Here is a 70,386-nt window from a genome sequence, read left to right as displayed (position 1 = left end):
GGGCTGAAATTTGCCTCTGCAGCAAAAGAAATGAAGAGAGAAGAAAAAAAAGTGTACGGAGCAGAAGGAAAAGGAAACCACACAAATGCAAGATTTGCTGGTGAAAGCGAGCAGCCATGATTTCAGATCCCAGCACAGCCACCTGCCTTGCACAGACATCTCACTGCTCCCACCACCTCCCCTCACCTCCCCTGCTCACCAGGGTGATACCCACAGCTTCTCCTGTGGTCCTAGGCAGCCAGAGAACAGCTTCTCCCTCTTTGACTTCTTGTTTAGAGACCTCCAAAGGAAAATCTAGCCCTGAAGACCAGCCCAGGAGGTCCAACCCATCCTCCAGTGAATGCTCAAACTCAAGGGCTGGAAAAAAATCAGGTTTTATATTAAGTGCCTGGTAACTCCCACCCACAGCTGGTGACCCCAGCCAGCCCCTCATCCATCCTCTGTGGGTGGGGATAGCCCAGTGCCATTTCCATACCATGGACCCTTTCTCCCCTCCCACGCTGACACCTCCCCTCTGCTCTGTAAGGACCAACCACATTTTATTTATTTTTCATCCAGGAAAAGAAAATCACTGGACTTAACTCAGAGCAAATCCTGCAGGTCTGTGGTTGGCTCTGGGGCTGCCAGGTCCCCGTACACCTTAGGGAGCACATACAAACACACATCTGTTTTATCTCCTCCAGCTGAGCTGACCCTGCCACCTCAGCAGGAAGCAGAGCTGGAGCACGAGCAAGTGCCATGCAAGCAGTCATGCTTTAATGCTGCCTGCTGCATTACAGCCCCAGGGAGCTCACCCTCATCACAGCTGGGCACACCCTGCACCAGCACAGGGAGTTTTGGCAAGTCCTCAGGGTCAGCAGCATCCATGGTCTGTCCCCTCCATCTGTCCTGGACCATTCCTGCAGCGGGGCCCACAACCTTGGGTACCCCATCCCCATGGCAGACCTGGTGAGCATTCCCTGCCAGGCTCCACAAATGGAAAGACAGACTTCCCATCTCCTGCTCCACCATTTCCCTCCCTCTATTCCCAGTAATGCTGCCTGGTTCCCAGTCTACCCAATTTGTCAGCTGCTCAGCACCATCTGGTGGCTTTGAACCAGAGGCCCAGAGACTGGTTTGGCCGGTTTGAGCTGTTTCTGGCCAAAGGGTAAGGGATATCTCACACCCTCTTTGACAGCACCCGCTCCCTCACCACTGCAAGGTGGCCTGTGTCCTAGAGGGGGACCATGTCTTACCAGGCAGCAGCATGGGAATGAGGACATGTCCCAGTGGGCAGCAGGGCACAGAGGGATGGGAGAAGATCCCCGTGGTGCTGGTGGGGCCCATGAGGCCCAGGGCTCTGCAGTGACACCTCACTGCCTCCACTGCCACTAGAGGCCGACAGTGCCAGGGCAGTGGCACTGCCATACTGGACACCCCCAGTATGGGGACACTGCCCTGTCCCTGGCCACTGCTGCCCACACCGCTTGGGGGACCCATTGCCACGCTGGCACACAGGCCAGCTCTGGCCTGGGATGGTGGCAAGCATCATTCTTTCTTTCTTTTTTTTTTTTTTTTTTTTGGCCTAAATTTATTATTTTTTCTTTCCCCCCTTCTTGCTCCTCCTCATCCAATTTGTCTTCAAAGCTGACATGAGAGAAAACCCCAAATGACAGCGCCTGGCCGGCACAGTTTTACCACAGTATCCTGAAAAAGGCATCTGGTGAGCTGATAATGCAGGGGGGCTCCGGGCGGGAGCCCCTGCCGGAAGCACAGGACTGGCGGCGGTTGAAGGGCCGATGCTTCAGCAAACAGGAAACGTCCTCAGGGCACACGGAGCTCCTCTGGGGCTGCTCCAGGCTCCTGAGGCACAGCCAGGGCAGCCCACCCCACTGGGGCCATGGTGGGCTGGCTGGGACCCCCTCCCTCCCTGCCCAGCCCCGCTGCCATCTTGCGCAGGGCTCCAACCTGCACTGTTGAGTCTTGTCCTCCTCCCAAGGACAGCGGCCATGCACACCGAAGCTGGAGGAGCACCACAGGGTCAGTGTGGGCCTTGCCTGCCATGGCAGAGCCAGCTTTGATGGCTCTGGTGTCTGGGGATGTCCTCCATTTGTGTGGCTCTCTGTAGTGCCCAGCCTGAAGCCTCTGCTGTGCTAGGGGCTCCGAAGATGATGGGGAGGGAGCATCCTTGTGCCATGGGGACACGAGGGTTGAGCATGGCAGCGGCTCTCGAGGCACAGCCCCGAGGTGCAGAGCAGCGCCTGGCCAGCAGGGAGGGAGGCGGCTGCCTCAGCCCGGCAGCGCAGCATGGAGAGAGCCGAGCCCGGTAAAGAGCAGCAGCTCGGAGCATCAGCACGTCATGGGACACCCAAAGAGAGGAGCTGAGAGGTGAGGGCAGAGGAGCTGTGAGCTCACAGCTGAAGCAGGAGCCACCCTGCACACTGTGTTGGTCCCTCCCCAGCGAGGGGAGATGTTGGCTCAGGCTGTGAGATTCTCTCCGTGTCATTGTGCCTCTCACCACCACACCCTGCCACATCCCGCTGCTGGAGACACAACCCTGTCCTTCACAGCTCCTGACTGTACAAGGATACTGGGTGGCTGTGCAAGGCTCTGCCTGAGCTTGTCATTAGGACAACATTTTGCTCTCAGCCAGCTACACAAGCAAAAAGATCACAGGTACTACTTGCCCTCTGACTCTTGAACTGGTCCTGATTGGAACGGTCCAGAGCTTGCTGGGCTTGGACCAAGGTCTGGAGATGCTGGCTTACCAAATATCCTCCCATGGTGAAATGTTCATGCTCACTGCCCACAGAGCAGCATCACAGTGGCAATGGATCCGCAGAGGCATGGGGAAGGTGGTGGTGATGCTTGGCACCTCTCTGGTAAACCTGCTGTGCAAAGAGAAATAGGGACTGGTGAAGGAAATGACAGTGAGGAGCTCAGGGCCAGCCCCTGGGGCTGCTGCCACAGGTGTCCTCAGCCTGATCCAGCTGCTCAGGGTCTCAGGCAGCCAAAACCACACTTCACTTCTCTGCTGCTCAGTGTGCTCACCAACACACTTCTGTGCTGCTCAGTGTGCACACCAACACACTTCTCGTGCGCTGTCTAGTGTGCCTCTTTGGCACGCAGGGAGATTATACCAGCTCAAGGCGCTCAGAGAGGGATGATGATGAGGATTTAGAGAAGCTGGGGGTAAAAGAGCACATGCACATGATGTGGGACAAGGTGTGAGCTGAGGAATGGAGGATCAAGTGAGTATCAGTTCTGGGCAGATGAATTACTGAGGTGCTAAGGCTAAAAAGAAACAATACAACCAGAGCATCAGAGCGAGAATCCTACCTGAGTGTCCTTCATATCAGGGAGCGCTGTTTGGGATACACAACACCTGGCTTGTTTGAAAAGGAGCTTGTGAGACAAACTACAGGGGTTGAAGGATTCCTCATCATCCAGATAAATGAATGACACTCACTTCTGAATGAGGCTGTGGCCCTCCAGCAGGTGGATGGATCCAAAATCCTCCTGGCTTTATCCCATCCAGCAGTCCAAGAGTACCCTGTGAACAGCACCAGCTCTGTGAGTGATGGGTGCAAGGCATGGGCAGCAGCTGCAGGAGCCAGGAACACGGGAGGATGCCCATCCCTGGGGCAGTGAGCTGGGCTTGCACCCTGCCTGCCCTCCCTGCTCACCCCAGCCCTGCTGGTTCCCGTGCCCGCAGTGCCCCCTGCCTTTGTTTGTATGGCCCATGCGGGGTCCTGGGTCAGCTCTGCCCACAGGATTGGGGGTCCTAGAACAGCTCTGCCCACAAGATTGGAGCTCCTAGGTCAGCTCTGCCCACAGGATTGGGGGTCCTAGAACAGCTCTGCCCACAAGATTGGAGCTCCTAGGTCAGCTCTGCCCACAGGATTGGGGGTCCTGGGTCAGCTCTGCCCACAGGATTGGGGATAACCTCCACCGTGGGACATTCCCATGCCAGAGAATTTGAACAGGCAGCAGCTTTTGCCACCTTTGGGACACCAGTTACTGTGCCAAGGGGCGCCTTCACATGGCAGCTTTATGAACTGGCAACAATCCTATTGGAGGACAGTGCCAAAATCTGTTATCCTTACACTTCACTGATGACGTGCAAGTGGATTTCAAATTTTATCACCTGCATTCAGCATCCGTGGTTACCCAATGCAGGTAGTGAGGGAACAAGACAGCCCAGACAGGCACTGCACACCTTGCTCCTACACGATTTACCCTTGAGTGGTCACGGAAGAAGATTCTGTCACCCAGCCCTGCTGTCTGTGCCCAGGACTGTCAGCTGCCACTCTGGCACTGCCCACCTCCAGCCTCGCAGCCGGGAGCACACATCACCTTGTCAATAGCTCGGCCAGCACAGGAGCATGTGCTTGCAGCCAGCCTCTCCCCCACTGCCCTGCAGACCTGCGAGGAGGGATGATATTGAGATGGAAATGCCTCTCCCTGAGTCTTCATCCAGCCCAGGGGAGAGAAAAGTTCCCCTTCTCCTTCCTCCGACAGAAGAGCAGGAGCTGCGGCTGCTCTGGGGATGCTATAGGGTAGGAGCCCCTTCCCCATCCCCGCGGGATGCGGGGCTGACCCCGCGGGTCCCCCGGCTCCCCGCTGCCACCAGGGGTCCCTGCAGGCCCGCAGGTTGTCCCTGCCCGCCGCGGGGACAAAGGGACAACCTGGCTCCCCTGCCTCGGCCCACCCTGGGCTGGTGTTTCCAGGGGTTTTGCTGGCTCACTCGGCATGCAGAGAGGGATGCAGGGCAGAAATGAGAAGGATGAGGGAGGGAGACAGGGCAGAGCTGTGAACAGGGTGGCATAGCCCCAGTGAACTCCTGTAACTACTTATTTAAGTCTTGCTTTGGGGCTGTTCTTCTCTGATTTATCCCAGTGAGGCTTTTGTTTGGTGTGATGCCACGGGCAGGTGTTAAGGGGCTTGGATACTTTTTTGGGAGACACATACCCAGGGCACAGATGGGAACTGGGAGGAGAGTGAGACAATGGAGGCTGGGTAAGGACATGGAGTGCCTCATTCAGGTGGGAAAGAGAGCATACCATCAGACAGAGCAGCGAGGAGGCAGAGGGAAAACCAGAGCACCAAAGGTGATGGAGCAGAGGAGGCCTCTGGAGGCTGCTGCAGCTGCATGGGTGGAAGCTGTGGGGTCCTGAAGAAGCTGTGGTGATACCGGGACCAGGCAGTGGGGGAGACACTGAACAACCAGCCTTTCTCTGGGCAAGGCCGGAGCAGCTGATACCAGTGATGAGGGGAGCTTTGCTCCTCACACAGGCACAGAGAAGCACCTTCGGGCAGCAGGGAGTGCTCCCATCACAGTCAAAGCTTTGCTGATAGGCAGCAGAGCAAACTTGGCCTGGGCAGGACCCACAAGAGATGCACATCAAGGTCTCAGGCAGCAAGCAGTGCTGATGTTCCTGTTCAGGCTGGTACAGAGGGGCAGGTCACCTGCCCACAGAGGTGGGAGGATTTGCAGCACAGGGCTGACAAGGGTGGTAGACACACCTCAGGTAAACCTTTTGTCCCTTCCTCTCTCCTCAAAGGCTATAGGGGGGGATGCAGATCTGCAGATGCAGCAATGCTGAGAAAAGCAGCATCTACCCCCTTTGCCCCCCCCAAACGTGCTCCAGTATCTGTTTTGAGTGCTGTCTGCCTGAGTTTCCTCCCCTCTGACAATCTGACATTAATCTCCCCCGCACTGCTGTCCTGGTCACATTCATTTTTATCACAGTTCCGTTGGTGCCTGGCTCAGCTTTCCGGGTGCCGGCGGGGCCCTGCGCGTGGTCCCCAAGCTCCTGCAGTCCCTCTGCCACCAGGCACCCCAGTGGGGCTGCCCCCACCCTCCCCAGTCGGAGCTGCTCACCACATCAGGATACAGAGCAGTGCACCAATTCCGGACGGGCTTATTTCAGCGCTCTGGTCAACCGCAGGCGTGCCGGGTTTCACAAACACGCCATGGCAGCCCAACGGATGCTCCAGCTGCTCCAGGGACCATGCTGACAGCAAAATCCCCTGCAGACACCCCAAAGAGAGCCCAGCCTGAGTCTGGTGTCTCTGCTCTGGGACAGTCATCCTGAGGCTGGGTAGGTAGGAAACCTGAGGTGTGCTGAGCTGCTTTGGTTCTCAGCCTGGTTTGCAGTGCCCCAGCAAGTGGCAGGCCCTGGGCACGGCAGAGGCTCCGTGGGTGCAGTTTGGGTGCACCTGTGGCACCTGCCTTCAGCTGGCACAGGCTGCTGCAGAGCAGGTTGGTGCCAAGCCCATGCTGGCACAGCTGGGCCAGGCAAGTGATGGCACACCCTGCCACTCAAGGAGTTATCAGAGCTAATAAGTTATCACAGACAAACAAAAGCTGGTGCTGCCAGGCTGTGGTTTCAGCAAGGAGCCCAGGCAATCACTGCAGCTGACTGAGAGAGCAGCTCCTCGTGCTGCAGTAAATGTCCCTGGCACTGCTCTGCTGACCTCTGCAGCTCTGTTCAGGTACAGGTTTCTACTCTGTTAGATCCAGCTGCTGGTTACTGAGACGTCAGCAAAAATCCCATAAGAAGGAACATCATGGGGCAAGCATAAAAGAACCTGCACAGAGCAGGGGACACGGGTTCCCCTGTGCTCAGTGCCTGCTCAGGGTATCACCAGTCACCTCAGGGAAAAAACACCCTGCATGTAACACCCTCCCTACAGCCCCACTCCTGGAGCTGCATCCAGTCTGCCTGAGCCCTGTCCCCAGCCCCCTGAGGAGACCTAGCCCCCTGCCCATGCCCACAGGGCACCAATTTTCAGGCAGAAGGTGCTACCTCAGTGCTGGCTGCCTGCACAGGCTGCCAATTCCCTTGTGACCACGCTTTCCACACCAAGCACAGAGCAGTGCTGGCAGTGCTGATGTGGCTCTCTGGGCAGGAAAGCCCCGGGGAGCAGCAGCTCAGGAATACAGGGGTTTTGTGGCCCTCCAGGTTTTATTTCTAATTGCTCCTGATTGCAAATGATTAAAAAAAAAAAAAAACAAAAAAAAAAACCAAAAAAGAAAGAACCCCAAGGTACACATTAGCTGTTTACCTGCATGTCCCCCTTTTCCCCAGGTTCTCCTGGTGTCTCCACATGTGTCCCATCATCCCAGGGGTCTCCAGAGCTCCTAGATGGCAGTGATGGCCTTGTGTGACACCAATGCTCTGGGAAAAAGCTGGCTGCCACAGTGGGCTCCCCCTGCTCCAAGATATTGTCAAAGTTTCAGGTCCAACAGGGAATTTTGTTCATCTTGAGCCAAAACTTAATTTATAAAACCAAGAAATAGAAAAGCAAGCATCTGGCCCACAATACAGGCTGCTTCATCCTCTGTGAACAGACATTGCCAGGGCAAAGGGCTCACCCCTGTCTGCAGTGAGTGGTGGGCAGCACAGGCCTCAGGGGCTGCAGGGGTGACCCGGATAGTCAGCAGCACAGAGGTATCAGATTACCATCGCCATCTCCTCTCCTCTGTGCCCTGTTGGCCTGCCCACAGCCCCAGTGGTGCTGGGGGGTCCTGGGACACAAAGGAGGGGTGTCCTGGCAGAGACAGAGCCACAGAGCAGCAGCACCTGCTCCGAGCACATCCTGCCTGCGTCAGGAGGCACAGGCTGCTGAGAGATGCTCCTCTGTCTGTCATCAGTGCAGCTTCTTCTCTTCAAGGTCCTATTGTGCCCCTTTGAGCACATTGGTAAGCTTTGCCAGACTAATCCTGCCTGGTATCCTCCCCCTCTGAAGCTGGGAAAACAATGCCAGCCCTTAACTTTGTAATCCCGGCAGGCTGGGGAACGTGCACGCTTTGCTTTGAAGGCAGCCCTGCCTCAGCCCATCTGTGGGGCAGGGCAGGGAGCTCTGTGCTCTGTTGTCATCCTGTGACAGCTCCAGCAGACATCTGTCACCGCTGGCCTGGTGTGAGCGTGTGGCCGAGCCAGCAAAGGCTGTTGGGGGGGATCTGGGCACCCATCACCCCCACACCAATCCCTGCTGCAGCAAACCCAGCTGGAATCCAAGCCACCACTTGGACTCCAGGTTACACCAAGGGTTAGGGTTCTGAAAACCACAAAGCCCAGAGCTCCAGACACACTGCAGCAGCAAAAAGGAATGCCAAGGGGAACACAGAACTGCAAAACCACGACTCTGTCCCCGTATTTCTGCTTGGAAGGAGACGTCACCCAAAGCCCGGCCTAGGATTAGGGTTACACCAAGGGTAAGGGTACGGAAAACCACAAAGCCCAGAGCTCCAGGTACACTGCAGCTACAAAAGGAATGCCAAGGGGAATACAGAAGATCCAAAAGATGGCTTACTCCACACCATTCTCCTGGGCACCAGCCACACCCCCATGCACCTTGCACTGCCTCACCTATGGTTAGGGTTAAGCCTAGGGTTAGGCTAGGGTTAGGGTTTCAACCACAAAGCCCAGAGCTCCAGGCACACTGCAGCTGTGAAAGGCATCCCAAGGGAAACCCAAAACTGCCAAAAGATGGCTGCCTCCATGCCTTCCTCCATTGATCCAGCCTTAGCCCTCATCTTCTTTTCCTCCTCTGCCTAGGGTCAGGGGTACATCTGCCTCCGGCAGGGACCCAAGGTCCATTTTCTCAGAAAGCCTCATAATGGGCTCTTGGGCTGCTCAGACCTTGAAAGGGGCTAATTTGCCCAGCCCAAATATTCCTCCATTCCTTCTGTAGGAGGTTTGTTTCATGGCACTGGTGCAGCAGGAGGGGAGCTGCACTCCCCACCCAGCCTGTGAGGGACAGGCTGCTAGGGAACTGTGGGGTGTAACCCAAACAGGAAAGCTGTCAGGGACCAGCCCTTTCCAGCTGGGACAGGAAAGAGACACTCTGGGTCCACTCAGGGCCCAAGCTGGCTGTGCTGGCAGCCACACTGGGGACACCCAAGCACCAAACAGAGCCCATGCTCGGGGTGTCCATCCCACCAGGCTGTTCTCAGGGTCACCCCATGCCTGTACAGCCCCTTCACTGCCCACCCAGGAGCAGATAATTCCCAGATTTCCTGAGCCTAAAACTGGGGTTTGTTACCACCTGTTGAGTGGGAGCTGTCAGGCACAGCATCCTGGAGGCGATTCAGAGCCTGGGGCTGCAGGGACCCCAAGGCTCCTGTCCAGGGAGGGGTCTGGCCCCACAGCTCAGCAGCAGATTGATGCTCATACAGCATCTCCCCGGGCCCAGGGACAGGGAATGGAGCTCAGCATTGGGGAGCCGGGAAAAGCAGAGACCAGGAGAGGGAAAGCATCCCTACAGACTGAAAGAACAGGAGGGACATCTCAATTCTCTGTCCCGGAGCCTGAGGGGTCCCTGGCAGCGGCAGCGGCCCCGGGGCCGCCGGAGGGCACCATCCTCCCGCTGTTCCCGCTGCTGGAGCTCGCACCATCCTCCCGCTGTTCCTGCTGCTGGAGCTCGCACCATCCTCCCGCTGTTCCCCCTGCCTGGAGCTCGCACCATCCTCCCGCTGTGCCCTCTGCCTGGCCCTTGCTCCATCCTCCCGCTGTTCCCCCTGCCTGGAGCTCCCGAGGATCGGCCCGCCTGTCCCCAAAGCCAAGCTGTTCAAAGGCACAGGAAGGATGCTCACATCTACAGCCTGCTCTCTAAGGCAAGGACCCTCCTCCTCCAGCACCCCTCATCTCTGCTCAACCCCACGCACAGGGAATGTGTGAGAAGTGATCACAGGTGTCCCCACACGTGTGACAACAGGCAGAGGGGAGCAGCACCCAAGAGCTGTTGGCCCCAGTGAGAGGAAGCAATCCCACAGCACCAGACCCCCAGTTCCTGGGCAGCAAGAGCTGGGCCACGTTGGTATTTTGGGGTTAGAAGTGGTGAAGTTTGGTGCACGCTGCAAGGAAAGGGCTGGTAGCTGGGGCTTATGTCCCTCTGGTGATGGGTGCTCACCACAACTCCATACTGGAAGTCACCCACGTGTGGTGGGGACAAAACATTGCTGAGCACCCACCTGGACTCTGCACTCAGAGAAGCCCAGCCCCACTTGCACTCCTGGGTGTAAACGGCACAGAAAGGGCACAGCATGGCTGTGGATTCACACCAAATTACTGAACAGGCAGACACAGAGGAGGAGAGACAAGTGCCCAACCCACACCCGTCCCTGTCCCCACCATGCCCACGCCAGCTGCCTTCCCCTCTGCAGTCACCCCTGTTCTCCTGTCACCGTGCTGCTTGCCTTTACCTGAGGCACCTCAGCCCTGCCTGCCAGCAGCCAGCCCTGTCAGGGGTGTCATTGTCCCTGTCAGTGCTGTCATTGTCCCTGTCAGCGCCCTGCCGCCCTGCAGGTGTGAAGACAGGACAGCCCTTTGTGTGTGAGCCCTCCTCAGCTGCTCCTGCCCCGCTGCTGGGCTCCCTCCAGCCTCTGCACGTGCCCCTGGCTTTTCATCACTCCCTCTTGCTCTCCACAAAGGGCAGCCCTGTCCTGTGTGCAATGGCAGCTGTGCTCTGTGCTGCACTTCACCCACAGATGGGTCTCCCTGGCACTGGGTGCCCCATGGAGGGAGGGACACAGGGAATCTCCTGGACAAGGCACGATGAGGGTGGGACACAGCCCTGAAAGGTGGGCTCTGAGGGACCCCTGCACACCTCTACACATCCCACCTGTGGCCATGCAGCCGGGAGAGCAATGATTTAGGGTGTGCACTGCTCCATCACCCAAAGGGAGCAGCCTTGGATACAGCCCACCATGGTGCTTCTCAGGGTGGGGAGAAACCTGATTCTGTGTGGTTTGCTCTTTACTGAGCTTTGATGGCCAAGGCTTCTTACCATTATGAAGAAGCAAGTCTGACCTCTACTTCACAGTTTCCAACTCATTCCACTGAGGAATTTCCCCTCAGAGAACATGAGGCAGTTTCCATTATGCCCAGTGGGCTCTTTGCCTGCAGGCAACTGGGGTTGGTCTGCAAAACAGACAGAGAAAACAGAGTATGTTTGAAATATTTGCAGCTCTTCCTGTAACAACAAAAACGCTGCCCACAGCTTCTGACCTGGCACAGATCACAGCCCCTGTGTTTGTTTGGTGGCCTTGAGACTTACACCTGGCCATGGGGACAGGCAGGGAGACCTTCAGTTCCAGAAAAGAGCAGAAAGTGTGTTGGCCTGGCTGCCTGCCCTACTCCAGGGCTCGGGATATCCTGCTCCTTCTGCCCCAGGGTAGCAGGCACAGCTCTGGCACAAGTGGTTGTGGACGTCCCCAGCTGGGACAAGAGATGATGGAGGATGTCAGATGCTCTGTGCAGTGGGCTTGTGGCCTTGGGTGCTTTGCAAAGCAGAATTTTCCTTCCCCTACTCCAGGTCTGCAGTGCTTTGGGCACCATTAAATCACAGTGGTTTGAAAGTTTGTTTGCAGTTCATTGATCCCACACTGAGCTGGCACACACTGGCCAAGTGGCAGCAGGATAAGGGCTACAGGGTTAGGCTGGGAAAGGATTTCTCCATCATGCCTCCCCGCTTTCTGAAAACAAACCAGGCAGCTCAGTGTGCTCAGTTCCCTGCTGCACTCTGTACTTTCCAAAGCCTTTGCCAGACATCCCCTGTGACTCCCCTCTGCAGAGCCCACGCTGCAATTGCTGCCCCTTCCTGTTCTCTGTCCCACAGATCATTAACTAGCTCTGCTCTCTCTCTTTTTATTTTTTTCTTCTTCCCTTTTGAACGTATCAGCCTCATGGAATCAAAGAGGCATTTCAGTGACTCAGGCGTTTCCCATTGCCCTATTCCAGCATCCTCTACTCTTAACGCTGAGAGCTTTTCACGTCCTATTTGGAACTGATAGGAAGCCCTTTCATTGTTTCACTACATGGATATTAACACTGATGAAGGAAATGCTCCATCTGATAACAGAACCGTTGAAAAGAGCACCATTTCCAAACGAGCAGACTCGGAGACAGTGCATTCCTGCAGCTCTCACCAGCTCAGCACTCTCGCCTCAGGCAGCCCCAGCAGGCAGGGCCAGCTCCCCACTATCACCCCTGCAGGCTGGGATGTCCCTTCAGCACCTCAGGAAACGTGCTCTTCCCTCTTCACAGCACAGGACAGTGCCCAGGTTTATTCTTGAGATCAACTTGGCATCTTCCAGGCTGCAAGGAAAAGCTACATTTGAGATGTTCTGCCTGAGTGGCCCAATGGCCAACTGTGGGGTCAGCCTCTGACTGGAGGGAATCTGTGTCTCAAGGAGTCAAGCAAAAAAACCATCCTGCCTGGGTGGACATCAACTGGTATTTAAGGCATTACCTGAGCTGGTGTCCATTCTGCTTATCAGCATTCAATTAATCAATCCTGAGAGCTCCTCCTGGGGATGAAGTTTCTTAAATAAAGCTCAGAAGAGATTATAAGTCTCTTAAGGGATGGCTACAGGGAGAACCAAAATCTCCATCTCCTGCCCCAGCACCGAGTACAGCCACCAGCATCTCCAGGGGCTTCCCAGACCAACAGCCCTGCCATACCCAGGGTCCCCCAAACCAGCACAGGCAGGTGGGCAGCTTCTCTCCAGGCACATCCCAAGTCAACCACCATGGCAGAGAAATGGCCACTGTGGCCTCTTTCTGAAGTGTTTTGATTGTTTCAGGACTTTCTGCTCTCCCTGAGACCTCTCCAAAGCTGGCTGGGCAGTGTGGTTTTCTGTCTCTCCTGGAAGTAATTTCCTCCTGCTGTGGCTGCCCCAATCAATTAGTGAGCTGTGAGCAGCCTCCCTGATTGCACAGTGACATCCGGAGCACATCACCAGCGCCGGTTTCCTCCTCTACCTGGGGAGCAGGCTGGCTTTTTCCAGAGCGTGAGCCTGGGTGGGGAGCACCCCTCTGCCCAGCCCTCTTTAATGCTTCCCACCCTGGGTCACTTTCCACTCTCTGCCCATCTCCTCCCATTCCCATGCAACAAGAAATTGAGTTTTCAGCCTTTGATGTTCTGGTAACACACAGAGCAGCACAGAAAGGTCCCTAAGCTCCACCTGAGCAGCCTTTGGAGTGGTACTCACTCCTACACAACTCCACTGAAAAGCCCATTTATCCCATTTACTCCTGACCATCAGGGTCAGTGCAACCATCCCAGAGGATGCTCCAGCTTCCAGAAATGATGATCAACACAATCTCTGTTATCAGCAAACCTCCCAATTCACTGGTCAGGTCAAAAAGAGAATCAGGAAACTTTAGAGAGTCACCCAGCACAGGGACCACAGGGGAGTCTACAGCTGAGACCCAGCCTGACAGCACCTACCTGGGACAAACTTCTTCCCATCTGGTGACACTGCCATCCTGCCTGAGACATTGAGAATCTGTGGTCACCATGCATGTTTATTGCTGCAGGACAGCCATCACTGTGTATCTCTTTCTTCTGTTGACCAAGCAAAGATAATTAAATCATAAAGTCAGACAATGTCCTGAGTTTGAAGTCATCCACAAGAACCAAGTCCAAGGCTCTGCCCAGGACAACCCCAAGAATCCCACCATGTGCCTGAGAGCATTGTCCTATGTTAAAAAACAAAGCATTCATTGAAATAGAGGGAACGGGTTTATCATGGAGGCTGCCACTTTTCTGCTATTTTTGTTCCCCAGCTGATGTGAAAACCCCAAAGGTGATGGGCCCATTGGACTTTTGCTGTGCACTTGTTCAGTAATTGAAGGCTTTCACTTCTGAGTTACTACAGCAGCCAAGCTGGCTCACAAGCCTGAAATACAGGAATTCACAGTTTATTAAATGTGTGTAGAAGAGAAATCAAGTCATCTATCAGAATATACATATCTCATTTAAATTTTTTGAAACTTCCCTCACCAGGGTCTTGCCTGGGCCACACGGCAGGGCTGTCCCACAGAAGCTACTATTCTGAGGAGCCAAGACACTCAGTAGTTAAAAAACTTCTTATTTTCTTATATCTCGCCTCCAAAGGGCTGCCTCTGGCACCACTGGAGGAAGTCACCCAGTGTTTTGTTCTCGTAAACTGCCCCTTTGATCAGCTGTGATTCCAGCGGATCAAACAGCTCTGAGGACGTAACCACAAATCCCAGGACGTGCTGTGACGGGCAGGGAAGTGGTGTCTCCAGCATGAGCTGGCACAGCCCTGGCCATCACAGTCGGGAAACTGCCCCCTACCCTGACCCAGCCCCAAACCCCCAGCGGGCATCTCCAGGCTGCCACAATGGCCTCAGCGACGGCCTGGCTGCAGCAAAACTCCAGGGAAACATTCCTGCCCTTCCAGCGTGCCGGCACTGTGCTGCCAAGCCCCAGGCTCGTGGAGGGTTTTCTCACCATCCCAGGCAGTGCTGGCTGCTCCATGGCTGCTTCCTTTCACCCAGCTCCTTCCCTGCCTTTGGGAGCTCACACAATCCTCATACCTGCTGAGTGGGACAATCCCCATCCTGGAGAAGCAGAACAGCTTGGAGTATCTGACTCCAGTCTGGATGAAAGCCAGCCATGAGCCTCAGGTAAGTGTCCCTGCTCATCCTCCTGGGCACACACAGCATTTCCATTTTGGGTGGAAAATGAGATTCTCAAAGATCAGCCTGTACCACAACATTGCACGTTTGACTTATTTTTTCCACGTATAACAAGCAAGGACAGGACCTCAGCACACAGTTCCTCAGTTTCTACCTCTGGTCTCTCAATAAAATACCTGGATATACACAAACCACCATGTTCCTTATGTCTTCGGAGTGTGTTGGTCTGGGAGCAGCTGCCCTACAAAGCAATGTCCAACTATTTGGTGCCACAAACCTCAGCCCCATGTAGAGTCTCTGCTGGCTGATAAAGGGTTGAGGGCATGTTCTGCTCTCTCCCTCTGTGGTAGCACTAACAAGCCCTTTTCTCTAAAAGTTCAGGTCTTTGCACACACATTCTCAGGCGCCTCAAAAAGCCCAGAAAAACGGAGACAGGCACATTGAGCTTACATAACCGACGGGCACAAAAAAGCACATGTAAGATAGTCATGTTTTTTGTGCTCCACAAGAAGGGAGCAGAGGGTCTGCTGGTGGACTGGATGAGACCAGCCATCATGGGGGACAGAACACAGTGCCCCACAGTCAGCCACCCTCCCCTCCATCAAAGGGACACCAGCTCCACAAATTGCTGTGTCACAAGTCTTCCCTCAGGTACCTTTTGCCAGCTCACGGCTAGGAGCTCATTTGGCTGAGCCAAATGTAAAACCCCCTCTTCTCTCTCTCCAAAACCCAGCAGGCAGATAAAAACAACACCCAAAATGTTCATTTTAGTCAAATTTGTTGATTCTGGGCATTCACACCAACAACACGGAACAGGGAGATGTTGAACTCATAGTGGCAGATGCAGGGAAACGGGGCAAAAAAGGTAAAACCCTTCACAAGATAAAGGCACACAAAGAAAGGGACAAGGATGGTGCTGGACCAGGCTGGGTGGGACATGGAGGATGAAATTGCTCCATCAGAGGCTTTGCCAGGGAGAAGGATGGCAGCACATGCCAAGCAGGGAGGTGGCATGCCAAGGGCCAGGGACCAGCCCTAGCAGGCACTCTGCATGGGCCAGCCTCAAACATATTTCCACAGAGCTGGAGGGAAACCCCAGCTGCAGTCCTGAAAAATAACAAATAATAAAAGCGGCTGTGAGCAGCAGCAGGGCTGGCAGGAAACATTCCCAGTAGCAGCTGCTTCCTGAGTGCGACATTTATTTGATCCCCTGGCACCATCTGGGCCATGCCCTACTCTTTGTTTTCATTAAGAGTTTAGAAAAACAATTCAGCTTTGACTAATTGCTCTTTAAGGTCCCAGGCTCGCCCTTTCTCCCCCCCCCCCTCACATTTCCTCTCCCAGCCCCTCACCCTCCATCCATGCCCTCCCTCCCCATCCATGCCATAACTCCCCTTGGGCCTGTGTTCCCAACACACCTGGTGTCCCCTAGTGCCAGGCAGGACACATCTTCACGTGTTGTCCCCATGGGCATCCTCCTCTGCCTGCTCAGGACACACTGGCACAAGCACAGCAACACATGCCATGGTGTGCCAGGCAAACGTGGAACGTCCTGCTGTGCTGGAGGTGTGACCCCCTTGGCAAGAAGATGAAACAGGTCAGCCATGCTGTGAGTGGACACCTCCCAGATCCTGTGGAGCTGCTGGTGCCCTGTCCAGACCCCTCACAGTCCTCATTCAATCTTCAACATGAGCGTGGTGTTCTGGGGAAAGCAGCCCTAAGACCCAGCCAGGACTGGGAGCCTGCTTTGTTGGATGCGTATTTTCCACCCTGGAATAAGGAGACAGTAAAAAGTCAAGCCTTGATCTGAAATCCTTGCCAGCCTGGAGGGGTTGTTATTGCACAGGACTTGCACGTTCCCCCCTCACCCGGTGTCCTCACCTGATGGCTTTAGCAGGATTCGCAGGGAGGACAAGGAACCGGAGGAATTCCGGCCCCCTAATTACACTCGCTGGGAGGAATTTGCTTTTGCAATATCCCTGCTGAGTTAACCTAACAAGCATGGAGACGAGCCTTTCTTATTTAATTAGCAGCCCCACCATGAAGTGCCCTTCACAGCACGCACACGCTGGCCGCCCCTCTCGGAGAGCCCCGCCGGTGTTTGTTCCCTCTCCCCTCACCCTTTGCCCTTTGCAATCCCCTGCGAAAGCTCAAAGCACTTTTATGCCTTCCCTCTCCCACTTTCCGGTCCTGAAAGGTGCGCTTGGGTCGGGCAGAGGCTCTGTTTCCTTGCTCCTTCCTAACAAGTGCTTCCTGCTCCTTGCTGCTGCCCGTGATTGAGCGGAGCTCCCCGAGCGCTGGGATTTCCTCCCCGGGCAGCCCCGCTGTGTGCTCGGCTGGGCTGGGGAACTCATTGCTGCTCGGCTGGGCTGTGCTCTCTCTGCTCCCGGGGCTGGGAACTCATTGCTGCTCGGCTGGGCTGTGCTCTCTCTGCTCCTGAGGCTGGGGAACTCATTGCTCATTGCTGCAGCCCTGCAATCTCAGCTGCGAGAGAAACCGCAGCCGCCTCCAGCCGCGCTCCCGCTTCCCACAGAGATGGGTGATCCCTGTGCAGGGGGAAATTGGCCAAGGTGGGGGGAATGGGAGGGTGGTTTGGGGATTTTCTTATCCAGGGGGATTGCTGCTGGATGGAGATGGCAGGGACAGGTGGAGCAGGTTCACTGTGGGTTGCTGCTTGCAGGCTGGGTCGCGCTCAGGGGGTTGGTGAAGGTCACAGGTGGAGCTTGGCTTTCAAACAGGGATCAGTCCGGTTCCAGGTGTGCTGTGAAAGGCAGCCAAGGCAGCAGAGATCACTGGTGGGCCAAGTTCATGCTGCCAGAACAAGGACTGCCAAGGAAAACACTCCGGGGGTTTGCAGGCTGAAGCACTGACCCTCTCCAAGGCAGAGCTGTGCTGGCAAAACTCTGCACTGAAGAGACTTGTCTCATACTCCAGGCTAGCTAGAGTTATATTGTAATGAGAGAAAACAGAAAAATAGGCTTTCTGAGCCTCGAGAATCATGGTGCTGGCCTCAACTGTGGTGGATGGGAATATTTTATTTTCCCCTGCTGTGAATTGTGGGTTTCAATAACTCCAGTTCGCACCCTTAAACCTTGTGGGCATGTGTCAGCTTCAAACATGTACACCACAACCCTCTGCCCAGTGAGGCTTTCCTTACCACCTGTGCCCATCTGCTTTCCCACTTTGCCATCTGTGCCAGCCCAGCTCCGAAGCAGAGGCTCTGCAGCCATCCAGTGCTCACACTGCCACAGACAGCGCTCAGCTCCACCCAGAATGGAGATCAGCCCCCAGACAGAGCTCTCACCTGCGTGCTGAGAGAAGGGACAGGGCAGCAGAGGAGCAACGCTGCCAGCAGGTGCAGCAGTGGCTCTGCATGATTGCGGGATGCCAGGAGAAATGAACCAGGATGCGACCACCACACAGACTTTCTGGATCAAGAGTAAACTCAGATATTAGCCTCTTGCTGAGGGTGGAACTTACCCAGTGGGCTGGCAGAGGAGAACAAAGCTGGTAGCCCTCTTGGAGGGGTGCTGTTGTGCCAGCACAGAGCCCAGACTTGTTTAACTGGTGGATGGATTAATGGAATTGTCTATGAACACAAACAAGGGGGAATCACAGGGGTCTAGGAGGAAAGCAGAAGGAATTACAATAATTACTGATTAGTTGAGGTCTTTCTGGCTAAAACACATGCACCTTAACACAGGAAACAATCCAAAGTATAAGTGTGGAAGAGGTTTTGGGAGAAAATCCCAAAGTCTCATGGTCCTTCCTGGATTGCAGGCAGCAGGACAGAGGAAATGGGGAAAGCTGGAAGGAACAGGGTAACAAGCCCCACTCTTGGCCATGGCCTAGCTGTAGGCCACATGCAAGTGGAAGAAAGGAAACAGCACCATTCCTTAGGGATGAGTCTGTTGCCAACTGCTCTAAAACACAGCAGCTTGGCTTTCTCCAGGACCAAAGGAAGCCCAGGAGATGGAGAGCAGAGGTGCACGTGGAAACAACATCTGGGAGTGCAGTGTGGATGGATGGCACAGAGGAGACATGAGGATGGATGGCTGTGAGAGTCAGAGTAGGACAGGAGCAGCAGGGCACGGCTCATTTCCACACAGACCCATCTCAGGCATGCCTGTGCTGTCTCTCCTGTGGCACGCAGCCGTGCAGGGCTGCTGGGGTGGAGGCTGTCCCTGTCCCGGCAGGCTGCAGGAAGCTGACTCGGGTTTCCAGCGCTCAGGAATGCCGGGCAGCACAGCCAGCTTCCTGCTGCATGTTTCCTGCCCCTGTCCCTGCCCCCTCCACGGCCACAGCCTTACTGGAAACTCTGAGTGCTGCTCGTGTTCCCAGCCCAGCCACGGCTGCAGTGAGCCCTGGCCTTGCCCTCACCCTCTGCTCTGTGCTGCTGCTGGGGCAGAGGGCTGTGCTCTTCCCAGGGTACGGAGAGAATGGCACAGTGGAGGCAGAGGGAGGAATGGCACAAACCCTGCTGTGGGAGATGGCACCGGGGCCATGGGGAGTTTCTGTTCTGCGTGGTGCCTGGGCTCACGGGGAGCACTCTCCGTGCCAAGCATCCAGGAGCCTCTCCCAGTCTGCAGCTGCATTTGCCAGGCACAGGTTTGGGCCTGCGGGGTTTGGGCTCACAGAGCTGTGCTGCCTGATAGGAACAGGGCTCTTCACTCTTTGCCTTCCAACCCTCACTCCCTCCCATCACCCAGGCTCCCCTCCAAGCAACTGGCTTCATCTCCTCCCTGTCCATTGTACATCTAGCCCAGCCTGCACCAGCAGCTTCTTGCTCTTCCAATCCATCTCCTCTTGTGCAGATTCCTCTGCCAGCCCTGGTCACTGTCACTGGAGGGTGCTGCAACCTTCTTGGGACCCACCTTAGCCCCAAAGCTGCTTAGCAACACCATAGATCAAACCTCACCACTTCCAGCCCAGCCCTCCTCACACCATTTGGTCTCACCTTGACCTTGTTTCTGCAGCACAGACCTTGTCAGGTTTTTGCAGGGTTCTCTTGTTGTCTTATATATCAAGAGTTCCATTATCATTATAGTGCAAGGATTCCAAATCACCAGAGTTTCATACCTCCTCGATGTTTCTTGTAGGCACTCCTCTAAGCACTGACCCTTCCTGCTCCTTGAAGTAGCCATCATCTGACTCCTGATCCCACCAATCCACTCTTTTATACCACTGTTCTTATTTGCTACAGGTGTGGCCTGTTAACATTAGGCCCGCTCCTAATTTTTAGTAATTGGTTCAGCTGCAACTCTTTGGGGGATAAGATTACATTCTATACCACCTTCATACTGCATCCCCCTACATTCTCTCTGCACAGGTCAAGCCTTATCCTCATTATCACTTTTCTTCCCACAGGGCAGCTCTGAGCCTTCTTGCCCTTTCCTACTTCCACAACATTCTGAGGATGGATAAACACATCCCACCTGCCTTCTGGGTATGCCCAGCCCTTCCTTCACACCATGAATAGGAATTAACTCCATGTTTACATTCCACCGAGGGCATCACCTGACAGGCAGAGGCCTTCCCCAGGCATCTGGAACATCCATGGAGCACCAGGGATGCTGGTCCCAGGCACACATCAAATCAGTGCCATCTAAAAGGCACCTCAGCTGGCTGGGCAGGAGTCTCACTCTGCTCTAGGTAACCACCTAATCTCCCCAGAGACAGTCCTCCAAGGCTGTTCCTATTGAGGCACTGATAAAAATCTGACCAAGATGTTTTCAACAGTAAGCTGGGAGTGATTACAAAGCAACCAACCCCTACCCTCCAGCTGGGAGAGCTCAGTTGGGGTTTTCTTTAGAAACATGGAATTTTTTAAAATAATTTTTTTAAATTTTAGTCTCTGATGCCAGCATGGCTTGTTGTTGGGGTGTGTCTGCCTGGGCTTGGGGGAAGGGAGAGGGATAGACCAGAGGTGAGACAGAGCTCTGCTCTCCTCCCACCAGGCAAATCTCTCACCACCAGGGGCTGCACCTGGGTTCACCTCAGCAAACCCAGGAAACACCTTTGCTCTCGGGAAGGTGACAGAGCTGAGCTCACACTAATGCCCAGGGAGCAGGGTGAAGTAAAATGGGATGGCAGAGTGAAATGAAGCGGTGGCTCCTGCAGAGGGTTTTCACCTCCTGCTCTCTTTGGGAGTGTGCACAGCACAGCTCCATCTCACTCACATCTCAGGCTATAAGCAAATCCAGCACAGAGCCATGGACAGGGCACCAGCAGTGCCTGTGGCAGCTCTGCCATGGCCCATCTCCCTCCACCAGCCCCTCACACCAATGGTGTTTGCCTCTGCCCCATGCCCCATCCTGTGCAAAACAGGGCTCTAGTCCCTGCCTGCTCCTTCCTGCAGCTGGCAGGGCAGGAGTGCGGCTGTGGGGAGAGGGGAGAGCCATCCTTGGAGGTCTGCAGGCCTTGGGTGAGCAAAGCCAGAGCTGAGCTGATCTGTGATCAGCAAGAGTGCTGCACTCTCAGGCTGGAGCCCTCCAGGAGTGGCTTCCAGCCAACATCTCCAAGACAGATCCCCCCCTCCCGTGGCCAGACCAGCTGGAGCCCAGACAGAGCTGCTTGTGTGATGGATCCCAGACTCACATCAGTGAAGCTCTCTGAGCTTGCCACAGACCTGCACTGCAATGAAATGAGTTACCCCAGCCCAGGTGGCCTTGGTTGGGTAAGAACAACACAAACCCAGCAGAGAAGAGATGGGCACGGCCACCAAGGCTGGCAGCACCCAGCAGCAGCCACGTGTCTGTGCTGCACAGCACATGCCCATGCACACCCACAGCCTCCACAACCATCACCCAGCATTTCTTTGCAGCTCCTGGGATTTATATATGCAGTTATCCATTAATTTTAAAAAGCCACAAAACCCCTATCACAGATAAAGCACTTGGCATGGAGGTGAAGGAGATGGCAGTTTTGGCTGGAGGACTCAAATACCCTCCCTTTATACTGCTGCCAACCCACAGCACAAATGTGTCAGAGCATGAAAACCACTCTGTGAAATTCAACAGTCTCGTTAGTCAAAAGCATTGAGGATGAAAATTGACCAAAACACCCTGGAAAGTAAATCATGTCAAAAAAAAAAAAAAAAAAAAAAAAAAAAAAAGGAAAAAAGAAAGGAAAAAAATCCCAAAAGTCCTGGATAAACATGAGAGTGGCAGCAAGATCCCAAGAGGAACAGAGGTAGCCAGGCACTGGGACACAAGGTCCTCTCAAGCAGCTCTGTCACTGCCACTGTGGGTCTGGCTCAGCCCTGGGGTGGACTCAGTGCATTCCACATCTGTGTTTGGGCTAAATAAAGTGTTTAATTAGCTCTCCAACTAGCAAAGAAAGTATCACTACCTGATCTTGGAGAGCAAGAAGTATTTTTAAAAACATCCTATTTTAATCCTTGGAGCCATAGGGAAATTACAAACCAGTCACCTGATGATCAGAGGAAAATTAAAAGTCCAACTTCAGTGACAACAAAAATAACACAAAGTCATGAAGTGCGATAAACAGCATGGGGACCAGAAGGCTCTTTAAACAGGGTTTTTAATCTCCTCTCCCCTCTGCTCATAATATTGCCTTTATTATTTTCTGATGTGGAACCTGATTCTCATGAGTACAGTGGATGCTGACAGCAGGGTAATGGAGCAGCAGCAATTTCTCCTGGGCAGAGCTCAGTGATTTAATATGCCTGCAGGGAGAGAGAGGAGGGCAAGAGGCAGCTCAGGAGGAGAGAGTGAGCTGGCCAGGAGGTGCCAGTAATAAACCACGGTGATTAAGAGCTGGCCGTGCTGAGCAGGGTTCAGCAGCCAAGGGTAAGCGATGGCCACTCACAGCAGCACCTTGTCCCTTCCCAGTGCTCTGCCATGCCTGACATTAGTGAGGAACTGGCGCTGGTGAGGAATGTTTCCCAAGGACAGGGATGGGTAATGGCAGTGAGAACTCTGTGCTGCAGCCCATTGCCCAAGTCTGCCCATGGCTGAATGTTGCCAGCCCAGGCTCATGTTCCTGGCAATCCAGGAGAGCCAGGTTGTTGCACAAGTCCCTGCACAGCCCAGGCCCCACTTATTTGAGAGGGGATTTAGCAAGAGCCCTGGAGAACAGAGGAACAGGATGGATCACTGGGTGGAAGGTGCCCTATTGCCTGCCCAGCACACTGTACTAACTGCTGGGCCTTGGAGCCAGTGGGAAGGTCGCTGCTGGGTTAATGGAGCCATGATATTTTCTGAAAAATCCTTTCCTTAGGATTTTTTTCTCCTGAGAAGCTGAGAGGAACAAAATGTAAGCAATGTTATCTGCTGCTGTGGCATGCAACAGGTGGATCTGTGATTGGCCCATGTTTGTTGTTTCTAACTAATGGCCAATCACAGCCCAGCTGTCCAGACTGTCTCGGTCAGTCACAAGCCTTTGTTATCATTCCTTTTCTATTCTTAGCCAGCCTTGTGATGAAATCCTTTCTTCTATTATTTTAGTATAGTTTTAATATAATATATATCATAAAATAATAAATCAAGCCTTCTGAAACAGTGAGTCAACATTCTTGTTTCTTCCCTCATCCTAAGACCCCTGTGAACACCACCACAGGTTCAGAAGGAGGAAACTTGGGATCTGAACAGCAGCTTTCCTGTTGCCGTCCCACATCTGGCCTCTCAGAGCTACTATAACCATCATCTCTGCCATGTTGAGCTTTCCATGGCCATTCCCAACCACCCAGAGATTCTGGCCACTGGCGTGACTCCAGCACAGTGACAGACCCTGAAGGACAATATCTACTGGTGGGACATTGGTGGAACACCACAGAGAAGGTCTGAGAGGCGAAGGGACCAGAAGAGAGCTGATTTCCATCCAGGCCTGCACGAGGGCACCCAGTGGGAGGGAAAGCTCCCTGGTGCTCGCAGTGCCCGTGCTGCTGTGCCCTCCTGGCTGACAGTGGGACACATGACTGTGGCTGGAGTGATGGATGGGCTGGAGTCCCTCTCTGAGAGTATCTCACAGTGGTTTCCGTAAGTTGATGGAGATTGCACAACACTGCCAACTGCCGTGCCGGATATATTTTGCAACCAAGGCTTCTATGGCACATCTGTAGGATGATATGCCAGGGTCTTCTGAGGAGGTCTGGGGAAGTTTGAGCACAGGAAGAAAAAAAAAAAAAAGAAAAATAAAAGGAAAAGAAAAAGGTCAACAAAGCTCTTTCCATAGCAGCTATTTTGGTGAGGCACCCTGGGTGAGAGAGGCCAGCTTTGGAGGCACAGCAGCCCTGCAGGCTTGCTCAGGGCTCTGCCCACTCCCAGCTGGGAGAAGGTCCCTTTCCCATGGGTGGGTGGCATCATGAGACACCCAGACAGGAACTGCACAGGCTGTGCTCACCAGGAGAAGCTGCAGGGCAGGGCTTGAGGTGGCAGCAGCATGGGGAGGTGCAGGACAGCTGCTGAGGGTGGCTGTGGGCTGTCCCAGCTGGTGGCCCCGGGAAGTGCCATCCTTGTCGTGCTGGTTCAGCAGCTCATGCCAGAAAGTCAAAGCTCCTATAGCTTGAGCTCTCCCATATTCTTGGGAGAGAAGAGCACCCATCCCATATGCCATCTCCCATATTCTTGGCCTCTTTCCAGAAGAGCAGAAAGGACTTCAGGATACAGGACTGGACTAGAGGATGTTGGAGAAGATGTTCCAAGTGCCTATTGTACCACACGTCTTGGACATCATCAGCTCTCTGGCAGAAGCCCCCAGCAGTGACCCAAAGTAACATCAACACTCAACATCAACCTGCACATCAGCATCACACTGCAAACCCCTCAACAATATTGATTAAATTCACAGCACAACCATAAATGCAAGCTAGCACACCCCACTGCAGTATCTCCACAAAATTACCTTCTTTGGAAAAAATTTGGGCCCAGCAGAAGAGGCAGCCTGTTGATTCCATCAGTTTAAGGAGGCCAAGCAAAGAGAACTCCCGGAATCACTGTGTTCCTGGACTCAGACATGAAACCATCAGTTTCTGATTTAGGTGGAAAGAGATGATCTCTGACACAGGGAACCTGTCGGACTTGGTAGACCAAAGCAGGCCATGGGGACAGGAGCACCTTACAGGGACAGGACATCAAAGACAGGTGCTGAATTCCCTGTGCAGCAGCTTCTCATCAGCAAGGAGATGTGGATGCAGAGGGAGGCATGGAACCAAGGTTTCAAAGATGCTCAGAGTTTAAGTGTCTGAAAATTAAAGTGCTGGGACATTTTTTCAGCCTGCACTTAACAGTGGGGATGAGATAATGTCAGAAAGTTGAGCAGAGAGCATCTCTTGCAAAAGATTGATTGATTAAAGCTGAAAACTTGATGGCAGTGCCTCCATCACCTTGGAGCTGAGCTCTGCCCTGTGTGGGATCCCCAAATGCTGAACAATATGGGTCCAGCCAGATGTTCTCCATCACTGATGAGAAATGGGGCTGCTCACATCACTCCTGTGCCTTGTGATGGATCTCCCCACTCCCACAGGAGCAAGCAGCTCTTTTGTCCCCAAATCTAATGGGTTGGAGACTCCTCATGTACCAGTGAGTCTCTTGTTCTTCATGGGTGCTTAGAAAACCTTATAAAAACCCAGTAAACACAACTCAGTGGTAGATCTGCTATGGGCTCCCCAAGCCTTTTACATCTCATCTGTTTTCCACAGCTCTGCCAACAGACACCCTCAGTCCTACCTTGGAGTAACCATGGCCTGACTGCAATCAAAGAGAGGAGAGTTTATTAATCAGAGGTGTCTCACTGCTGTAGGATGGGGAAAGTCTCATGAATTACCTGTTAAATCAGGTGCAATGGAATCCTGGCATGCTTCTCTAAGTCTCACCACCCCAATGGTGCCCTGACAACCTGGCCAGTCCTGACCACACCACCTGTGCATGGGTTCTCTCATCTCCAGTGTCTTGGTGCCACCTTTGGACAAGCAGGTGTCCAACTCTTGGGCTGGAGTGAGGGTCCCCTCTCCCCTGAATTGCTTGGGTGAAACAAAGCTGGATCCTCCTTGCTGTAGCAATTTCACCCTCATCCTGAGGGGCCACCTGGGAACACTGAGGAGCAGAGCTGCCCACGTGGGCAAGCTCCAGCTTCTCTTTGCTGCCCCTGTCCAGCCTGGTTTCAGTCTGTTCAGAGGCACAGATAGCACAAACCTCACTCCCTGGGCACTCAGGATGCATTGCCCAGGTCTTCATTCAGGGCCAGCCCTTCCCAGTACCCCCACACCAACATTCCCCATCCCACCAGCAGCACCCACAGGTTATTTGTTGCTGCTGCTGCTCTCTGGCGCCCTGTGAGCAGGTTTGACAGCCAAAGTGCTCCCTGCACTCAAAGCAGCAATAATTGTGTCTGTCTCAAGCACAAGCATCAAAGTCCAGCAGGGAGTGGGCACCACAGGCAGACCCTGTGATACAGAGTGAGGGCATTGGAGGAATAACATGGAAAACACTCCCTTCAAATTTCCATACACACCCTTGCTCCTGGGAGAAAAAAAAAAAAAAAGAAAGAAAAAAGGAAAGGACAAAAAGGAAAGGGAAAAAAAAAAAAGGAAAGGAAAAAAAGGAAAGGAAAAAAAGTATCCTTTTCAAAGCAAGGATGTGGTAAGGCCCAAACACTCTCCCCTGACACATGAGCCAGGATGCAGAGATGCTGTTTTTTTCCCAGCAAAGAAGGGATCTTGCTGTATCCTACACTTAATGAAAAATTCATCTTCCATCCCCACCGGTGAGGGCAGCTTAGGTGCACATTCCTGATCGCTGCCCTGTGCCTCAGTTTCCCCACCAGTAAACCAGGCTGACACTCACCCATGGCACAGCCAGACAATGAGCCTTAACCTGGAGCTGCAAAGCCCTGGAGAGCCTTCACAGCCTCCCCATCCATCACTGTCCACATCACCAACACGGAGCTTTTGTAGTGCCAAGAGCAGGTCCCAGACCAGGGGAGACCCTGCCCTGTGGGGCTCAGAGCCTCTCCCCTCTCCTTTCCCTCATCTTCCTCCTGCACAGCCCAGACACAGAGCCAAGCTAATAATTCAGATAACAGAATTAAACTGATCCTGATTAGGAAAAGCCTTTCCCCTAAAGAAAGCAAACTCTGGCTCGGTGCTGCTGTAATCCAATAGTCTCCCACGGCAGGCAGCAAACCCGAAACCTGCCCGCAGGCAAAGGCACTTTGTCTCGGAACAAGGGAAGTTAAATGTGTCTTAATGGGAATTTTGACACGTTTTGCTTTGATTTCGCTAATGTTACAAAAGTAACTGTGAGAAAATACTTCAGCCCCCCCATGAGGAGTCAGGTCCTCGTGTGTATGGACCAGCTGCCCAGAGGGGAATTTGGGAAGGGATTGTGGCTGTGGGGAGATGAGGTCTGGGTGCCAAATCCCTTCACACTTTCTGGGGGAGCTGCTCCTGTGTGGGTCAGTCAGGGAACCCTGCAGCTCCCCCGTTTGCACCTGTGGGGCAGCCAGCATCACCCAGGGACCTCTGCTTGTTTGCACATACAGACGAGAAACAGAGATAACCCAGGATGGTGGGTCTGGCACAGCCCTAGAGGGCACTGAGGATGGAGGTCAGCTGGGTGGGCATCCCACGGGGCCCACAGAAACACCCAGCACAAGATGCAGGATAAAAGGACATACACCGGAATTGCTAAGGGGGAGATGCTGAACCAGCACCCACCTGTAAGACCTGTCAGGAGGCAAAGATGGGCTGTCTGCAACACGCCCTGGGGCAAAGCAGGATCCCTCTCTGTTTATTTTCCATGTCACTTGTGCTGTTTGGGTATGAGAGGGCACATCAGCTCCTGGGCTCTCTTAAACGCCATCTCCCCTCTCTGTGGAATGGAAAACCAAGCCACTGGGTGCCCTTTGCTGAGGCATTTGTCACTGTTAAGGACAGCAAAGGCCACTGCCATGGCCCTGAGGGGGTGGGAGAGGTGTCTCCCCTTGGCAGCCCCTCCTGGGGCTCCTCCCCATCCCCTGCACTGTTTCCAGCCCCAGGCTCCATTTCATCCTAGGCAGAGCAGGGGAGGATTCAGTGTGGGATTCAGGATGGTGACATGAGCCTGTTATAAACTCCCTGAGGCTTCAGCTGCTGCTTTTCATTTGGCACCAGGACAGGACCTGCTGCTCCCTGGCCCTCTGTGGCCTGGGGGTGTCCTGTGTACATGAACCCCACAGACATTTTGGGTGCATTTGACCCTGAAGCACCTGGGGAAATACAGGAAGAGGGAACCAGATGCCTCCCACAGTGAGGCACCAAGGTTCAGGTAAAAACCTGGGGGAGCAGGGGCAGGAGATGCTCTTCCCAGTGTTGGGTGCTCCTCCACTCCACATTCAGAGACAGGAGCATCCCTGATGGATAAAGTCTGGATCTTTGCTGCTATCCCAATGAAATGTGCGGCACAACCCCTAATCCCAGATTTTTAATGGTCAAGAAGAAGGATTTCCTTGGCTCTCCAGCCCAGTGCTCACTCTGTGGGCTTGCAGCACATCCCTGGCTGAGCTTTAGGGTGGAGAACTGGGGTACAGTACACAGCAAGGCTGCTGATGGCTGAGCAAAAAGTGGAGAAATAAACCTGGTGCAGCCAGGACAGCACTAATTTTAGCGAGGCTGAATGCAACAAGCTCAACTGGAATAAATCAGACGAGCAGCCAGGGCTGTGGGGCTGCAGGAGCAATCTCTGTGCCTCCATGGAGAGAGTGTTTCCTTGCAGCAGCTTTTCCCATCCCTGCTCCAGCGGCCCCATCTCCACCAGGCCTGACACAGCCCACATTTGTAAGTTATTTTTTGTTGTTTTAACGCAATGCTGCAATTCTAACCCACAGCCTCAGATTGTCAAGCAGTTTTTCTTTTCTTTCCTTCAGAAAAAAAAAAAAAAAAATACAGCTGAACTAATTTGATGAAAGGAGAAAATAAAATGTAAGCCAGACTAAACACATGCAGTTCCTACCTACAGCCAGGGCCTGGCTTCTCCCAGGCCAAAGTCAACACATGTCAATTTTTAACATGACAGGGCTTTAAAAGGGAGGTTTGAGCCCTGGATGAGAGGCGGCTGGAAAACATTAATAACAAGGTCTGTCAATTAAAGGCAGGCATGACAAGTCACCAAGACAAGAGCTGAGGGGTTTCCCTTCCTCCCCTTCTCTTCCTCCTTAGTTTGGTGAAAAAAAAAGTGATTTAAGAAAAAAAAAATTAAATTCTGAAAAAACAAAATGTAGCCACATTACCTAATGAAGGATGGGTTTTGTTTAGGAGCCTTGGGAACAGCCCAGCAGGAAAGGGTTGAGATCAACAGCTGAAGGAAAGCATTGCTGTGAGGGATGCTCCCAGTGGCTCCACCCATCCCAGGGCCATTGCTCCCACTCCACCTGGCCACGCTGGGCAGGAGCAGCAGCCTGGCTGCCTCCAGCATCACTATCCAGAGGGATTTGCAGTTACTGCACTGAGGTGAGTTGGTGGTGATGTATCTGTTGCACTGGAAAGGGCTATTTTGGGTTCTGGTCAAGGGAAAATAAAAAAAAATTAAAAAAGGAAAACCACCACCCTACTTTTATCAGCCCCATAGGAAGTGTTTCTATGGCTTTCATGAGCTGGGCAGGCTTCTGTCCCAAGCCACCCACTGGGCTCCAAAACAGTTGGGAAAAACAAGGGAAAGAGGCAGAGCAGTGGCAGCCCCACCAGCATTTGCAAATGAAGGCAAAAGTGGGTGAGGAGAGGGGTAAGGGGGAAAGGGGGAGTGAGTGTTGGCATTGGGGGTGTGGAGGGAAAAGGGCTTTGCTCCCAAAACCCAGCAAACATCCCTCTGAGCTGGGAGGGCGTTCCTGTGGTGCAGTGTTGCCTTTCAGCTGGGAGAGCAGGTAAAGATTGAGCCCAGAGGGAAATGGCAGAGATTTATTTCACCTTCAACACCTAAATAAATACTGCATCCCCAGTCACACCCTCTGCACAGTACATTCTGTGCTGGTGTGCATTACACACCCACAGCAGAGGACCCGGCTGGTGCAGCAGCTCCAGCATCCCCTGCTGCCATGCCCTGTGCCCAGCCTGATGCTCCAGCAGGTCTGAAGAGCCCACAACAGTCAAAGGCAACGTGCTCTGCCTCCCAGCATCAGCTCTCTCAGTCTCTGAAGGGCAGAGGGCCTTCCTGGAGACTCCCAAGTTACAGGCATTGCATCCTGCATCCTGGCTGGTGGCTGTGTGGGGCTGCAGCAGCACACTTCAGACCTGCAGGGCTTTGAGGGATGAAGATCTGCCCCTTCATGAGCCATTTGCCTGAGTGTGGCAGGTGAGCTGGGCTCCTGCCCTGCTCTCAGGATGTGCTCCACATTTTCTGGCCCAGCAAACAAACTCTCCCTGCAGCACACTTGGGGTTCACTCTGCAAGGACAGGCAGAGCCATGCCAGGCTGATTTATTGCAACGAGCCCTAGGCCGGGCCCCTGAGGTGGGGAAAGGCTCCTGGGCTCTCTACAAGTGCCATCTCCCCTCTCTGTGGAGAGGAAATCCAAGCCATTAGGTGCTCTCTGCTCAGGGATTTGTCACTGTTAAGGACCCAGCCCAGGCAGTGCCCACCCCTGCTCAGCACCAGAGAGCTTGTGGTGATCTTTCACAGCAGCCACTTTCATCATCAAAAAGCATTTGAAGGCAGAGCTCAGAAAGCCTTTGGCTGTCCCTGTTGTGTGCCCATGGCTTCTGGAAGCTGCTTCATTGATGCTCCCACTGCTGTGGGCCTGCTGGGACAGCTCTTGGCAGCGCCACTGATGTGTCCACAGGCAGGGGCTGGGAAACATTGCTCTGAGCAGTGCAAGCACTGTGCCTGAAGTCCAGAGCAGCTGCCTGTGCTCCTGGCCTTACTCACGTAAACCCTTGGCTCTGGCGGCTGCCACCAAGCCCCTGTACCACCCACAGTGGGTCAGTGCTGGCTCTGAGCTCCCTCCAGGCCCTGCACAAAGCCAGGGCACTGTGCACCATACCTGGGGCACAGGTAGGTGGCACCTGGGATGATGATCTGTGCCTTTGCTGCTGAGGCACTGTTGGGACTTTTGGAGCTGTCAGTGCAGCTCAGAGGAGACTGAAGCAGGGGGATGATCCCTCTGTGGCCAGCAGGGACCATCTGACATCTCCATCCCCATGGCTGCCTGCTGTCACTGTGCTGTCCCCACACCCGTGCTGTCCTCTAGCACACAGGTCCCACATACCCAGCACAGCCTATCTCACTGTCCTCCCTCCTCCCCTTCCCTTCCAGGCAGGCAGAGCATCCCCTGCCTTCCACAGAATCACCCTGAGGATCGCTCAGCACTGTTCAGGGGAACAAAAGTGAAGGGAAGCCCTTTTAAATCAAGTTCACACCTTGTATCAAGCAAGGTGAGTCTTCCACTCCCCAGATAATGGATAGAGGTGTTACACTGATGCTACATTAGATTTCAGCCAAAAAGTCAAGGGAGTTTAAAACATTTTATAATCTTAAACTGTAAGCAAAGCTTATTCTTGCTAATCTCAATAATTACTGGACTTCTCCCACAACACAAGGAACAGCCATACAATGGCAAGGTTTCCTTCCTCCATAGGACCCTGCTCAGGGCAGGGATCAGAGATTTGCAAGAAATTCCCTCTTTAAAGGGACATTGCTGGGGTTGCTGAACTGGATTCAGCAGGACTGGGGCCCAAACTCTCCCCATTCAAGGCAAACATCTTTGCCCCAAGAGCAGCAGGGCTGTTGGTGCCACTGTGACAGCAGACATGTACAAAGTCACGAGGGATCAGGAGGACTCAGCTCCCTCTCAAACTCCCCAGGATCTCTTTAGGCATACAGTGGGGACAGGGATAAATTAACATCTCCAGTGTAGTATCAAGTGAACAATTAGCAGAGAAAAGCTGCTCATGAGGGCCTGATGGAAAAGAGCAAAGAGATTTTCTCCCCAGACATGTCTGCTAGAAACAGCCTGAAACATTTCCATTTCTGTTGCCTTTTAACAGCAAGGTCAGCTCCTTTCTTCCTACCCTGACATCCTCCATCAGGGCCTCTTTCTGGGAACTCACAGCAATGCACCAGATGTCACCGAGAGACAGAAAAACAACCAGGGGCCAAACTGGGGCATTCACCATGGCCCTGAACGAACCACACAGCATTTGGCTCAGGGAGGGGAGCAGAGAGCATCCCTTGGTGGCACTGAGTCTTCAAGGAGCCCCCTTCTCCCTGCAGGATCACTCACCCTGCTCCTGGAAAAGCCAGCAGCCCCACATCCTCCAGGCTCCCCCAGCACTAACTGGGCACTGGAAATAATCTAAATATTAAAGGAGACTTGTTTTGCCCATTTTTGCTGAGTTTGAGCAGCACTCAGCACGGTGCCCAGCACCATTCCAGTTCCCAGCAGCCCCAGTGGGCACCAGCACACAAGCACCCCGCTTGCTGGAGGACAGGAGTGCTCACAGTGGGCTCTGTCCCAGACCCTCCACAGCACCCACACTGCCAGCCCTGGGGCAGCTTAGCCCCACCTGGCACAGCAGCAGCTACCACAGGAGAGCCAGAGATGTGGGACAAGACCAACACCACTACCCCAGAAAGAGGGTGCTAACACCATACTCAAACATGTTTTTTTAGCTGAAGGATGCAATTACTCCCAGGTTTCCAAAGGCTTTCTCAGGACCACAGACCTCAGGTATGCAACCACCATGGCAGCTGCTGACCAGGAGGGCAAGGGTGAAGCTGGGGAGAAAAGAAACCACAAGACCTAGAAAAGAAACCCACCTGTGTTTGGTGATGGGCTCGATTCCTCCTTAAAATATTCAGCTCAGGACGCATTTCCAGCCTTCTTCTCTTTAGTACAAACTTTGAGACTAAAAAATACATCCACCTTAAAAAAACCCAAACCAAACATCCAAAATCTAAACATATGTGTGTTTGTACTAGTTCTAAAGATCTGCTCTCCCCCCAGAGGGGCAGAAGGAAGCAGGGAGCAGAGGAAGGGGAGGGGAAGGTGCAGGTGTGGGTTTTTATGGGTCCCCAGCTGGGGAAGGCACCTTGGCATCCCCTCCCAGGTGTGCTGCTGAGAGCAGGGGCTGCTCCCTGCCTTCAGAGGGTGGGCATGGCTCTGGCAGCTGCTGTGCAACCCCTTCCTGCAAACAGCTCATTGAGAGCACCCTGGGCCTGTGCTGAGCTCTGGCAACTCCTCTGTGCCCTCGCGCAGGCTGGGGGAAGCTGAGGCAGTGGGGGAATGCAGGCTCAGGTGGGGTTTGGCTTTGCCCACACCAGCTCCTGCCTCCCAGTCCCATTGCAGGTGTAGATCATCTCCAGGGATAGACTGGGATACACCATCCCTGCTAAACCCCCAGCTGGTCCCTCCTGAGCTGCTCCAACAGCATGGCTGGGACCACTGGGACACCCCTGTTGGGCCTCCTGGAGATGGGGAAAAGTAGGAAAAAAAATCCTTCCGTCCTTTTGCCACCCTCGAGCTTCTCCCCATGTCCACATATTCCCAGAGTGTCTATTTTTCCACATTAAAAGAGACTGGAATAAATGTCACATTGGAGCCCGTATCTGTGAACAAAGCCACAAGTGTGAGTGGCCACATGCACAAATTCTGTCCCCTGGTTTCCCAGGTTTTCAGGAGTGACCTTGGGAAAAGAGTGAGCCGTAGTTCTTCGCGGCACGGGTGATAACGTGTTTGCCACCATTCAAACTGTCTGAAGGCTGCCCAGGTTTTACTTTATTGCATTTCCAGGTGTCACCGAGACCTGGTTGAATTACGTTGCCAACTCCTTCATAAAAAAAGAAAAGTGACTTCAGGCTCACAGGAGCCACTCAGATGTGTGTAAAAAATATATATATTTTTTCCTTTTTTTTCCTGTAAGCCTGCAATAGCTAAAACTTGTGGGCGAAAGGCTTTGGTAACCTACGTAAATAAAGACGTTTAATCATGGGGGAAAGCAGCAGATGCAGACTCAGAGTGTTGCAGCCACAGCGGGGTTTATGAATTGTTACGGTCCAGGGCAAATTCGGGTGGGGCCGTCCCGGGGTACCCGTGAGGAGCCCCCGGACCCCGAGCGAGCTCGGTTCGTCCCGGGGATGCTGATCTGGCCCGTCCCGGTGTCCTGGTGCTCCGGTGTCCCTGTGTCCCGCTGTCCCTGTGCCCCGGTGTCCTGGTGTCCCGGTGTCCCGCTGTCCCTGTCCCGGTCCCGGTGTCCCGCTGTCCCTGTCCCGCTGTCCCTGTCCCGCTGTCCCTGTCCCGCTGTCCCTGTCCCGGTGTCCCGGCCCCGCCGCGCTCACCCGCCGCTGCCAGAAGGTGCCGCCGTCCGCCTGCGAATCGCTCCCAGCCCAATTAGGCAGCAGGTATCGGCTGCAATCACGGCTGCTGATAGAGATAAATGGCGAAGGCACTATCTGCCCAACAATAGTGGGGTTTTTTTTAAAAGAGAATAAAAAAAAAAAAAAAAAGAGAGAGAGAGAGAGAAGGAAAAAAAAAAAAAAGAAAAAAACAATTGAACTTTTCATCAGCTGCTAATCATGATTTTTTTATTGCTTTGCTTAGCATTTTCTGGGGAATAAAACCTCAGAGGAGCCCAGTCTTTTGTGGAAAATGAAAGGGCATATAAAAAAATGAATGTACATGGATTCTAAATATTTCAGGTTGTATGACTTTGTGTTTGACCTTAGCAGAAGATGAACTAATCCTGCAATATAATAGACTTTCATAGAGATATGGAAAATGGCTGCTTTTTTATCTCAGTTGCCATGGGAACCATCAGAGAGAAGGCCTAGCTGAGATGCAATAGAAGGTTATTAAATGTGTGCTTGTGTATATTGGAAAAATACAGCTTTTTGTCATCTTGTGTCACTCATAGGTCTTTAATGCGTAATGTTTAGGTTATTAATAAACTAACACAGGTCCATTTTTTACAGAGAACAACTGTGAATACAGCCATACAAAATTAGTACAAGTTGAACATTTGCAAAACTTTCAAGCGCGGGCAGGGGCTGCTGCTTGCCTGCAACATCCCATCAAAGTTTCTCTCTCTTTGCAGGCAGGGATGAGATGAGCTGTGCTGGACAGGCAGAGGAGATTGTGGGTGTCCTGTCCCCAAGCCAGAATCTTGCTGTCCCCCTGGCCTGGGGGTCCAGGGCAGTGCTGGCAATGTGTCATGTGCTGCAAAATAAAATGTTTCCTTGTCTGGTTGCTGGCACAAGCTCAGGTAGTGCCAGAGGAAAGAAGATTGGGTGAGCCAAAGGGATTTCTGTCCCTGCCTCTGGGTTGGGGGATCTCCTGTTCTGGAGCTGGGGGCTGCACACCCAGACTGGGAGGTGTTTACTGTTATATAGAGGGGTTTGGGGAGGGAAAGGAAAGGAAAGGAAAGGAAAGGAAAGGAAAGGAAAGGAAAGGAAAGGAAAGGAAAGGAAAGGAAAGGAAAGGAAAGGAAAGGAAAGGAAAGGAAAGGAAAGGAAAGGAAAGGAAAGGAAAGGAAAGGAAAGGAAAGGAAAGGAAAGGAAAGGAAAGGAAAGGAAAGGAAAGGAAAGATAAAAGAAAAAGAAGAAATAAGGAGAGAATTAAAGAAAGAGAGGAAGAGAGAAAGAAAGGAAGAAAAATCTGATACTGTCCTGAGCTGGAAGGGACAGACTTCATACTAACTCTAGGAGATAATAACTCCCTCTCTGTAAGGTTTATTTTTATCCCACAGAATCACCAATTTCTTCCCGAATTTGGGCTGTCTCAGGTGCCCTGTTGTGCCTGTGGCTGGAAGGGATCACCCAGCCCAGCCTGTGGAGGACCGGCCAGGGTTTGGGGGAACAAGCCGGGGGAGCCCTGGGAGTTTTCTCTAGACTGACCCAGCTGGACCCTGAGGCTGCCGAGGCAGGGCAGGGCTGGGGCACAGCTGAGCCTGGCCGTGGCTCTCTGCGTGGGGACAGAGGTGCTGCCACAACTTCATCGCTCCCGAAGCACGGAGTGCCCAGGGATGCAGGTGAAGGAGGCTGTGGGTGCAGGAGTGAGCGTGAGTACCAGCAGGTGCCCAGGATGATGTTCTCAACTCTTCTCCCTTCCCTGCAAATCCACCAGTGCCTCAGCAGAGCAACCCAAATTTCCAAGCGTGCTGTGTGGCAGCGCCCTGCACGCTGAGCTGCTGTCCCGATCGGGGACGGGCAGGGGACACTCCTGTCATCCACAGAATCCACAGCAAAACCCTTGGCGTGTGCCAAGAGCCTCGGGGGTGTCCCGGGCCCGGCCGGGGGCAGCCCCCGTGCTCAGCAGCCCCGCATCCATGCATACTAAGTAAAGCAAGGAATACATAGATTTTGCCTATCTGCCGATCAAACGCGGAGATCTGCTCTGGTAAATGATGCATTAGATGCGGTGGCTGTATTTGTTGTGTGAGTTTTGAAAGGGTTCCGATAATCTGGAAGCGAGAGATAAGGAACACCATTTATTCAGCAGCACTTTGGAACCAATTTTCAACCCTGTTCAACCCCATTCTCCAGCAGCCTCCAGGAGCCCAGGAGATAAGGATTGGGCTATTCATTATCTTCACAAGGAACAAAGATTAGCTAGCAGAGATGAAAAATTACCCCTGGATAGTAATAATAAGGAAGCTAACCTGGAGAGCTGCTGAGCCTATATTCTCCTTGCTGCTGGTGCTGCTTCTTCTCTTTTAAAATTCTCTCCCCCTTTTTTTTTTTTTTTTTTTTTTTTTTTTTTTTGAATCAATATTGAAAAGGTTGGGGGTTTTTTATTTTCTTTTTTTCTTTTCTTTCTTTTTTTTTTCTTTTTTTTTTTTTTTTAATGGGGGAGGAAATCTTCCCCCACTGTCCATCATATTTTTCAATATGATATGGTTGTTACCGTGAAAGAGAGCAGAGCACGGTCCCCCTTCCTCCCACTTTCAGATGACATCTTTAGTACGAAAGCTTAACAGGAAAGAAAAACATCCTTCTTTTCCAGCGGGCATGAGGGGAAAATCCTGACTCCCTGCCCGTGCGACCCCCGGTGTCCCTGGTGGCACGTGGAGGGGTGACCCGGGCTGTCCCGGGACAGCGCGCTCAGCTCGGCTGGGCACCGCTCCGGTCTCAGCCCCCGGAGCCCCCGGCTCGCACACCCCCGTTTGACCCCGCTTGGGGAAAAATCCGCAGCCTTCAAACCCCACTTCTCCCGTAGTTTTTCCGCCTGAGAGACAGTTCCTCGTTTGGGAGTCGTTCGGTGCCGGGCGATCCCAGGACGCGGCTGCCGACGGCGTCTCCCTCAGCCTGGGCACAAGGGAAAAAAGAGGGGAAAGATGTATGGACGTGTTTTAATACCACATTCTTTTGTATTTTTCCCCTGCATAAATCTGGCGATGTATCTTCTCTCAGAGGATGAAGGGTAATACAGGAGGAGTAATTAAAACACTTACTTTGGAAATGGGCTGCGTGGGGCTGATAAGAATTATCTGCCGCATATCAAGGACCCTTTTTCCCCCGAACCATATCACAAAGACAGACAGAAAATGCCAGCAGAATAGGATCCCCCCCCCTCTTTTCCCTGCTCACATTTTTACCTCCATTATGATGATAATTCCTCTCCCGCGAAACTTTTCTCCATCCTTTCCCGAACCATATTTCGTTACCCCACCGCCCGCAGGGCCCCCGCCGGACGGTCCGGCCTTTGTTTCTGTATTAATGTGGTTTTCCCGAAGCCTCGGGCGGGGGTCCCGCCTGTCCCCCCCTCTGGAGAATCGCGCCCCCGGCAGCCCGAGGGAAGCCCCCAGCCCCGCACACACTCGCACCGGGCAGGGAAACACCCGGCAGGTGAGGGCTGCCAAGCCAGGGCTGGGGCGAGCAAACATTTCCCAAAACATTCGTTCTGCATTTCTTAGCGATCTCCGAAATGTGTATTTTACCGTCTCTTTCCTAGCTATAACAACGACTCGTCGCGTAATATCTGCTAGTGCCTCTTCCAGCTTCTCTGCTGCCTCACTTAGGTGCAGGTGCACAGCCTGAAAGGCTGAATTTGGAAGGGAAAGGTGTGAGAAGAAACATGAGGTTATGCAAAACCCAGGCTGTCAATGGGAAAAAAAATCCAAGGCTCCCAAAGCATTTCCTTCGCTAGAGAGGGAAAGAAAATTAATACGACTAGGAGTAATTTATAGGAATAATTGATCCTACGAAGGGTCTCCTCCCCAGCCCACCTTCCCTGGGACCAGAGGAAGAAACGAGGGGCTCGGGAGAGGCTGGGGCTGCGGCGCCCGCCGTGCCGGAGCCCGCTTTCCCCGCGTCGGGGATGTGAGTGCGTGTTGTTGGTATAATATCAATTCATTTAAAATATGAAAGTCAAGTCGCGTAGACTGTGACAGCAACCGTAACAAAAGGTGCAAGCAACAGACAATGTGATGTGCTTGTACAGATATTGTAATGATGCAAATGAAGTGGAGGGGACGAGCTGCCGTATTATGTACATAAATACACAGTGGCTCGCCGTGCCATCCGTGAATGCAGGAGAGTGAGAGAGAGAAGGGGAGGGAAAGAAGGGAGAGAGGAAAGGAGAGGGAGGGAGGAGGGAGGAAGGGAAGGGGGGAAGGAGGGAACGGAGGAAAAAAAAAAGGGCTCAGCTCGGAGCTGCTGCCAGTTTCCAGCGGCGCGCTCGGCCGCAGCCCCTCGGCACAGCCGCGCTCCGGCCGCGGGCACCGGGGAGGCTCCGGCGGCCGAACCCCTGCCCAGCCCGCCGAGCGGCCCCGCCAGCAGCACAGCCGCCGCTTCCCGTGCACCGTGCGGAGAGCTGAAAGAAAGCCGAGGAGCGGCGAGAGGCAAGGTAAGGGGCCGCGGCTTTGCGCGGCTTTGCGCGGCCCTGCCGGCGCCGAGGCGCGGGTCCCGTTGCGGGAGCGCTTCTCTCGGGGCGGTTTTCCCCAGGGACAGATCTGGCAGGGTTTGTAAAGAACGAAAAAACGTCCCCGGAGCGGCCGGAGCTCCCGGGCCGCCGCCTCGCAGCCGGCCGGGCGGAGCCGGTGCAGCGCCGCCTGCCCGGGGGCACCGGGGGCTCCCCGGCTCTGCCCGCGGCGGGGCTCTCCCCGCACCGCGCCCGCGGCAGCGCGGCCGCCGGGCCCTGGTTGGCTGTTCTGACTTTTTTTTTTTTTTTTCCTTTCCCATTGTCACTGGGGTGATTATTTAAATCTCCATCTTGGAAAGTTGCATTTCACCCAGGGCGGCCGGGCAGAGATTTCCCGGAGACAGGGTGTGCAGAGAGCCCTGCGTCCCCTCCCCGCAGCTACATCCTATCTCCTCTCTCCCTTTGTTGGCAGATTTGGGCATTAAAAAAAAAAAAAAAAGATGCGAGGGTTTGTTCTGCCCCGAAAGGCGGCAGGGCCCGGCCCCGCTCTCTCTGCACCTGCCTGCCGGGGAGTCCTCCCGTCCCAGTCCCGTGCGGCAGCTTTACGGGGCTTTGCATGATTTAAAATTACCCAGGCACATCGGGGCACGCCGCTCCTCTCCGCCGACTCTTTCACCCCTTCGCCTTTTTTTTTTTTTTCTTCTGTTTTTGTATGTGCAAAGTTCTCCTCTTTATCCTCCTTTTGCTTTGGGGTGCTCAGGCTGGAAGGCAAGAAAAAAAAAATATAAAAAAAGAGAAGCGTCCAGGAGCGAAGCCTGCCCGGTTTTGATGCGATTTCAATAAGAAAAGCGATTTCACTGAGGGAGTGCGAGTTTCGGTGGCGGGGATTGTTCTTCCCCGGCGCACGGAGCATCTTTATTAAACGCAAATATTTTTTCCTCGGAAGTCTAAGCTCGGGCCTGGCTCAGCCCCGCGGCTCGGGGCAGGCGTGAGTCGAGTCCCGTTCACCGTGCCGGCTCCGTCTCTCCCCACCAAAGTTTTGCCTGAGGAGAAAAAATCAAACCTGCGGGGTCGGCCTCTTTCCTCCCTCCTACAACAGCTTCTTCCGAAATAACCTTGAAAGAAAAAAAAACCCCAAAAAATATATATACATAAAATTAACGAGGTCCTGCAAACGAAATCTTTCCTGGCAGCTCCTGAAAAGGAAAATTATACCTTTTTCTGGACAAAGCTGTGCGTGTCCAACCTCCCCCTTCCCCACGCACGCATTTCTCTTCGGGAACTTACACAAAAGGCGGTTTTGTGGCCAGGCTGGGGTCTGCTTGAGGCTTTTCCTCCCCTTTAAATTTGCAGCCTAGCCAGCCGGGGGCTGCGGGCACCAGGCAAATTGCGGACAAAGCGCAGGTGAAGGCGTGTGCGGGAGCGGGACCGAGGTCTCCCACGGTGGGCTACAAACCCCGCAGAAATCCTCTGCGGGATGGGGATAGCTTATTTACAAAAACAAGCAAAAAATTAAATTTTCCGTGATTTATTCCCCTAGACGTATCTCTAGCGCTTTCCCCTCCCTCTTTTTGTTTTTCTTTTTGTTTTTCCTTAATGCAGTTTAAGTCAGGGTCTTGTGGTTACGAGGTAACTGTGTCACTTTATAACCCTATCAGGAGCCATTAATACGATTTAGTAACGCAGGACGGGGGAGCCGGGGGACACGGAAAGCAAAGCGGAGACAAGACCAGAGGGCCGAAAACACCGAGAATTTATTTTTTTTTTTAAGGCAGAAAGCAAGAACTTTCTCTCCCCCCAAAATCCAAGGAGATACACCCTGTGCGGGTGTGGGGGCTGCTCGCAGGGATGGCTGCCCGGGGCTCCTACCTGCGGGCGGGGGCAGAGCCGGCTGTCCCCATCCTGCGGGAGGGCAGCAGGGGCGGGACACCCACGGCAAACCCTCCCAGCCCCTTCCCCAGCCCGCCCGGGGCTCGCACACCGCCCGCCGGCACCGGCAGCGCCGCGGCCCCTGCGCTGCTGAGCGCCGAGCGTTTCCCTCTCGCCCTCTTCTCCTTTCTTTTCACGGAGTTTTCCTGCCCTCCCTGCTGGCGTCTGCGGGCTGCACCCCGGGGAGGCGGCGGGCGATGCTGCACGGGAGGTCTCGGTGCCCGGTCTCCGTTCACCGGGACAGGGTGGCCCTGGGGGCACCCCAGGAACGAGGGGGCTCCCCTGGGGTCTGCGGGGTCTCCTCAGCTACAATTTTTCCCAGATCCAAATACCCAGAATGAAGGGGAAAAAATAAAGAGGAAGAATCCCCTCTCCGGACATGTAAATAAATGGTCCGTGTGCGGCGCCGGCTTATTTGTTTTCTGCCTTCTGCTCTGCCCAGGAATAGGTGTCAACTCTATCACATGGCACCACTAACTGTTGCTAAAACATGTTGTCGTCTCCCCCCTCCCTTAATGATATGACATCACTTGTCAATCAAATCAAAATAACCAGTTGTGCTTCCAGATCTGGGAAAGCTCCCTTATTAAAAGAGAAAAATAAATTGCAACAGTAATAATAATAATAATAATAAAAATAAAGGTAATAAAACGAAGCCCGTAGTGCCCGGGGGAAGAGAGGGGGAAAGAAGGTAAAAGGGGGTTGGCAGGCGCGGGGTGAAGGAGGGGGCCCGGCCGGACCCTCTCCGGGGAAGCTTTGGCAGAAAATTGAGGGAAGAGCTGCTTAACCAGCCGTGTGAGCGGCGGGCTGCGGAGCGGAGCTAAGCCGCTCGCCTCCAGCAGCCAGCGCAGTTCGCTGCTGCTCCCGGCGGGTGCATTAATTCAATTAAAACCCTCAGCCGTGCCGCCGGGGCGGTGAGCGGCCGAGCCCAGAGCCGGCACCCGGTTCGCCAGAACCAGGCAGCGGGGACGGGTCACGTCAGGAATTTAAAAAATAACAAAATTGGATAAAATTATAAAATAGAACAAAATAAACCAACATACTGCCAGCCGGCCGCTTAGGAAGTCTCCCAGCTCAGGCGGGCTCTCAGCAGAAATCTTTCATCCCTGCCGGAGGGGTCATTTATTTTACAAAGGGCTTGAATGGGAGGGGTTGCAGAAGGCGAGAGGTGGGTGCGAGGAGAGGCGCCGGCCGCCGGAGGAGAGCACCGGGCGGCGGGAGTCGGCAGCCGGACCCCCGGGCCGGAGGTGGGGCGGGCGCCGGGGAAGCCGGTCCGGAGCCGCCGCCGCCGCCCGCTCGCCCCTTTTGTTTTCCTTCGCCTGCCGGGCCTCGGGTAACCCGAGACGGGGGCTTCAGGGAGCCCTGGCCGGGCAGCGCCGGGGTCTGCCTCGCCATAAATCAAGCCGCCTGATTAATCTTTACAATTTGTCTTTTAAAACAAACACGAACGAATTATCAGCTCGTTAACTGCGATTTTATCACCTGCCTAAAACAAACAGCCCACCCCATTTCCCCCCCCCCGCCCAAAAAAACCCCCCCAAAATCGCGTCCCCGTGCTGACGGCAGGAGGACAGTAATTAAAACATCCAAATTAATTAATAAGCATGTAGCGAGGAGCTGGATTTGGCTGGCGGCGGGAGGCGGCGAGGCCCGGGTGATCCCGGCTGACCACAGCCCTGCTCCGCCGGCCGGGGCTCACGGGCACGGCGCACCCCGGCCCGGCCGCCTCCGGCTGGGTACAACGAGGCGCCGGGGGGATCTACCTGCAAAGGCCCGCGTTTGTTTTATAGTTATCAATCTTCCAAAACATTTAAAAATCCATTTTCGGGTGATACTTGGGTGATTTTGGTGCATTTAGAAAGAGAATGCTTCGGAGGGAGAAGCTGGATTCTTGGAAAGCTCGCTTGGTTTTCTCTCTGCCTTTTAACTTTCCCTTTTTAATTTTTTAATTTTTTAATTTTTGCTTTGTTTCCCTTTCCTCCCGGTCACCACGGGACTGAGGCTCCCGGGCACTCTCCGCATTTGCCCTCCCGATCCGCGGCCCCTCTCCCACCAAGCCCGGCCCAGCGCCTGTCCCCGGCCTGCCCGGGCCAACCAGCCGGTCCCGGGAGCAGCCCGGCTCCATCCACCGCCCCTTCCGCGCCCGGCAGCCGCCGGAGGAGCTGCCCGGCCCCGCCGCTTGCGACCCCCCCGCAGCGGCAGGAGGGGGCGAGGGGCGCCGCGGTCCCGGCGCCACCGCACAGCCCCGAGGTCAGGGGGCCGGGAGGAGCGGGACACCCGCGCTTGGGGCGGAGGAGGCGTCGCAGGAGAGCATGAGAAGGGGGAGGGGGGGAAGCGTGATCGCCTCCCCCTGTCCCAACCTTCAGGTCCCCCAGTATGGCCCCGGCTCCCGCGGGCTGCGCGGTGCGTTCCCCCCGGGGGCTGCCTTGAGGATCCCTTGGGGGAAGGTTACAGGGGGACAGCGAGGAGTGGCGGGGGGAATAACAAGAGAGGGAGCTCCATGTCGCTCCGACCAGACGTGCTCCGCAGCGAGGAAAAGGAGCTTTATTATTATTATTTTTATTGCCATTATTATTATTATTATTGTTATTATTTTTTAAAAAGTTCATTTCCTGGCGAATTTGGCAGTGACGGGTGACGTCAGAGCCCCGGCGTCGTAGTGACTGGGGCGGTCGGGCCGGGGGAGGCCGGCTCCAGCTCCCAGCTCCCAGCCCCCAGCGCTGCCCGCCGCGGGGGCGGCCCGGGGGCAGCAGCGGCAGCAGGAGCAGGAGCAGGAGCAGCATCCTCGGGGCTGCCCCCGCCCGCCCGCAGCCCCCGGCGCAAACAGCACGGCCCCGATGCCCCGCGCCCCCTGCCCCGGCCGCGCCGTCGGGCGGGAGCCGCCAGCCCCGAGAGCCCCGGGCAGGGACGGTGTCCTCGCCCGCGCCCAGCCGGGAGGGCTGGAGGATTGCGATCAGCGTTTCCCTTTTTCCCCGAAAGCAGCGGCTGGGGAACGGGACGGGAGCGCCTGGGAAACGGGACACGCAGCAGCGCCCGGCCTCGCTCCGGGGAGTTGTTTGTGCCTTTCCCATTATTATTATTTTCCGCCCCAAAGGCGGACCGGTTTATCCGCACCTTCGCGGGTGGCGAAGGCAGACCGGCGCCCCGGCTGCTGCCGCTGAGCTGCACCACAAACTCCGCAGAAAACGCCTGTTGATTCGGGATGCACCTCCGCTCTCCGCCCCAAAGCACACGAATAATTGCATTCAGTAAAACTAATGTTTGGTTTTTGTTATTAATTATTTTAAGAAAAATTTGTGAGGTTGGGGAAATAAAAAAAAGCATTAGCGATGTCGCAGCTCCACTGGGAAGGCTGCACTCAGTGTCCTTGTGCCCGGCCCGGCTCGGCTCCCCGGCCCAGGGTTGCCAGCCAGCCCCAGCCCGAGTCCGGCCCGAGCACTACGGGCCGGGTCCGTCCCTGCCCTGCAGCCGGCTCGGAGCGGCCCCGCTGCCCGGGCCCTGCTCGTCCCGTCGGTCTCCGGGGTCGGCGCGGAGCCTCGCAATTATTTGTTTTTAATTATTTTTTTTCCCGATCCAGACAGTTATTTCAAACTAATGTGACCGGGCTGAGGTTTGTCCCGCTCCCGGCTGCGCGCCGCTGTGCCTGATTTAAGGGATTTTAGCATATTTATCTCCCCGGTGCCGATTTCCAGCCGCGGGCATCCCGGCGGCGGCGCTGAAAGTCGCGGCTCAGCGGCGGGGCAGCACCCGGCGGAGTCAGCCCCATGGCCGAGCCCTTCCCGCACTCCATCTCCGCTCGGCCCCCCTGTCCCCGCTGCGGATCCCGCACTCCCCGGCGGGACCCCCTCCGTTCGGCCGTCCCCGCCCCGCAGGGGCGTGCAGCGCCCGGGCGGGGAAAGCCCCCACGGCGCTGCCGGGCGAGATGCTGCGAGCGGGGGCAGAGGGGCGGAGGAGGGGGGTCTGCCGCGCTCCCCCCCCGGGCCGGCTCCGTTTGGGGCCGGGGGTGCGGCTGGGGGCGGTGTGGGGCGGCGGGATTGGCTGGCCCGGCCGCCGGCCCTGCGCACCCCGGCCCGTCGGCGGCGCCGCGGCCAGCTGGCGCCAGCGCTCATATAGGATGCGCGGGGATGGGACCGAGTCGGCCAGAGCAGCGGCTTTGCCATCTGAGTAACACTCTCCATCCAACCTCCTCGGCTCTTCCCGCGCTCGCTCTGCCTTTGCCCCCTCCTCTCTCTCTTCGCTTTTTTAATTCCCCCTCCGTTCTCCCCCTCTTTGCCGCGCTCGCATCCTCCACGCCGGCATTCATCGCCACCCAGCCTCCCGCGCCGGGTAAGTGTGGGGCGCGGGGGGGTCGCCGCGCCACTGCCAGGGCGCACTCGCTGCTTTCTCTAAACACCCTTCTCTCCACTCTTCTTCTCTACTCCCTCCCTATTTCTCCCCCTCCTTTTCCTTTTGTGTCAGTCGGAGTTCTTGCTAGAACTACGCTGTATTAGTTTTGCCGTTCTTTTTTACTCCGCTTTTGAAGCCAGCTGGAAAAACTCCTATTGACGTTTCTAGCGAGGGGGGGGGGGGGGGGGAGAACGAAACTATTTCCTTTTTTCCCTTTTTTCCTTTTTTTTTTTTTTCTTCCTTTCCTTTCTTTTTTCCTTTTTCTTTTTAGTTAAGAGTTTGAAATGGATCTCTGTTTATTTTGCGGGGCAATGAGCAGGGAGAGAGCAAGGCAAGGAGTTTTGGGGACAGGATATTTTTGGCAGGGAGGAGGGGCTCTGCTTCCCCCTCCCCTTCCATGTACCTCTGGGAAAAGAAGCCGGCCGGGAGCCGGCCCGGCGAGCAGCGCACCCACGGCTGCCGAGCTCCTCAACCCTCCTGTCTCTCCCTACAGGTGCTGCCCTGGCGCTTCCCCGGACCTGCCTCCGCTGCCCGCCTGTTGACGGAGGGACACGCTGACTTCAGGGGTCCTCTCCCACTCCTCAGAGGGCGCGCTCCACTCACCCGGCGGTTTTCTTTCGAAGAAAAGCCACCCCAATCTCCTAAAACCCAGCGGGCAGCGTCCAAAGCGACCCCTCGAGCAGCGCTGCCCGCCCCCACCGAGCGCCGCTCGCTCCTGGCCTGGGGGTGGGTGCGAGGGGAGGCCCAAGGCCATGGAGGTGGCCACGGATCAGCCTCGCTGGATGGCCCACCACGCCGTGCTCAACGGGCAGCACCCCGACAGCCACCACCCCGGGCTGCCTCACAACTACATGGAACCGGCGCAGCTCCTACCTCCGGATGAAGTCGACGTCTTCTTCAACCACCTGGACTCCCAGGGCAACCCTTACTACGCCAATTCCGCCCATGCCCGGGCCAGGGTCTCGTACAGCCAGGCACACGGTAAATGAGCACCGCGGCCCCTTCCCCGCCGTGCGAGCCGCGGGTGTCCCGCGCGGGGTGAGGAGCTTCACTCGGGGCCGCCCCGGTGTGTCGGAGCCGGGGAAAAGGAGATCGAAAACAGGATAGACAGGCAGGCACGGGTGGATTTTAACCCTAGGGATAACCAAAGGCTAGCGGAGGGGAGGGAAAGAAAGGGGGGAGGTGAGAGAGGAAGGGGAAACAGTGTGCGCACGGGCTAAAACTTCTCAGACACGGCTACTTCCCGGATGCAAAATACAAACCGATTCAAACCGGCGATGGATTTTATTTGGGGGTGTTCTTAGGAGCCGAAGAGAGAGCATTACGGCAGCTCAGAAAGACAGAGTAAAAAGATGTTTGGTGCATTTTCCTAGGAATGGGGTGGGAGGAAAGGGATTGCCTGAGTGTCCCTCCTGCTCCCCTTGCTCCTTCTGGCCCGGCTGTCTGGTATGTCCCTCAGACGGGACAGGGGGAAGGGGCTGCTGCGCCAGCCTGGCTGCTCTTCCCTGGGTTGTGGAGTGTCTCCCGTGGCCGCCTGTCCTCCGGCTGCCCAACCACGGGGAGCTGGGGTCTTCCCCGGCCGCTCCGGGCTGAGCCGCCCCACGCTGACCCCAATCGCTCTTGTGTTCCTACAGCCCGCCTGACCGGGAGTCAAATGTGCCGGCCTCACCTTATCCACAGCCCCGGGATCCCTTGGCTGGACAGCAGCAAGGCGGCACTGTCTGCCCATCACCACAACCCCTGGACCGTCAGCCCCTTCACCAAGACACCCCTTCACCCCTCGGCGGCCGGAGCGCCTGGGGCCATCTCGGTGTACCCGGGCAGCAGCACCTCCAGCACTGCCTCCGTGTCTTCGCTCACCCCGGCCTCGCACTCCGGCTCCCACCTCTTCGGCTTCCCCCCGACCCCTCCCAAGGAAGTGTCCCCAGACCCCAACTCCACCAGCGCCGCCTCCCCTTCTTCCTCCGCCGGGGCTCGGCAGGAGGACAAAGACAGCATCAAGTACCAAGTGTCGCTGTCGGAGGGGATGAAGATGGAGAGCGCCAGCCCGCTCAGAAGCAGCCTCACCAGCATGGGGGCCCAGCCCTCCACCCACCACCCCATCCCCACCTACCCCTCCTACGTGCCGGCAGCCCACGACTACAGCAGCAGCCTCTTCCACCCGGGCAGCTTTCTGGGGGGCCCCGCGTCCAGCTTCACCCCCAAGCCGCGGAGCAAGGCCCGCTCCTGCTCGGGTAAGTGTCGCAGCCGTGTCCCGCCTGGAAGGGCCGCGCTCCCGGGCTTCGTGCGGGCTCTCGGGGCCAGGATACGGGCTGCTGCGAGGCTGGGTGTTTGTGCTGGCCCTCTTTGGGACAGGGGGACAGGTGACTGCTCGGTTCTGCTTTTCTGGGTTTTGAACAGTAGGAGATGGAGCCTGGGCTGGGCTCCTGCGGGCGCCGATGCACACAGGGCGCTCGAACGGGCCGCGGGACCGGGGCAGGCTGAGCCAGCAGCCCGCTCTGTACAAAGAGGGATTTATATGGAGAAAGAAACCCGAACCCTTTTCATCGGAGAAAAGCAGGCCTCAGGCTCCCGAGGGGCTCCGGCTCGACCCTGCTCCCTCAAGGCAGGCAAGCCCCCATGGATGACACATGGGGACTTTCCAGCCATAGGTATTTGTCCCTCCGTAATTTCCACGTCTCTCCATTAACACCACCCAAAGCTCCAGCGCAAGATGAAAGCGAAACTTCCCTGGCCTGTCCCCTTTAGATCGCAAAGGGCCTTTTTCCCTTCGCGTTTTACAAGAGCAAAAGTTCAAATATAGTTTACATACCAGTGCAAAAGACTAAGGTGTCCAGTCACTGCTTACTCCAGCCTAACTTTAACTAGAAAATGCTTCCCCCCCGTTTTTTTTTTACCCTGAATCAGACATATCTCTGCTTCCAAACAACAGCCTGCAGACCTTTCCCATGCTCACCCTTCCTTGCATTTCTTCTAAAAGTGCGGTCCTAAATCTGTAAATTAGGCGATGAACAAAGTTTTGACCCCACTTTGAAATCACAGTAGTTATACAGCTAGACACAAATTATGACAATTTATGTGATTCTACTGATCTTCTTGGTTTAGTATTCTCACCAATGGAAGGAAATTAACTGCAATATATTGGGGCTGAATTTAGACAGTCCTTTAAAAATAAATGGCCCTATAGGCATTTGCATATGTATTCCATTGAACATATTTGCTTATGAATACACTACATGTTTTTATTTAAGTAGACAATAATTTAGAAATGTGATCTCTTATGAGTTTTGCAACAAAAATACCAGCTATTTTACAAGCTCATCAGTACTGTTTCAAATGATTCCTGGGAAGGGAAAAATACATTCTTTTTCTGCTGTTATTTCCAGGTAGTTGCTGCTATATGTATCTATATGTATACATTTTTAGTGCCTGGAAGAGAAGCTACAGGCAGTGGGTAGCCCAAATCTCCTGAGTCTGGAATCTGACTCAAGATCCAGGTCTCTAAAGACAAGAAGGATCCTGAGTAGCTTTCTTAAAATTAGTGTCCCATAGCTGCTGCTGATTTTTACATGGGGGAAACAAGGACCTTTTTTCTTTTGTTTTAGTGTTTCTTCTTTTTTTTTTTTTTTTTTTTTTTTTCCCTCTGTGAGGGAGCTCCCAGTGTAAGGAACTGGGGAAAGTTCGTGACCACTCAGTGTTTTTGTAGGAAAACTAAGACTCACGACAGGACGACTCCTGCAGCTTCCTGCCCTAGGAGGGACAAGAGCTGCAAATGCAGTGCCGCAGAGCTCCCCTCATTTCTCACTCCAGACTGTGTTGTTTAAAAGCTGCCCTCTCCCTAGATTAAGGCAGACACGAGCCCCGCTGAACTCAACATGGCCTGCTTCAGTTATTAGCAAAAAGAATTTCCTTTCCAGTTAAATACTGTAGGATTTGCATAAACGGTATTAAGAGAGATTTCTATATTAAGCAGACCTGCCCTCAAACCATCCAAGGCAAATGAACTTTAGCAGGAAGCTCTCTGATGCAGAAACAGATATCTTGGAGTTACATGTTGTGTTTTATTTAATGCAGCCATTCTACAGTGCTATGTTTACCACATAGTACTAAAACCAATAATGAAGGTAAACTGCTCCCTACCAAATCCAAACTGGATTGATGAAAAATCACAGAAACAGAAAAGCACTCAAGCCTGTTTTTACAGTAATGACAGTGAAACTGAACTTTCTCAAAGAACAGCATTAACAGCATTTTTATGCCTTTAGAACAAAAATCATAACTGAGACTCTGGTATTTTGTATCCATTCCCAGTCTGCTCTGCTCTACTTTCTCATCCCATAGTGTTTGCAACAGAAAAGAAAGTGCAGAATTGGAGGTCTTTTTGCTTAGATTTATTTCTAGAAAACCTCTTCCTCTGACTGTCCCTAAGGTGCTGTGTGTTTGCAGGTGTGTGTGTTTGCATGTGCACGGGTGTTTCTGTGGCAGGGGAACCCGGGATTTTACCACCGCAGTGCAATAGATCCGGTAGGGGAGCGGTGCCCGGTGAGAACTCAGGGAGTTCTTGCTGAAATGATAACTTCCATCTGACACAATACGAGTGTCACTCTTTCTCACTTTGCAGAGAGCGCTGCCTATTCCTGATCATGACATAAAATACTCACTGGAGCCTGGGAGTTCTTGAAACACTGAGCTCCTTGCTGCCTGTACTGTAGATGTCACTGCTGCCTGGTTGTGCTTAATTAACAGAATTAACTCACTGTTTTGACTTCTGAAAAATACCTAAAGGACAATGCAGAAAGATTTTGTGAATTTGTTTTTAAAGAAAGAAATCTGTTTTCTTCATGTTTCCTTTTAGAAGGCAGAGAGTGTGTGAACTGTGGAGCCACTGCCACCCCTCTCTGGAGAAGAGACGGCACCGGGCATTACCTGTGCAACGCCTGCGGGCTCTACCACAAAATGAACGGGCAAAACCGACCTCTCATTAAACCCAAGCGAAGGCTGGTAGGTGTCTTTATTTCTCCTGGGTTTGGGGATAAATAAGGCAGCGGGACCACCCACAGGCACGAGTCGGTCGTGCCTCGTCTGTGCTGAGCCCCTGCGTGGAGCCGAGCTGTACTGTACCCTGCGCTGGGTCAGTCACGGCGGGGTCACTGCCGTGCCTCGGGGCACTGCCGTGCCTCCCCCTCCATCCCCATCCCATCCCATCCCATCCCATCCCGGCAGGAGCTCCGAGCCGCTCTCCCAGCCTCCCTGCCGCTCACAATGCGCGCGGGATATCGTGTGTCCTGCGCCCCGTTTGTCCTCAGATGACAGCTTTTCATTTAATTCCTCATTTACTTGGCCTCTTGGGACGGTTTGGGTGCACACTGGGAGCGAAAGGGTTATGAGCATGAATGTCCTCCACCATGGACTAAAAAAAAGTTCCAGCTCCAGAAAAGCAAAACAAATCAGATGAGTCAAAGCTACTGCTCCCCACTCAAAAATTATTTGTATAAAAGCCATGAAGTAATTTTCACTCTTATAGTCTCTGGCAATATTAATATTGGTTCCCTCCCCAGACAATCCCCTACTGTTAAAAAAAATCCTATTATTTTTCCATGGAGTCACCTATACTTTGTATTTTCATTTGACTGATTAAAAAAAAAAAAAGTCCTTTCTAAGCTCCTGGTAGTAGTTTCCTATCCGGATATCTGTACGTTAAAGATAATGAAACTTTGTGTATCTGTTTCCTGACTCTAAAAGCTTTAGAGAGTTTCTATAGGCAAGCCTTGCCAGTCATGCTTGCTGTTTTGAAATTTCTAATACACTCTACTCCGCAAATAATGTGTAAAATGCTAAGAATAATAAATATATTTTTTGGAGCTTTGTGATTTATGGTGCCTAAGTCTCCTAGCTATTCGTGGGCAAATATCAACGAGGTTTAGAGAGCAGAAAATTGGCATTACTGTTCTAACACTGGGATGGGATATAGAAGATTTCTGTCCTGAGTCAGAATTTCAGCTATGTAAGCTTCTTAATGACTTGCCTTCTAAAGTGACTGACATATAGAAAAATGTTAAGACAACAGTGTAACATTATCGTCTCTCAAGCTCAAGTGCTTTCCAGACTGAATGGGACAGGCCATAGAGTTAAGCAGCATAGTTGAGTATCAGTAAGCCATCTCAAATATGCAAACATAGGTCTCCACCTTCCAGTGTGTTGGGAGACTGTTATACTTAGCTCACTGTGCAGGATTTGGGGGGCACTAGAGAGGTTTTCTTTTAGTGTTTAGCTGTTTAAATGTTTAGTTTTAATTGATTTACAGCTTTGTTTATTGCCCCTTTTTCCACTGTTTGCTTGTTTGCGGGGGAGAGGAGGTGGCCATCTTTGGGAATTTGTTCATCTGCCCTGCAATAGCAAAGTGATCGTATTAATAATGTCAGCATTTGGACGTCTGGCATTAATTGTGTTTGGGTTGCATGAGTGCATTTGCAGTAGGGGGTACCCCCTCTTTCTGCCTTTGGCCTGTTCTCACAGGCGAGTAAGGCGCTGAAATATACGAGTCTCCGAGGGCCTGATTCTTGCCTAAAGCTGCTGAACCCTCCATCAGCTTTGGGAAAGTTACAGGGGGCCATGGCATAAATCAGGAGCAAGTGAGAGCAGAACCCTGTGCTCCTCTTGGGTGAGCGGGCCGAGCTGTGCTTCCAGCGCATCGAGTTCCCTGGAAATCTCACTGCCCTGGGACCGCCTCTGCTCATGGAGATGCCCCGTGCATTCCTGTGAGCTTTGCTGGGCTTCACCCCATGGCTCTCCATGGCTAATTGCAGAAATATCCAGGGAGCAAGGCCCCAGGGAACGACAGCGATTGATACGCTTTAGGAAGTAAACTCCAATTTAAGAAAATAATGAGTCCTCAGCATTAATTCAGCTGCACAAAATGGACTTGGTGTTTTGACCGCTTCTAGAGGGTTTCTAATACAAAATAATTTCCCAAAATAGGGGTTGCAGTTAGTCTGTCCATAACGCTTTCTACATCAGTGTCCATGCACAAAGGACGCTTTATCGTGGGTCTGCTAGACAAGGGCCCGTCCAGGAATCACGGGCGCCTGCAGTTCTACTTTTCCTGTTCTTGTTTTGGGAGGTGGGTGAATGTTTGGGCTTTTCTCTTTCCCCTCACCTTGGTTTCAGCAGAACAATAGTTTTATGACAGGGTGGTGGATTTTTTGGCGGTTTTGTTTAATTTTAAGACAGTTGTGTGAGGGCTTGTCAGCCAAGGAACTAAGTAGGGACAGAGGCGGCAGACGGGGGTCAGCGGAATCATTGCTGCAAGGCATGAAATTTGGTTTGCTAAATATTTAAAGAAAGTTGGAGCCGGTTTTGTTTTCTCCCTTTCACTTGTAAATGCAAACTGAATTGTCAGTGATGGCTCTGATAAATACTGCACCCAGCTAAGTAAAGTGGTTCATTTTCTTTTGTGTCCATCTTTCAAGGGCCAGAGTAGGGGTAAAAATCACATTCTTAAAGATTCCCTAGTTTCAAACCCCAAATTTTAGTCTTTCCCAACATTGGCAAAGACTAAAATTGAAGAAAAAGAAAAAGGCAAATGCATTTCATGACGGAGGCATTCTAGAATCCTGAAAAAGGAAAATTTGAAAAAGTAAAGATTATTTTTTCACCCCTCTAAATTTTTTTTTGTTTGTGGAATCAGGGATTCATTGTTTCTCTCCTCACTTCTGTTGCACACGGAGTGCCATGGGGCTTTAAAGTTTGCATAGGATAATATTTAAATTTAAACAAAAACATAACATCCATAAAACTTAAAACCGACAGCACCTTTCCTCCAGCCCTGATACTCTGTAAATTCTTAGTAACAAATTCTCCCTAAACTAAATATTGAGTCCAATTTGACCTTTCTCATGATCTCCCTCCACCTGGCGATACATTTTAATTTTCTTTTTCTTTTGGTTAGTCAGCGGCCAGGAGAGCAGGGACTTGTTGTGCCAACTGTCAGACAACCACCACGACCTTATGGCGACGTAATGCAAACGGGGACCCAGTTTGTAATGCCTGTGGACTCTACTATAAATTGCACAATGTGAGTATTTACTCATCTCATGTGTCGCTGCTTGCCTAGTGTGGATTGATGTCTTAACTGTGTGGTGTTCGCTGGGCTTTTATTGGTTTCAGGGGTTTGGTTGTTGTTTTATTCCTTGCCTGTCTCTAAGGTTCCCCTGGGAAGTGACAGCCGTTCTTTGTCAGCATAGTGATGCTAAGTTCAGTGACATTACAATGTATTAGCTTGGCTTCTGGCTTGGGCAAACCAGGCTAAACAGAGCTGCCACACTTGGTTTTAACTAAATGGGTTTTGTGTGCAGTTTCCCTCCAGAAACGGAGGCCATTTGGAAGGGGCTCTGTGCAACAATTAATCCTGATGGGCCATCTTCATTTTGACTTGTAAAAAAAATAATTGTATCTAAGGCTTTGTTGTATTATTTAATTTTTTTAAAAGAAATTAATCCTTGGCGGGAACATTTGATACGCTGGAATTATTTACACTGTAGGTAACAGAGGTTACTGGTACAAGATTGCTCATGTCTCAGGACTGAGTTTGGGTCAGCGTGTGCCTCCTAGTTTGATCTCCTATTAGGAAATTAATGAGGACTGAGGGTAAGCCTACGGGAAAGAGACTCATCAGCTGCCAAATTCAGTTCAATTTGTTTTTCATGTCTAGGGGTTTTTTGTGTGTGTGGTTTTATTAAACAAATCAATATAAACAAATTCTGCAGAGAGAAACACCATTTTTTTTGGCCAGAAAAAGGTCTCCATCCAGGAAAAACACATGGGGGCTGTCCAAATATTTTCATTTTTGCACAATAAAGTCATTTTGTCTGCATGAGCCTGATTTTCTCATTTCTTGCAGGTGAACAGGCCTCTGACCATGAAAAAGGAAGGAATTCAGACCAGGAATAGGAAAATGTCCAACAAATCAAAGAAAAGCAAGAAAGGCTCTGAGTGTTTTGAGGAACTGTCCAAGTGCATGCAGGAGAAGTCGTCTCCGTTCAGCGCTGCTGCCCTTGCCAGTCACATGGCGCCCATGGGGCATTTGCCCCCTTTCAGCCACTCTGGACACATCCTACCAACACCTACCCCCATCCACCCATCTTCCAGCATCTCATTTGGACACCCACACCCATCCAGCATGGTTACAGCCATGGGATGAAACCTGATGACCAAGAGACCCATCCAGATATTAGGAACATGGGACTTTGCCTAAGATGACAGCAAGTAAGACAATGTTCTGCCAAGAGGAGAATGTAGGGATGGCAAAAGGAGACCTTTGCTCCCATGTGGTTAACTTTTAATGCTGGACTAAAACCTTGCAAATGATGGGTCTTCTGCAGAAGTGTGTAGTGGTGCCTGTAATGCACTTTGCCCCCTCAGGTATAAGAAAAAAGAACTCACCTGTTCGATACTAATGGTCCAGCAGGAAGCAAAAGATGGCAGAAGCTGAAAGAGAAGGCTTGGAACTGGTTTTCCTTTCTCTCTTTGTTATTACTGTGAATATTGTAAAGAGATATAAGCAGCCTCCCAGGATGGAACTGGCTCACTGGAAGCCAGACATGCTGGATTTCTATTGCGGACTTTGGGATAGGGAAAAAAAGAAGAAAAAAAAACCAAAAAAAGAAAAGTAAAAAAAAAAAACAAACAAGAGAAAGAAAAGGGCATCTTTATTAAACCATAAGTTTTAAAATCAGACACAAAGTCATATTTATTTTATTTTCCACAAAAAGCCTCAACCCCTCTGATTGCATGTTTTTGTGCTGTCATTTGCAATGGCTACCCTGTAAGAAAAGCTGCCTTCAAAACAAGGAGAGGGGAAATTTACTCAACCGTCCTCTTGGATTAGCTCCATCTATCTTCCATACCAAAGTTACTAGGAAGGGGGAAAAGATTGCGAGGGCCAGGAGGAACAAAGCAAAAATGTAGCCGTAATACGGGATTTTAATATACCCAAGATGGTGATTATTTTGACACAATTCCTTCATTCTTCTCCCTAACATGAAATATTTATTTTAAAAAAGAGCCCCTCTCCCAACTACCCTATTGTTCCTCAAACCAGACAACCTAGGTCAGACAAACTTGTTGGGAAAAAACTCGGGGGAAGGCAATCCTGCATTAGCAAGGGGTGAGAGCTGCAACACAATTTTGGTAAATGCCTGTAGAAGTTCTAGCACAGCCAAAACTGTAATGGGGCGCAAAAACCATCCTGCTCGCAGACTCTGGAGGTTGAAGCATTTTGTTCTGTTGTGTTGGCAGCTGTCGCTTAAAAATGCAGATTAGCTGCTTGGGTAAACTTTGGGCAGTGTGGCCACCACATCCACATGCAGCCAGCGCCTGCTGTCTCAGGCACCCACCCCGGTGGAGTCCACCGGGAGCAAGGGCAGAAAGGAGGCTGAGATCACTGGAGAGGGGAAAAAGAGAGACAATCAGTTTGAGCTTCACACATCCATCAAATCCCAGACGCAGAGACAGCTGAGGGAAAGCATCGTTCTAAGGGGAACGTCTGTTTTCCGTAGCGGATTTTATATGAAAACAAGAAAAGAATAAAAAAAAAAAAAAAAGAAATCTCCCATTATGAAACCATATTGTACGTAAATGACCGAAAACAAAGCTATTGCCAATGTGAAGTGTATTCTATTGATTGTTATGATCTGATGCCTCTTGTGATCACAAGCTCCAGTATAACATACGGTGTACATATTTAGGTATACTTCTGATGAAAATGCCCCAATGAACAGAGGGGTTTGATAATGTAAACCACGTAAGCTTAACTCTGTGAAAAGCTTTTTATTTTATTTTTTTAAATTTTAACTATTTTGTTGTTGGGTTTTTCTTTTTCCTTTTTTTTTTTTTTTTTTTTTTTTTTTGGATCAAGCCAAATTGTATCTTTACTGCAAAAGTCCTGCTTTAAAGAAAAAAAACAGAATGAAACAAAAAAAGGATGTATGTAAATTTTTTTAAGCCTGTAATTTTTAAGCCTACTAAAATGTAGTATTTTATAATTAAGAACCAAGCAGCCATGAAAATCCTGCTTTCCTCTTTTTTTTTGGTCTGTGTAGGCATATAGGTGCACTTTGTAAAGAAGTGGAAATAAATGGGAAACTAAATTGGTTGGGAGAAATCATAAGAATTTTTAATCTGCTGAGGTAAAAAATTAGGTCCTTTTTGCTTTTTACCTTTTACAATGGTACAGTTGTACATTATTTGTACCCAACTTAAATTTCTGTAGGATTTGGGCAGAGGGGAAGGGGTGTGGGTGAAAGACAGGGATTACTGATACAGTTGACAAAGTGCAATATATTGTCAGTCACTGCAGCATAGACAACAGCAGTTGAGATTTAAATTATTTTGTACTTGTATCAGCATAAAAAATTCTTCAGTATTTTCTGTTTTTATTTTAATTTTTATTTTGCTTATTTTTGGATTAGTGAACTAAATTATTGTTAATTATGTACAACATGTTTATATATTGTCTGTAAAAAGTGTATGCTTTCCTCATATTCCTTCCAGGTGAATATTGCTAAGAATAATAAATACCTTTTTTGTGAAACTACCTGTGCCCTGCTTCATGTCATAAAAGCTGCTTTTAGTAGCGATAGAAGAAAAATTATCGTCATTGTTGCCAGTTGAATTATTAGCTTATACTTTATGCAGAGCAGGCTATGATATTTTGAAACCCTAACAGGGTAGGACAAAACAAGGTAGTTAAAGAATGATTTAGTATTGGAAGCACAGGTACAAAAGCTCATTCTCCTGTGTTGTTTTGGAGTGACGAGGTCAAGCAGTTAAATGTGCCTAAGTTTCTAAACTAGTTTAAATTTTGAGGGAGCAGCCACATTGGAGATGATGAACTGTGGTTTCTCTTGAAATTTTTTGTGTTTCATTGAAGTGTTTGGAGAAATACTTTTACATTAATAACACATTTTAAAAGCACTGTAAACATAGAAAAGAGGCCAGCTGCTTAATGGATTTCAAGGCAGGACCTGTGTTAGACCAGGGAAAGTTCTCCAAAGGAATATTCTACACCTGGAAATGTGTTTCTTGCCATTTGTTATTATCAGTGGTGGGAAGGGAGCAAGGGGGGATGGCCAGCCTGGAGCTGCTCAGTGCTGCCCTGGGAACAGGGCTGCAGCCCTGAGTGCAGGAGGTGTGCACATGGACTGGCATGTGAGGACGGAGAAAAGGGCTGACCAAACACATCTTCCATGACACCAAAACTTTGCAGCAGCTTTCATCACACAAGGGGTTCCTTGTGTGGGAGTTTGACCCACACAAGGAACCCCTTGGGGCCCTACAAAGTGAAGCAAAGTCTTGCAAAGTCACCCTGCCATGTGTAATGGTGGGCATTGCTGCTGCAACAATATATTCAAGAAAACTGCTAGCGAATTTTGGGTTTCCTCCTTTGACCTCCTGTGGAAACCAGCTTGGGGATAACTACTCCTTAAGGAAAAAAATGACCTGGGTTATTTTTTCAGTGTGTGTGTGAATTCCAGCCCTTTCTAGCAGTGCTTGTCTTTCCCCCTGCAGCCTCCTGCCCAGCCCTGGTTGCAAGCCCTGCTTGTGAATTCCACGGAGCTGCAGCAGCTCTCCATGTGCTGAAGGAAGAACACACAACTGGGACAAGGCCTTCCTGCATCATTTCAGACGAGTTAATCATCTCTCTAACTTGTTCAGCAAGGCTTAGTGCAAACACCCATTAAAAAAGAAAAAAAAAGGAAAAAAAAGAGGCCGTTTATAGCATACTGTGCAAGCTTCATTTAAAAAGAAACATTTAAAAAGAAACATGTTCTTTTTTAGACAGGTTTAAAATGAGATTATAACTAAACTCAGCCTCTCTCCCTCCATCTTCAAATAGCTGAGAACTAGCAATATCTCTTTAAAATTTGGAATAATCGAGTTGTTTGCTTTGGTTGCACAGTACACATCCCACTCAGGTTGTGATGGTGGCTTACCTGGGGGCTGCCTCTCTGCCTCTGCTGGTTGGGTTGCATCCACTGAAAGAAGTGGGGCCCTAATCCATCAGGCTGTCAGGAGGGGTGGTGCATCCCCCAGCGCCTGGAGGAGCGTGCTTCTCCGAGCGGGGGCTTCAGCAGTTCCTGCAACACAGATAATAAATAATCCCATGTTTGTCAGGTGGCACTAATCTGTGAAAGATCAAACCATCTCTCTGCAATGTGTGTATTGTGTTTGTCTCCAGACATTTCGCATAGCAGAAGAAAAACAAACAGCAGGGAATGGAAATGGAGCAAGTGTGTAAAGTTCAACGTAAAGTGTAAGCACCGAGCAGATATCAAGGCAACAAATTGGGATTTATAGTCCTTTCACTACCACCAAACACTGGGGGACGGGATTTTTGTGAGGGGGGAACCCTGACATTACTTGCCTTTGGTTCCTGTTGTTGGGATTATTGTTTTAAGCGGTGCTTAATTGTCATGTCTCCACGGCCACATCAAAAGCCAAGAAGATTAGGTTACAGGGAGTGTTTGATGTCAAAATACAAAATAAATAAAAGGGAAGCTGAAAAGGTACTGTATTTTCCATGATGTCTACTGAGGTTTTTGCTTCAAACATCCCTCTTTTTATTATTATTTTGCAAAGGTTGCACTTTTAGTGACAAGATTTTATTTACTTACTTTCAAATGGCTCCACTGCCTTCCTGCAGCAGCTCGAAAGGGTTAATATCCCCTCTTTGATGGCAAACATGGTATAATTAACGCAAACTTCTTAAGTATCCTGGTGACCTGTAGATGGCCACATGAGAATTTTGTTATTTACTGACTTGCCAAACGTTTATTGCTTATAGAAGGACAAGTGGGAAGCAGGCATTAATTTTGATGCTGTTATCTGTGATTGCATGTAAAGTTCATAGCAGAGAGTGCCTATATGTCAACTGCAATTAAGCATTTTCCCATTTTTTAAAAAATTAATTTCACTTTGGTGGAGGGGCTTGGGGCAGCAGATTTACAAACTGAGCTCCTGCTCATCCGTAGAGCAGGCGTGACACAGCCAGAAATAGGACAACTTCCCCTTACCTGCAGGCTGCAAAAGAAAACAGTCTGGCGCCATGGAGCATTTGATCCTTGGCTTCTCCACAGAGACAGTCAAATCAGGACCAACTGTGGCAGGGCAGAGAGGGACACTTTGTGGTGAGGCATCTCCCCTTGGAAATTAGCCTGAAAAACAAAAATGAAGCCAAAAAAAAAAAAAAAAAAGTGGCTATCAGGTGAGTATGTTCGTTTATCACCAACCTGGACTGGATTAGAATGCATGACCTAGAAGTAAAATGCTTTGTTTAGCCCAATTCCCTGGGCCATCTGGTCCTTGCAAGTAAACATTTCTGAGTGAGAATAAGTGACTGTTCTCTAAGCCTGGTGATATGAGTACAAACCAGGCTGCTCTGAGTCTAACAGATCAAACCTCAGCAGCAGGGCAGCTGGCTGGTGCCAATTCAGAGACACCATTTTCTTCAACAGCTTTGGGTGCAATTCTCTGTGGTGCCAGCTTTGCAGTCAGCCCTACTGGTTCAGTCTGATGTGTCCCTGCCGGATCCAGAGCTTATCCTAAATCCAGGGCTCACATTGCACCAAGGTGCTGCTGGGACGTCTAGGACCCCTGTCAGAGGAGACCCATGGGAGACACTGCAGAACTGCCCTGCATTTGCAGTAAGAGCCAAGTTGCATTTCTGAGCGCCAAAAATGCATCTGAACAAAATGCGGTTGCAGGGTGAGAGACACAGCAGAGAGAACTTCCAGCTGGTAGAAAGACAATAGTGAACTAACCCCTCCTTCAGGGAAAGGCTTCAACAAACCACTGAGGGAGGGAACTGCTACTGTTTGGTCTATAAAAACCTGAATCGGGGAAGTATAACGTTAACCCAGCCTGTACAGCAGCACCAGGCAGAAAACAGCCACCTGCCTGTATCCTGCACGTTCCTCTCTCTGTGGTTCTGCACTCTGGGCTGCAGGGAGTTATTTGGGGGAAAGTTGACTCTGGCTCAGGAGGGTCAAGAGCCTGTGTAAATCATTTGGAGTTGGGCCTATCAATCCCAGAGTGTGAACATGGACCATTGTTTCTTCTAACATCTGCTTCACCAAAGTCTTCCCCAATGCTTTTAGTTTCCTCTGGCTCTTAATTCAGCTCCTGCCTGCTCTCTGTCAGGCAGAGAGTAAACAGCAGATTTCTTTACTTGGGAAATTTTGTTGTCTATTTGGTTGTGATTTTTTTGTCTCTGGTTCTTTAGTTCACTCCTACTCACCCACATTGGCATTCTAGTGGCTGGTTATACTGCTAGGGTGATCTCAAGGCAATTCCTACTGGATTTTGCTGTAAAATACAGGTTATTACAGATTACTACAGATTATTTTTCCTGCTTTAATTCAACCCATCCATTATTTTATTTTATTTTATTTTATTTTATTTTATTTTATTTTATTTTATTTTATTTTATTTTATTTTATTTTATTTTATTTTATTTTATTTTATTTTTATTTTCTTTTTTGTGGATCCTTGAAAAATTTGGAAGTAAAACCACCCCATGTTGAGAGTTAATCGTAGGTAGAAGAGAACTAGATGAACAAAAAGGAACAGACCAAAATTGTTCATATAACCTTTGAGCCCACAGTCACTCTGGACTGCACACTATTTTCTTATTTCCAAACATTACTCCCAGCAGCACAGGAAATATATTCTTGATGAAAAAGCACATCTCTGGAGGCAGACCACTGCCTGACTGGTGCCAGGACTCACCCCATTCCCTCACACACTCACTTTCTGATAACAAGCAGAGTTACAGTGCTCTGTGCCTCAGTTTACCCTTGCAGAGCAGGCATAAAGAAGACATGACCTGCCCTATCAGCTACACACAAGTGTTAACTTGCTCCAGCCTAGCAAACTTCAGGGCAAGTTCTAACAAATGTCAGTATGTGGTGTGTACTGATAGGCACAGGGAAAGGGCACAGCACTCTCTAGGTTAGAAGCTCCTCCCTGCCTCTGCTGTGGAGCTGCTGCACTGCTCTTACCACCTCCATACAGCTGCTTGTGGCACAGATGACACACTGGAGACATTAGTCATTGGGGTGCATCCCCTGGCTGATGCCAAGTGCTGACCACAGTGCCTCAGGGAGAGCCCCACACACACGCAGAGCCGCACGCAGCGCTGCCAGCCCCGGCCCATTGTGAAGCAGCCCTCTCGCCATCTCCCATGCTGTCAGCCCCTGACCTTCCTTTCACATGCTCTAATGGTCACTAGAACACTGCAGAGGGAACACAGCCCCGGGATTAAATAACCCTAATTTGTCTTCAGGCCTTTCCCCCTCCTTCCCCTTACCTCAGTCTCCCGCGACTTAACATTTAAAACAGCTGAAGTTTACAAAAAAAATCAAAGCTCCCAATAGGCCCAGATTGTCTAAATACGGAAAACAGGAAGTGAGTAACCTTCAACGGGAAATTGTTCATCCGATGGAGGCCAAGACCCAAGGCCTGGCTCTGTGCAGTCCTGCCCAGCCCCGCTCGTGTACCGAGCGCTCACACGGAGCTTGGCAGGAGGGAACCGCTGGGGGAAACTTTGGCTTCTCTGGCCATCATGTCACGGCTGCCTCAAGAAAGGAGATGGGGTTTGCTCCCATACAGAGCAGCAGAAGGGCAGCTGGAAGGGTTATTTTTAAGAAGGCCAGGATGGGATGGAGAAGCAGACAAAGCTTGGAAGGGAAAATGGAGAAGATATATGAGTCCTAACTAAAATGGTCTCTGGCTTCCTATGAGAATGAAGGTGGGAAGAGAGCACTGCAAATGACATTGGGCTGCTTCCAGAAGGGCGGGGAGAGATTCTGTGTGACAGCCCACTTGATGATGAAAAGGAGAACACTTCATTTCCTACGTAGTGAGAATAATAATTTCTTTTTGTTGAGTAACTTGCCTGCTTCCCCCTGCCAGGAAAGATCCCAATTATTTTACCGGGTGTTTATCTAAGGTTATATTATTCGCTCCTGAATCGCAACCATTAGTGGGGTGGAACACAGCAGCTGTTTAAAAACTCAAAACAATGTCCCTTTTTTCACGGAAGGTCATATTAAGATTCTCTCTAACTGAAGGTGAACTTCTTGCTACGTGCTGCGTTCTCTGGAATAAAACTTTGCTCACAATTACACTTCTGCAAGAGTCACCAAACTGCCAAAGAAACTAGGATGCACAAACACACCCAAGCATGCCTGAGTCCTTCCACTCCAGCTCTGGACTGGGCTAATGAACCATGTACCACAAAGGCCCCTGTGTCATAGGCAACCTTCTTCTGACCCCCTTGGAACCTGCTCCTGTGCTCATATGCCAGTTTTCCTCTGGGCAGCTTATGGGATAAGCACCAGCAATGAAGCCTGGTCTCCAATTCGAGAAACAGGCAGAGAAAAAAAAAAAGGTGTGGTTTGGTTTGGAGTTTGGCACCACTGTCAAGGAGATTGGGGTGGTTTGGTCCTCTCCTGGTTTCTTGCCCCAGGACTGGAGTGCTACAGATAAAGGGCAGTCCTGGGCAGATGTGCACACATGGGACAGACTCCAGAGAACATTCATGCAGAAAACACATTGGCCCTGCCTGACTGGGATGCTGCACCTTTGCAAAGAGAGGGGCTACAGAGAAGTGTAGAGCAATCCTAACTGCTGTGTCTCTTGAGAAAGACAAGCTAGAGATGAAGCTTCTAGATAGATCTCTTTTCTGCAGAATTTCAAATACTGCACTAAAATTACCCTTTAAAAATATTTTTTTAAATATTTGGTTTAGGCAGAAATATTTTCCTTCTTGCTTCTACAGTCTTTTTCTGCAAAGATTTCCCCAGATTTCTTGTGGTTTATATAGGTGAATAAAATGGAACTCATGGCATTTGCTCCACAGAGATTTCCTCTCTTGCATAAAGATGAAGTCTAGTTGGTTGTTTTGCTAGCAAACCAGCTGGCTGGGAGAAAGATGCTCTTAATCAAACAGCTCTGCTGCCTCTCTGGAGAGAACTCTGTCTTTTTTCCCATCACAACAGGTTTCTTCTTTGTTCTCTGGTGGGCAGGTGTTGTCCCTGTGGGATGTGAAAAAGGGCAGGCTCTGATCCCATTAAAGATAGCCCCATTGGTAATAGATCAGAGGGGCATCCCTAGGTTGTGGGAGAGTATGCCTGTCTTGCTTCACTGGCTAGGGAATAATAGAGCTGGCTCTCAATGATACTTGCAGGGTTTTTAACAAGAGTCCTGTTCTCCAGAGGGACAATGAAAGGGAAAGGAACCCAGAGAGCGATGGCTGTGTCTGGCATTGCATTGCGAGAAATCACAGCTGGTCCTGCAAGTGATGGGAACTGGGACGATGCCTCTACCCAGGAAAGATGCAAAGAAATGCTCCCCCACTGCACTATCTTCTTGCTTTACTCCCTTTCTCCACTAATTCCACAGTAAGCTGACTTTGAGGGATATGAAAGTGAGTTTTGCTCCAGTGGAAGGCATGACATGGATAATCCTGAGATAGCAACGCTGCTGTAACCCCTGGTCTCAGCCACTCCTTGGACCTTCCATCTTGAGGGTTACAGCAGCTCTGATCTGACTTCCTGGGAAGAAAGATTGGGTGTGTGGGCTGAAGGAGGTCAGGGAGTTCCAACCACATCCCTGGCCTGGATGAGCTGGTCACGGAATCAGGGCTGTGGCTTGCCCAGAGGAGCCTGCCTGCTTGCAGTCCTGACATAGCATGGAGTCGCTGTTTTTCTGCTGACCTTGTGCTCAGAAGAACTGAGATAGCACCAAGGATCTCCAGTGCATTTCCTTCTTCTGTGCTTTCTAGAGTCCTCCAGGAGGCAAGTCCACTGTGCCCAGAAGCTACAGACTCCTGAGATTTAGAACAGGCTCCACACCTGCTTAACTCACACCCCTACATCCATGCCTGCTTAGTTAAGGCATGATTTTTCTATATCATGTAGAGTTGTGGCAATCCATTAATCTGTGTTAGGGCAGGCCTCGGACAGGGTCACACGCAAGAATGGAAACTTGCAGCTGAATACATGCAGCAGGCAAAATATGCAGCTCTGACTGCAAACCATACCATAGGCACATTCCCAAAGTATGCACCAGCACTATGGGCCCAGAGGCTTGTCCAGATGAAGCAACACCTCTTACAGACAATGTGCTCAGGCACAGGCTTCTTGAATTTCCTTTCTTTGTGAAGATCCCTGTTGCCAGAGTCATTCCAGCTCCAGCAAGGGTGTTCAGGAGGGACACACACCTACCCAGCAAAGGTCCTGCATCAGAGTTAACCCTGAGCTCCTGACTAGACTCCCAGGAAAGCAGCAACCCTGGGCAGTGTCACTGGGGTCAGCTTGGAACTCTGCACAACTTGGAGCTCAACAGCAGCTGCACTCAGTGGGGTCAGGACAAGAACAGAGGTGGTACTGGAATGTGAGACAGCTGGCTATATCTTAACACAGTCTTTTTACTTTCTTTTCCTACGTTCTTCCTTAGTGTCACTTGGAAATTACACTCCTTTTGCCCTATGCACTCTGCACCACTTGCACATCTTTTCATCTGCACCCTCATCCTTGCTGCTCTCTTTCTGATGGCTCACTCTCCCATTTACATCTTTGCTGAATTTACCTGCGTGGCTTAGGAACCACCTAGAATCCTTTAAATCCACTGCACTAGGTCCTGGGAAGACTGGTCATTCTCCCTGTGAAGCCACTGGCTCAGGCCACTGCACTTGATCCAGCCCTGCCTGAAATCACCACCCCTGCTCAGCGTTCCTACATCCTGCCTTCACTTTTACCTTGATGCTGCAAAGCACAGCTCTGTGTATGTGTGTGTGTGTGTGTATTTATACACATGCTCCCCACCACAGAAAGAGACCGATTTTGCAAGGTTTAATATGCTCCCAGTTCTGCTGTGGACTCTTCCTCTTTTGTTGCAGCTGTGGTTTTAGGGCATGCTTTGTGGGTTTCAGAGAGTCCTTGGATGTCTTAGGAAATGTTCTGCAGAAGTGTGCTTTCTCTCCGTGCATTTTGCACTCCAGCCACCAGGTCCTGAAATCTCAGTGCACAGGATTTCCCCTATTTAGACGAACACCAAATCTACTTGACTTTCAGGCATCGTTTCTGATTGATACCACTCACTTATGCCTCCAGGGTCAGGCAAAGAAACAGAAGAGGCAGCTGCACTCCCTCCTGCATCAGCAGTGGCTCTAACTCACCACAGCACAGCATCAGGATGCTCTGAATGGGCAAAGAACCACCAGCTCCTCACAGTCACAGCAACCCTGGGATGGCTGATGTGAGCTGTTTTGCTACAGCTCTGGGGAGAATAAGACCTCAGCCATCACCCCTAATGCCTGTCCCTGACACAGGAGAAGCAGTGCAGCCTACCTTATATAAAATAAGGGAAAGCCTGCAAGTGCCAAATTGAAACAGAAACACCTTCTGCCTCTCCTGTGCTTGTCCTAGTTACACATGAGGGAAAAGTAACCCTGCCTTAGAAAAGCCGAGGATTAGCCCAACACACCTGGGTACCACCTGCTGCTTTAGTGTCTCCAGCTCACAGTTTTGTGACAAGCTGGGTGTTTGACAACAATATCCCTTTGAAATGGCAGGTACAGAGCTGAAGGTTTGGAAAAGCCTAGCTCCAGCACAGGGTAATTGTCAATATGCACGAAGACAAGCTTCCTGAGGCTGGCTGGGGGCAACAAGGGGGCAGCTCGGGTGGAAAAAATGCTTAAACCAGAGCACAAGGCATGCCTGTGCTCCAAACCATCTACCCAGCAACTTCGCCCTCTGGAGTTAGAGCAGCCTTGGGGTGCCTCTGACAGGCAAAGCACACGAATGCTCTGATAAGAAAACACCCCCCAAAGCAACAGAATGTCTCACAAGGTTTAAAAGCACAGTTGTTCAGCCTTGCCTATTTGTATGGGAAGCAAGAGCTGCAGCTCCTGAACGTGGAGCTGGCAGGCAGCATAGGAAAGGAGAGGGAGGCGAGAGATATGTGGCTGAGGAATTTGCAGCCTTCAAGTTCCCTCTCTCCCGCCTCCTCCTCTCGCAGGAAATGAAAGAAGCCTCTTTTGTGGAAGGAGGCTGGTAGGTGTGCATGCGTGAGTGTGTGTTTGGGAGCAGCCGGGCCTTGCTGCTCCCCTCACGGCCTGCCGGGCACCCCGAGTCTCCCCTGGCCTGGGCTTGTGTCTCCCTTGGCCTGGGCTCATGTCTGCCCTGGCCTGGGCTCCTTGAATCTCCCCTGCCTTGGGCTCCTCATGTCTCCCCTGGCCTGGGCTTGAATCTCCCCTGGCCTGGGCTCATGTCTCCTCTGCCCTGGGCTCCTCATGTCTCCTCTGCCCTGGGCTTGAGTCTCCCCTGCATGGGCTCATGTCTGCCCTGCCCTGGGCTTGAGTCTCCCCTAGCCTGGGCTCAAGTCTGCCCTGCCCTGTTCTCATGTCTCCTCTGCCCTGGGCTAGAATCTCCTCTTGGCCTGGGCTCATGTCTCCCCTGCCCTGGGTTCCTCATGTCTCCCTTGCTCTGGGCTTGAGTCTCCCCTGCCTTGTGCTCTTTGAGTCTTCCCTGGCCTGGGCTTGTGTCTCCCCTGCTCTGGGCTAGAATCTCCCCTGCCCTCGGCTCAGCTGCAGGAGTGCTCCAGGCCAGCCCAAGGCAATTCTCAGAAGTTTCCTCATGTGTCTAAAAAGGTGGATCAGGCAACAGAAGTGGTAAAACCACCAAACGTGCCCAGGCCTTGGAGAACTGCCTTTTCCCTTTTTTTTTTTTCCCTTTTTTTTCTGTAAAACAACCCCTCAAACTTCTTCCTCCTTCCCTTCCCCATTCTACCTTGCTGAACCGCAGTGCTAGAGCAGCAAAGCCTGAAACTGGAGGAAAGTAAGGGGCAAAAAAGTGGCCATGGGCTTTGTTAAGTGATGCCAGGGACCAAGGCCAGCAGGACTGGCTGTGGGCATGGCCGTGGGCAGTTGGTGCTGCCCTCACCCAGGACTGAGCATGGGGTGGAGCAGGCTGTAGCCTCTGTTTCCATAATAGCAAGAACAAAAGAATGGGCTGTTCATCCCCACTCACTGCATCCATTACACAGTGTACCTGCATGGCCTGCTGGCCTCTCCTTCAGTGTCCTTGGGAGGGAGAGGAAAAGCATGGCTGGAGATCGCGCTTCTGTTTATATCTCTCTGTTAGCATAATGTCATCTTCTCACTGTGCTTGCTCCTGAGGGAGGTGGTAGCAGTGGGCTGAGGAATGAGAGGATGGCCCAAGTCTCCTCCTTGTGCACCCTCAAAGAACAGGCAGGAGAGGCTGTCTCAGCATGGTGATGGTGAACATGTCTGCACCATCCCTTGTGGGCTTTTACCATCCCAATCCATAGCCACAGAGTGCTGGAGAGCTCTGAGTCCACATTCAGCCCTTCTGGTTGTCTGGGCCAAAAATAAACCCTGCATAAATAGTATTTTCTGAAAAATAAGTAATTTTTACTTTGCATGTTTTCTGTAGAACAAAAGGTGTTGGGTGAAAGAAAGGAGCTGTCTGAGAAGGTAGGAACCTCCCAAGAAGAAGGAAGGGCAAATCCAGCATTGCAAAAAAAAAAAAAAAAAAAAAAAAAAAAAGTGCCAAAGCAAAAAGGTGAATGAGTGGAAGTGAATTAAGAAATGGAGCAAATAATGTGCCATGTGAGTAAGTCCTGAGATCTACACATCCTGAGATGTGTGTAAGGTAGATGGGGTCTACCTTACACAGCAATGTGGGAGAGGAAAAGAAGAGTAAATAAAGGAGAAAAATGCAAGAAATAAGCCTGCTTAGAGATCTGAGGATTAAAAAGAAAACCTTTAGTAGGAATGGAAAACAGGGAGGCAACCAAACCAGAATATTCAGTCAGTTAAGGCTTGCAGGGAAAAGATAAGGGCAGCAAAAATGCAGAATGAGTTAATTATAGCCAAAGGGATTAAGGAGAATAAGAGGCCTTTTACAAATATATCAGGGGAAACAGAAACACTAGGTAGAAGGTGGGTCTGTTAATAATAGGTCAGAGTAGGGAAGGAAAATAATGAAACAAGGGGGCAAATCATGCCAACAGCACTATGGGCATCTTCCTGTTACCAGCCAGTCCAGGATCTCCAAATAACACGTCCATTGATGGTGACTGTTTTCAACACAGACACTGCCCATCCACAGGGGCAGATCTGAGCTGGGTATGGAAATGAATCTCCCCATGCAGTGCCTGACACTTCCTACAAGAAATCAATATGTTTTCAGAGATGGAATTGCCTCAGCCTGGTGTTTTGTGTTTTGTAGGAGGCTGGAGAAAGCACACATATTCAGCTTAGGCCACACATGTGGTGCAATGGCCTTGGAAGAAGAGCACTGAGTGATAGACTAACTGACCAGTTAACTATGGGTTTCTCATCAACTCTTGCTCCTTGGCTTGGCTATTTCCTCTGTCTGCCTCTCTTACTTCCACTGAAAGCAAAAGGATAAAAACCAGTAAATCCCCTGAGGATAAAAGCAAGAATTGGCAAATATTAGTACTTTGCAAAGCTTGCATTGAGTTGATTTATGGGTCAGATTCTCACCTCTTAAGAAATTTTGTGCAAGAATTTTAAATATTTGAAATATGCACACACTTCTGACGTCAGGATTTTGGCTTTCACCCCCTTCAGAACTAAAGTTTGTCTCCAAATGCCGGGTTTCCCTCTCAGTTTCTATTAAAACAAAAGGCTCAGTTAGTAAAACTACAGACTACTTATGTCTTCTCAAAGTCAAAACAAGAACCATCAGGAGACAAAAACTGTTTCACCCAGGTCTTTCTCAGGAGGAGCCCACCCTTTTCCTGCCTGCCCTTGGGTGCGTTTTGCATACTGGAGCCTTTCCTTGAACAAGACCCCTCAGGCACCTTCCATCTGCCCGGGAGTCACACGGTGGAACAAAGGGCCAGCTCCTTTGTTTGAGGAGACAAGGTGAAAACCTGCCTGTCTGTCTCTGTTTACCAACGGGAGGGATGCTAGCAGGGTGAGAATGGGGGCTGGGACCATTGCAGGGCTGGGCACCATTTGTCCTCCATTCCCGGCTCTCGGGAGCTTTCCCCACCCTGCTGTCTCCCTCTGATTTTCACCTCTTGCCAGCTTGGCTTTTTGAAATGTTTTAAATAGATGTTTAGGAGGCTGCAGCTTTAAGATGGATGCATGCATGGATGGATGGATGGATGGATGGATAGATTTAGATAAATAGATAGATAGATAGATAGATAGATAGATAGATAGATAGATAGATAGATAGATAGATAGATAGATAGATAGATAGATAGATGATAGATTGATTCTATTTCTGAAAGGGTCCTGTGATCTAATTCCCTACAGCTCCATCCAGAGTTCTTAATCCATGGATAACCATGGATACACACAAACAACCCATACCTTGTCCTTTACCTTTTCCTGCATCCCTACTGCATCTCGTGTCCAGAGTAGACAGTGAGGAGATACCTGGGGCCAAGTCCTAGAATCATCTGTTCCCCAGCCACACATTTGCACACTGCCATGTCAGAAATGGACAAACACAGCCAGAAAAATGTGTGGGACACCAGCACTAGAGACTTTCCTTCCATACACATCCTTCTTACCTTGGAGATCACATGAGTGACAAAAACAAGTCAGCCTTCCCCCTTTTTACCTGTGTTGCATTTTACAGGGTGAAGTTAACGCTCTCTATCTCCCTGCTTCCTGTGCACTTTCAACTCAAATACATAAAACTGAACAAAGAAGGAAAGGTTAAAATAACAGCACTCCATTATAAATTATATACTGTCCTTTATGGGTCTTCCCTTTACACCATTGGTTCTTTTACCAGCATTATTTCTGTCAGGTATTATGTTAGAGAGAGTCTTCAGAAAGATTCTGAACAGGATACTGGATTTTATAAAAATTAAAACTATATGCTGTTGCTTTGTATTGCACTCTCAACCTAACAAATAACACACAGGTGATGCTTCTGGAGGCAGATTTGCAATGTTCCCCTATCTCTTGTTATATTTGCCCAGCAGTATCACAACATGAGTCCTCCCACTTCTTCTGTCCGCTCTGGCACTCCAGGGCTCAAACAGGAGTGGCAGAATTGCAAAGTATTGCTGCTTCCCTGGCTCAGTCCCTCCTAGAGCAGGGACAGAGTTCTCTTGCTCTCTGGACTCACACAGATTTTTTTCTCCTGCGCACAGAGACCTTGCTTCAGTAAATCTAAATTGCTCTTAGTTTTTTTCTCCTCCTGTGGCTCCCAGTTTCCCAGGATATGGTTTGCAAAATCTGGCCAGGAGAGGTGGTGTTGTGGGGAGGGAAAGGGAGGTAGAGCCCAAGCGCCAAAAGCAGCAGCCACAGCAGAAGGCAGATTCATGATCTCATGAATCAGCCACATTAGCTACAGTGAAATGCCTTGGAAGGGGTTTCCCATGTCCTACCTTGACCTGGAAGGTTGAATCCTCAGGGGCCTGAAGGGCATTTTGATTGCCAAAGACAAAGGCTAAATTAGAAGGAAATGATATTTTATTTAGCCTCTGCATCACGATGGAGGCCTGAGGAGAGGGTAGAGGCAGGGGGGTGGTGACAGAGGCATTGGGATAATAAAGGGAATTCAGAAGAGATAATTCAGGAACATATGGGCTCTCACTAAAGCAGCGTGTCCCACTGAAAAGCCAATTTCCCTTGACACGCTGTCAGCCACAGCCGGGGGAGGGCAGAGCCCTGCACCAGCCCAGCCTGCTCTCCCAGGGCTGTGCTCTGCCGTGCCACCCTGCTGTTCAGTGCCAAGAGAGAATTTCCTTTAGGGAAAGAGCTGTGGTGATTGT

General features: G+C 51.6%; 1 protein-coding gene across 3 annotated transcripts; it reads left to right on the top strand.

Annotated features, from left to right (window-relative positions):
* Nucleotides 1-45,287: 45,287 nt before the first annotated feature.
* Nucleotides 45,288-54,182, top strand: GATA2 (GATA binding protein 2). 3 transcript variants are annotated; one of them, XM_058032060.1, is made up of 5 exons: nt 45,288-45,516; nt 46,170-46,769; nt 49,394-49,536; nt 52,484-52,609; nt 53,435-54,182. In XM_058032060.1, the coding sequence occupies exons 1-5, from the start codon at nt 45,288-45,290 to the stop codon at nt 53,732-53,734; spliced, it is 1,398 nt and encodes a 465-aa protein (XP_057888043.1). In that variant the 3' UTR covers nt 53,735-54,182. The 3 variants fall into 3 exon arrangements, with proteins under 3 accessions (XP_057888043.1, XP_057888044.1, XP_057888042.1); XM_058032061.1 differs by having other exon boundaries at nt 49,391-49,536; nt 52,526-52,609; XM_058032059.1 differs by having other exon boundaries at nt 49,391-49,536.
* The last annotated feature ends 16,204 nt before the right edge of the window (nt 54,183-70,386 follow it).

Source organism: Melospiza georgiana, chromosome 11, assembly GCF_028018845.1.
Source record: "Melospiza georgiana isolate bMelGeo1 chromosome 11, bMelGeo1.pri, whole genome shotgun sequence".
In the NCBI taxonomy this organism is placed as follows: Eukaryota; Metazoa; Chordata; class Aves; order Passeriformes; family Passerellidae; genus Melospiza; species Melospiza georgiana.
This window is presented reverse-complemented; position numbering and strand designations above follow the sequence as displayed.

Coding starts and splice junctions, on each gene's coding strand:
- GATA2 (XM_058032059.1), top strand. CDS start 45,288: ATGGAGGTGGCCACGGATCAGCCTCGCTGGATGGCCCACCACGCCGTG. Junction 45,517..46,169: donor CTCGTACAGCCAGGCACACG/GTAAATGAGCAC, acceptor GTGTTCCTACAG/CCCGCCTGACCGGGAGTCAA. Junction 52,610..53,434: donor TCTACTATAAATTGCACAAT/GTGAGTATTTAC, acceptor CATTTCTTGCAG/GTGAACAGGCCTCTGACCAT.